This window comes from Typopeltis vanoorti, chromosome 14 (genome assembly GCF_054136105.1).
Source record: "Typopeltis vanoorti isolate ZY-2024b chromosome 14, IOZ_Tvanoo_1.0, whole genome shotgun sequence".
Classification (NCBI taxonomy): Eukaryota; Metazoa; Arthropoda; class Arachnida; order Uropygi; family Thelyphonidae; genus Typopeltis; species Typopeltis vanoorti.
This window is the reverse complement of record NC_143562.1, coordinates 21,549,368-21,621,456: the sequence shown is the minus strand read 5'-3', so window position 1 is coordinate 21,621,456 and position 72,089 is coordinate 21,549,368.

Below are 72,089 nucleotides of genomic sequence, written 5' to 3'. Positions count from 1 at the left end.
AACTGTGGAAAAATGTAAAGTTATGCAATTGGGGATTAAAAGATTACAAGCTCTGTATCGCATTGATGAAAGTGTACTTCAGTAGATCGATGAGTTTAGGAAATTGTGGGTTTTGGTGGATAGAGATTTGAAGTTCAGAGGGCATTTTCCTTAGGTGTCCAAGATAGCTCTTACGATTACGTGGTTATTGTAGAACACACTGACATGTAGATATAAAATAGTTATTATTTATTTATTTTTTATTTTGTAAGTTCCATATTCTAATACAAAAGAGAATTTAATTTTACATTTTACACTTGCAACAGGATATTTTTAATACCGATATGCATTATCCTGAAGAAAGCTTCCTTAATTCTGTGCGAAAAAAAATATTCTTTTATTCCGGTTTTGTATTTGTTTGGGTTAGTTTTATTTCTTATTGTTAAAAGTAGTGTGTTAAATATTTTTTGTGCTAAATAAGTGAAATGTTTGTGTAATGCTTCTTTATTTGCTTTAGAAACTATATATTTTAGGCTCTTATATCTACTAAGGAAAGCATCTTGTTTGATATTTTCGTATTCTTTAGCTTTTTTTATGAATAATAGCATCCTATAATCGAATAAATATCTAAGGTATGGTATGGTTTATTTATTACATATTGCGGTATCCTTATATTTGTTTCTAGTTAAGATTTTAATTTCTTTATTCTGAATCGATACCAAAGGTTTCAGCGTAGTGCGAAAGATTCCTTTCGAACTTAATATATCATATTGTGGTTTGCTTTCAATCCAGGCAGAACATAATGTTTTTAACAAATTTAAATTTAAGAATCTATTTAAGTAGTAAAGTCTGTTTAACATAATCCTTATTTTATTTACGATATCGGTAATATGCGGTTTCCAGCTTAAATTACTATCACGTTTTAATCGCAGGTAAGTTATTACACTGACTTTTTCTATTTCCTAATAGTTGCAATTTAAATTTGTCCTGCAAGAAATGGACAAGGCAATGACTTGGGAGTTATTTTGGAAACAGAACTTAAGTTTAGAGAGCATATTGCAAATGTTGCAAAAACATCACATCAAATTACATGTTTATTAGAGAACACACTGAAAAGCAGGGATAAGGATGTGATTGTCCCACTTTATAATGCATTAATAAGACTGCATTTGGACTATGTCACACAGATCTGGTCACCAAGATTTCTAGGTGATGAAGAAATGGTGGAGAGGATACAGAGGCAAGTTACAAAGATTGTTATAAATCTATGGGATGTTTCCTACGAGGAGAGATTGAAGGTCTGTAGGCTCCAAAATCTAGCTGATAGACGTTGAAGAGGAGATATGATATCTGCATGGAAATTATTAAAGGGATTTTATAGGATTGACACTGATGAATTTTTTAAGACCAGTGCAGGAAGGGATATTGTTTACGAGTGTGGTTAATAAGGGTATTAGGACTAGAAGTTTTGCTTGGAGGGTTGTGACTGGATGGAATACATAGCCAGAGGGATTGTGAATGCTGCGTCTGTTAATGAATTTAAGGATAAGTATGACAGGTATTGCGTGAGTAATGGTTAGTGTATCTATATAGGGTCCCCAGCGATGAGTCTTTTAACTCCATGGAGACACTGCTATAATAATAATAATAATAATAATAATAATAATAATTATTATTATTATTATTATTATTATTATTAGTAGTAGTAGTAGTAGTAGTAGTAGTAGTAGTAGTAGTAGTAGTAGTAGTAGTAGTATACTAATGCAAAATTAGTTGTCCAGTGAAGTTCATTTTACCTGTTGTAATTCGTAAGTTAAAATTTACATATTTAGTTTTTGAGACATTCGCACTGAGTTTGTTTGAGTGGGACCAATTAGATACTTTTAAAGTATCAGCATTCACTATGGTTTGCATTTTTTTCGGCTGTCTGTAGAGAAACTTAGTTCTGTATCATCTGCAAAAGTATTTAGTTTACTGTTTAGTTTAAGATTGGAAGTCATTAATATAAATATTAAATAAAACTGGTCCTAAGAAGATCCTTATGGAACACCGCAGTCTACTGTTTTGGAACTGCTGTGAATGTTGTTCATTTTTACAATTTGTGATCTGGCATTTTAGTAATTTTTGAACCAGTATATGGCTGCACTGTGAAGTTCAGTAAAGCATTTTCTGTGCTAAATGTTTGTACGGATCCAAATTAATTCTTTGAAAGGAACTTAATTTTGTCCAAAAATTGAATGAGTCTAGTTTTTATTAATTTCTCTAATGTTTTCGAAGAGACCCTTAGAAGCGAGATAAGTTTATAATTTTTAAAGTTATTTTTGTTTCCCTTTTGGTAAATATGTACAACTATGGCTTTCTTAAAATCCGATGGAAACACGCCTGTCATCAATGATAAGTTAAAAATGTACATTAGGAGTTCCAGAATGTACTTTTGGCATTCTTTTACAATTCTGGTGTTAATACCATTTTATCCTGAAGTTGGGTTGTTTTTACGCTAGATATAAAACGAAATCAAAAGTGTTATATCTAGCAAAATCAAAAGTGTTATATCTAGCAAAATCAAAAGTGTTAAGCTAGATATAACACTTTTGATTTCGTTTTCACAAGTGAAGAAAAGGTGTATGGAGTTATCAATTCTCTTGGGAGTACAATTCTAGGCAGTGGTTTTAGCATTTTTCAAAATGCTTTTACTGACCAAAGCAAAGTGATTATTGAATTCTTCAGTTACTCCTCTGTCTTAATTTTCTCTATTGCTGTCGATATCTTTAAGTATGGGGAGTATTTGTGTATATCTTTTCCGATTAATTTATTCACAAAACTCCACTGTTTCGAAGAGGTTTCCTTCGAATTTTCCGAATTCATTTCTGTAGCATTCGTTTTTACTTTCTGTTAATTTATGGTATATTAAATTTCTATAGTACTTGAAACTGTATTCAATTGATTGTACATGTATATTTAAAATTTTTATACACTTTATATCTAATTTTTATGTAGTGTCTGATTTCCTGTGTAATGCAGAGCTTTGTTTCTTTAATTTTGTCTATTATTTTAACTTTAATTGAGCTTTGTATTTTATTGTTTAATATTGGAATATATTTATGATGCGAGGTATCAATAAGTTACTGTTCAATATTCTGGAGTCAATTGTTGTTTAGGGAATGTTTTCGGTTGTACTATCTCTGTGCTATACTTGCAAATGCACTTTAATGCCGATTAGAAAGTGATTCGTGATAGGTTGACTCAGAACTGCTGCTTGGATTTTGTTTCCACTTAACGTTCTCTCGAATACATGATCTTGACACGTATTCCCACCATTCAATTGAATCCTGGGGACATTAATATATCGTTCGAGTCCATGCATGGCAAGTGGATCTAGATAATCTTGAGAGGAGCCGCTGTTCCTCAACAAATCAATATTCATATCCCCAATTATGAAAACATTGTCACTTTTGATCTCATCTAGACTAAACTCCAGTTCGTTTATAAAGTTAGACTTTGTGTAATAATGCGACCTATACACAGCCCTTCTATATATATTATGATGATCTGAATATAAATTGACATTTTCAGCACTTTTCATTTTTATAGTAATAATGTTATTAACAGATATGGAGTTTCAAATAAAGATAATTACACCTCCAGATTTGTTACAAGTTTTACATCGATAATAATTTTTAAATCCGCTTAAATGGGTCAAATTAATTTCTTCATCTTTAACCCAGATTTTTGTTAATATCGGAATATGTTGTTGATAGTTTAAATTGTCTAGTAGTAATTCCGTGTGTTCTAATTTATCTCGAACACTTCTTATATTTATATGCAAAATATTCAAGGTACTTCCAGTGTCTGATGATAAAACGTTTCTTAATTCTACTGAAACATGACAACTTACATATTTATGAAAAGTAACATCACAGTTATTATTCTAATCTGCCACATTGATGCTCGTAATTAGTTAGTATTTCGCTATTCCTCTCTATAAGTCGTTGATACGTCTATATCTGAATTACTGTGTTAAGGACTGGTCGTCAGGAATCCTTGGAGATAAGGAAGTGAAAAGATTCAGAGGCGAATGACGAAATTGGTTAGTTGCGTAAGGATGCTCCCTACATTAATACTACGAGAATCTGTGGGTCACAGGAGTTAGTTTATAGGCGAAGAACAGGAGAATATTATAGAAACATTTAAGTGATTAAATGTTTCTATCGGTTTAATTTTAAAAATGCAAGATGGGAAGGATTTGTGAATGAACTCGATCAGGCAGTAAACATACTTGAATCGGATCCAAGTAACTATGAAGAATTCGTGAATATCATCAAAAAAGTATCTCTGCAGCACATACCACGAGGATGTAGAACTCAATACATCGCTGGGCTCGATGAAGATCTGACGGAACGACTAAAGAATATAAAATCATATATGACTTCGATCCTTTCACTATAGACACAATTGAGGCAGGCGAATACCTGATGGACAAACTCACGAATGGCAGAAAGAAGAGATGGTTGAAGCTACTACAGGATTTGGATATGAACCAGAACAGCAGACGAGCATGGAAACTGGTGAAGAATCTAAGCAACACCCCACTAAAACTCCAGTTTATGTAACAAAGGTCACGCTAAACCAGATTGCTCACCAGCTAATATTGAATGGCAGGAGAGATAAAAGATACCGAAAACTAAACTTAGGCGCATTAAAGAACCTGAGACTAATTTATTAGCCTCAACGTTCTCCGAAGAAGAACTAAGAAAAACTATATGTCACCTGAAAGAGAATAGAGCTGCTGGTTCGGATGACATTCGGACAGAACAGATAAAACGTTTCGCTCCGGCAACCATCCAATGGCTGGTGAAATTGATGAATAAGTGCATAGAATCTCTACAGTTGCCCTAATTATGGAGGAAAGCTCAAGTGGTAGTTTTACTTAAACCATGAAAGGAACCTACAGAGTTGAAGAATTTTCGTCCAGTTTCTCTCCTCTGCCACTTGTATAAAGTTTTGAATGAAAGATCCTGGAAAGAATAGTAGCAAACATTGACGAGAAACTTATACACGAGCAAGCCCAGTTTTCGTCCTGGAAAGTCCTGCTGTGGCCAAATTCTGAATCTCACGCAGCATATTGAAAATGGTTATGAGAAGATTGTGACTGGAGCAGCTTTCATCCATCTTTCAGCGGCATATGACACTGTTAATCACAAGAAACTGTTGGTCAAGCTGTACCAAATAACGAAAGCTTTTCATTTCACGAATGTAGTTAAAATCATGCTCTAGAATCGACGATTCTACGTAACTTTGCAAGGAAAGAGAAGCAGATGGAGAAATCAAAAAAATGGATTACCTCAAGGCAGCGTATTGGCCCCGATGCTCTACAATATTTATACTAATGATCAGCCAACCCACCTACAAGTGAGGAGGTTTATCTATGCTGAAGATACGCAGTCAGGCAAGGAGTTTTGAAGAAGTTCAGAAGAGGCTGATAGAAGTTAGAAATACTCTCCACTTACAATGAGACCAATTGCCTGAAGCCTAACCCAAACAAGACTCAGGTTTGCGCTTTCCATCTGCGCAATAAGGAAGCAAAACGTCAGTTAAGCATTGTTTGGAGAGGTATCCCTCGAACACTGCAGCAACCTCAACTATCTTGAAGTTAAACTGGATCGTACCCTGTCGTTTAAGATGCACTGACAGGAATTAAAAGGAAAAATCTATGCAAGAAATAACATCATAAGAAAAATGAGCGGCACGACGTGGGGAGGTCAATCAGAGGTGCTTCGTTCGACGGCTTTGGCATTATATTTTGCTGCAGATGCTTCCCACACTGGGGGGCAGCGTACTCTCCCCAGAAAAACACAATGCCAAAGCCGTCGAACGAAGCACCTCTGATTGACCTCCCCACGTTGTGCCGCTCATTTTCTACACCTCGATTGGAGTCGAGAAGCAGTGATGATATGGCCATACATTGGATGTCTTTCGTCCGTCTTCTGCTTTTTTCTCTCCATCTCGCTGGCCACTTGTCGTCTTATGCGAAACACGCGGATGTGACTTTAAACAATACAATTAGGATCATAACCGGATGCCTAAGACAAACCCCAGTAAACGAGCTGTATCCCTTAGACGGTATAGCGCCACCAAGCATAAGACGACAAGTGGCCGGTGAGATGGAGAGAAAAAAAGCAGAAGACGACGAAAGACATTCAATGTATGGCCATATCATCACGGTTTATTGACTCAAATCGAGGCGTAGTTTTATGCAAAGAACAAAACCACTGACCCATAAACCTGAGGAGCGACGCCTTGTTCTACGGAGGGAATCGGTTAAACTTCAAGAAGTTCCCTAATTAAGAAAGAGTTAACGAAGGGATATCACCTCCTCTAGAGCATCTGGAGGACTCTGAACCGTCTCAGAGTGGGAGTGTCCAAATGCAGAAGTAATCTGATGAAATGGGGTGATGCAGATGATGACAGCTGTGACTGCGGAGATGTCCAAACTGATGAACAGCTTGTATGTTGCCCAAATTTAACCGATGTGTGCTTCACGGATGATATTCTGACGATCAATGACAAAGCAATACAAGCCGCTGTTTTTTGGAGGGAGAGGATGTGATTGGTGTTCCGGAATCGGAAAGTAAGTTATTAAAATATTTTTATCCAATACCTTCAAATACTTGGGATGTGATGACAACAGCTGGCTACAGAAAATATAACAGATAAAAGATAAGCAGATAAAGAAGAATCGGATGACCGAGAAAGAGATGACATCAGACCACAACAAGCTACCTCGCCTAAAATTCATATTAGGAAAAAGAGAAAATGTTTTTATAGGATTATTCAGCAGAAATATTTGAGCAGTGGGCTATTGGAAAAACAAGATGTAATTCCTGGAATTTAAGTAAGAGTGGGGTTAACAAGGGTATGAGGACTGGAATTTTCGCTTAGCGACTGGTGAAGTGATGGAATGGTTTGCCTAACTTACTTGTGAGTGTTTCGTTGGTGAATGAAATCACAAACGCAAAATATTGCGTTTTTAATCTGCTGTGAGCAGGTTTGCACAAAATGGGTGCCACGCTTGCTCATAGCAGATCAAAAACGCGCTCGCATGAAAAATTCTCTGAACAATGTTTGCAGTGTTTTAACAACACTGTTTTGGAGTGTATGTGCGTCGATTTATTATGATGGATGAGAATTGAATTAAACGTTACACAACAGAATCGAATTAGCACTCAAAACAGTGGACAGAAGTCTGATGTTCAACGCCAAAGAAGACAAAGTCATTTCCATTGGCAGGAAAAGTCATTGCACTGGTGTTTTGGGTTACAAAAGGTATTTTGTTCATTAATTATCTTGAAAACCGGGGAATATTGTTCCGATCTTTTAACCAGACTAGTCGAAAAAATTCTTTAGCACAGAACACTGGCTTCTGTCCATTGTTTTGACTGCTGTTTGGATTTTGGTGTGCAATAGTAAATCTAAGTCTCATCCATAGTAATAAATTGATGCACAAAATCAGTGTTATTCTTGTTAAAACGCTCCAAACACGATTCAGAGATTTTCGTGCGAGTGCGTTTTTGATCTGCTTTAAGCAAGCGTGACACCCAACTTCTGCAAAGCTTGCTCATAGCAGATCAAAAAAGCAACATTTTGCATGAAGAACGCAATATATCGTACACGTTGTTTTGAAGTGCCTATAGTCATTTCAAAAGAATTTTATTATGCGTCTATGGTTGAGGCCGAGAACTTTTCAGACCACACTCGTGACCACCCTTTTAAAACGTTCATTTAGCATCTCAGGTATGCGTCTCAGTGGATAACATTCACTACAACCAGTCAGGGCCGCCCCTAGAAATTTTGCCGCCCCGTAGCAGTAGCATATTTTGCCGTCCTTTCTCCCTTATTTCTCGTATAGTTTATGCCAACTTTGCCGCCCCAAAAAAACTTGCCGCCCCCTGCAAATGCACGTCTTGCACCGTCGGTAGAGTCGGCCCTGCAAGCAGTATCGCTCGTTAACGATCCTTCATATCGCCCCGAAAAAAATCGCTTTCTGAACGAAGTCGGATCAACAGTAGATTACTATTGATCTACTGTTCAGATTATTTACTGCCTTTAAATAATCTGAAAGATATACCCCTCTCAAAAAAAAAAAAAAAAATTGCACATACATCTTCACTCCATATGCCTTATAATTCATTTTTCGGTGAATTGATGTTTTTCGATCAATCGCTTTTCGATTAATTGTGTTTTCGATTAAATGCTGATCGGTGAATTGCTTTTTCAGGTAATTGCATTCCAATGAATTGCTTTTGCGATTAACTATTGTTCGATGAAATGATTTTCGATTATTTATTTATTCGATGAATTGTTTTTTCGATAAATTGTCTTTTGGTCAATTGTCGTTCGGTAAATTGTCTTTGGATAAACAGTTTTCGGTAAACTCTCCTGACGTCGCAGATAGCGATTTATCTGTACGGAACAAATTTTGTTCTACCAAATTTCATCATAATAACACTAGACTGAAATTAAAACGTTAATATACATCTTAACTGAAAAATTTCATTAAATTTCATCCGAGCAGCACGAAATTACTAATATCATTTCGAAACTTCTTTACAGCTTCTTGTAATGACTACTTCTGCGAATTACGATATGCAGAGAGTTATTGTAATACTTAATTTTGACCCATTGTTTCTTTGTAGTCCGAATAGAGCCTGCATAGTAGTCGTGATAAATGTAACCCTTTAATTTGAAAGACCACGGTTGGAATCCCATGTACTATGACCATAATTATTGTCAGTCCTCTGCTAAAGGTAGTTAGCAGGCCTAATACGGAGATGGCTGGGCTTTTCATCTAAACACAAAATAATACGGACATGAAACAGTTATCAGACACAAAAGACAATAAGAAATCATATTGTTCTATAATTATTCCCTATTAAAGTAGCATTGCTATCTCATCAATCATTAGGCTGAGGAGAATGAGGGAATAGCATTGATCATTATTAGTATTCCTACTACCACCACCACCACTACTAGTACTACTAAATAATAATAATAAATCAGTAGTAGAGGGGGCACTAATAACCAAATAGGGGTAGGGTAAATTGTGGGGGAATGTGACACAGGAAACGTGACGGCATTGATCGATCGGATAAGCATGGTCGTGACGCCGTTGTAATCGGTGTGTGTTGTTATCAGATGTAGTGGCGTCATTTGTCATTTGTAAATAAGCGACGTCATTTGTTAGATTTAAATAAGTGATGTCAATGAGTTGAATTGGAAAGGGGAAGTTATTGTAGTGGGAAGATGTGACTTCCTGTGAGTCTAGGGTGGCAGATTTGTGTGAGTGTTTTGTTTTTGTTTGATTTCAGTGGTGGCTTATGGGTAATGGTTTTATTATTAAATTCACATTGTGTCTTTGATTCATATATTGGATTATGGGTAATGGTCAGAGCATGGAATTATGGGTGATTGTTAGAGTATGGAATGTTGGGAATTTCACTGGGAGGCCACCCCCTCATTGACGTCACGTTGGGTGTTTGGTTCGCGTGTGGTTTTTGTGGGTTTTTGGTTTTAGTATGGAATTCTGGGTTCTGGTGTTTTGACCCACTTGTCAATGACGTCAAGTTTTGTTCATGTGTGGTATTGTGGTTAATGCTTTTAGAATGAAATTCTGGGTGTTGTTTAGAGTATGGAATGTTTGAGATTTCCCTGGTGGAACCAATCGTCATTCTCGTAATACGTTGTGTCTTTTTATCGAGTGTGGAATTATTGGTAATGGTCAAAGCATGGAATTTTGGAATGTGGATGTATTTGTCGGTGACATCAGATGAGCTTTTTGTTTGGATGTGGCATTATGGGTAATCATTAGAGCTTGGAATTCTGGATATTTCGTCAAGTGTTGGGGTCTTTGGCTCAATTGCAGAACTATGGGAGAATATTTGTCAATATACCAGTAGACATTTCTAAAATAATTACTTACTGGATTTCAGTGGTGTCCACCTAACCCACATCAAACACACACACCTCTTTTCTGTTTCATGTTCACATATTTTAAAATAATTAATTACTGTGATCTCAGTTTTACTGCTTCTCTGTCATGTTTAATACCTTAAGAACTCATTTCTTTTCTAATTAAATATTAATATTATTAAATATTCTAAGCAGAATAAATATTCTTAAATATGGAGAACACGTCAACCGCACCTTAATTGTTCATTTAAGATTACAAATACACAATTATTTGACTGAAGTATTATTTACAAGTATATTCACAATGAAAAATTCACACATGTAAGTATCTAGAAATATTTCACAAGATTTGTCTCTTTTGCTATTTTCCTGAAGAAAAAAAATTCAAAGGGTTTTGTGTTCACTCATTTTTTTTCCTTTATGGGATACACTATACAGTACCGTACAGCACAACACACACACACACACACACACACACACACACACACACACACACACACACACACACACACACACACACACACACACACACACACACACACACACACACACACACAAAGGTGATCTGTGGCCTGAAAGAAAGAATTGAGTAAATAAACTGAAAATGCAGTTCATTCTTGTTTTTTATAGATTTCTGAACCGTTTCCTTAACCTTGCAACATTGCACTCTGGCTCATGGCTGTTTTCCCACATTTGTGGATGTTCTCTACTTAGTGACGTCATGGGAAGTAAAGTAAAGTCACCGCTATCCTCTTCTGTTAATTTCACACTGTAGTGTGACAGATTGCAGAACGACTTGATAATTTGTAGTCGTATTTTTTTTGCATTTACTACTCAACTGAAATTAATACTTTAAACTTAACAAGTGTCTGAAAGTAGGGTTATCATATTTCCTAAAAACAATATGAGACATCAATGTTGATTAAAAAATGTTTAAAAAAATAATTTGTTTACCTTCAAATAAATATTTATCCATTTTAATTGTACCATTCATATTTTCAAAGGAATGAACTTTCTTTAAAAAATAATTTGATCCATTTTTATCAGTTCATAGAAATATGAGCAATTCGCATTTAAATTCACTTTTATTTGAAGGAGATGTTTAGTGTTTTCAGTTAAAAGTCAGATTCCATCAGCAGACCAAAACGTGTTCATCAGAGAAAAACCTCTTTCAACTGATGCTGTTGATCACAGCAAGCAAGAAATTCGTCAGCTTTTCAAAGTTTTGACATTCACCACCGTATTGTTTTCATCATTTGGAATACCACAACACGAAAATTTGCATTACTCGATGCAGACTTTTGATATACTTCTATGTTTTTTTCCAACCTGATTGCTTATTTTACTCTATTTTACTTTTAAATCTTGCTGTAGTATTTTTATAATTGAATATTTTTAAAACAGCAAAGAGATTGTCTATTTCAACAGCTGATTTTTTTGGAAGTAGACAGATATGGAAGTAAGAAATTCTGAGCAAGTTGATGCATGCTGAGATTTTCTTACTTCCATATCCACTTCCATATCTTACTTACTTCCACTGAATCTCAAAAATCCCGACCTCATTGTATTCATGAAAACTACTCTGTAGCTTTGAACTTGCTTTCGCAGAGTTCTTAATAAGAGGAAGATTTCCCATAAAAATTCAAAATATGAATTTCAAATCTATTTTTATGTTATACAGAAACTGCTCTTGCTTGCCAAACTGTGGGGATGAACTTTTCCCTTTTCGCTATTAATTTTAACTTCGATATCTTGTGCTTCAAAGCTACTTCCCTAGCTGAAATTTTAACTTTTTTTCCCAAAATATATTTTTCTTTATCATTACTGGGTTTAAATAAAGGAAATGAGACAAACAAGGGTTTGGACTCTGCATTAGCATTTTCTTATTAGAAACTTTTTTGCCAGCACAAATAATTAATTATTTATTATTATTATACATAAGATATTTTTCTAAAATAATTACAGGATATCAGTTTTTCCCATTCTTTTCCAATCCCAGCATTAATTTCACAGTAGTGATATATATATATATATATATATATATATTTACTTATTTTGTATTGTGATGTATTAAGACCTGTGTTAAAGATTCTGCTTAAAGATTTCTTTGTCACTGATTTTAACACATATGGTCTCCGCATAGATGTAATTTTCTAGATCTTAAAAGTTCATTAATTTTTTCCTAAAGAAATGTTCATTTTTTTACAATAATTAAACAGAATTGCATTAAGCTATAAAGTGATGGAATTAAATATAAAATTCTAAACTAAATACCTGAGTAAAAATTTCACCGTGGAAAACGCTAACACCACAAATCTTTGTTCATTTACATTCACAAATGCATATTTTATTTTGCTGAAATACTATTTACAAGTATATTCACAGAGAAAAATTTGAAACTTGTAATACCCAAAAATATTTGCCAATATTTAGTTTACACTCAACATTTTCCAATGAGTTCAATAAAGAAAATATTCATTACTCACAGTTTCTTGGTTACATTTCATCAAAATAACTGGTCACGTAAAAGAATCTAAAGAGCTGACACCATAGGAAGCACAGCTCCATACATTTGATATCGTGTTAGTCTGGAAATGACACCATGCCTGTTTATCGATTCCTCATATTCTTTTGTCACCAGATATACACATGCAGTCCTCGCATAGTGTTCGGAAATGTCCCAAAATAAAAAATATTTATCGAATTGAATGAAGATTTCAAGGCCAAATTTAATAATTGATAAATTTAAAGGGGTTGCGATAATTCTTCCCATGATATGAATAGCTGGTAATTCAGTTTCCAAAAATAATAAATGATTAACAATTTCGTATATTTTTGGTGAAAATCGTTCAGCTTCATCATATGTAATAGAGAAAATTTTTCTTATACCATTTCCTGTTTCCTCAATCATCAGTTCACCATTTTGGCATTTGATAATATAATAGTCTTCAATGTCCAATTTGTACTCTACTCTTTTTTAAAAGTATCCTAGGATATCACTCTACCGGTGGCTCAACCTCTCCCATGTGCTTTTCAATAACCATAACAAAACGTATGTAGCTATGTACATTGTTTTCGCTCATGCTATTTTCCTGAAGGAAGAAATTTTCAAAGGCTTTTGGGGTTCACCCATTATTTTACTTTATCAGACACAATACAACAGCTGCAATGTATATACGAATTGCAGTAAGCTGAAAACATGCAAGAATGTTATTCCTTATAGTACTGTTGAACCTGACCATTTCTTCCAAAATGTAACTTTCACGCAGATTACACATGGACAGGTTTTCTCATGCTTGTGGATATGATGTTGATGTTGATGTGATTTTATCTTGCTTTTTGACACCATACTGTAGGACAAAGCTTATCTCTGTGGCACATGTCAATTCCAAGCTCTATTGCTAGAGAAGAGTATTGTTTTCGCCTTCATTTTATGATGATGCGCTAACATAATTCCTAGGGAAGAATAGGAGATGGAACTCGTGTATAAAGTAAAACGTGTGAAAGTCTTTCTTTGATTCGTTCCTAAAATATGATAATTTCTCAAGTGATTTTTTTCGATTTCTGAGCGTATTATACGGGAGTATCTAAAAATCGTATCAAAATTCAAATTATAAGGGGCTCAGTCTAGTATTTGCCTGTGATAAATCAATCTCACCATGAAGTGGAAATCCTTTGAATGTCTCACAAAAACAGAGTGGCGGATGTATAGCTATTGCTTATTTGAGCTTTATGCATTCCATATTTAAAATTGTATTAACCCGTCTCGTTCGCACCTGGGTGTTTGCTTTTCCCTTATTTCCTGGCAGATACTACCTTTTAGCATATGTATACGGCCTCCAAGTTGAGTGGTTGCGTTTTCAGAAAGCTTTATTTCCGTTCAGACAATAAACGTAATAAGCATTTAATTTTCTTGATGATAGCAAACTGATTTCAGGTTACATGTATACACTCTGGTCTCTTTTTATGCATATATTTTTATGCGGTTTTCTGAAGTATTGCGTTGCATATTTCATGCAAATTCAGAGTTTCCCCATTGTACATAATGAACAATGTGTTGCAGCACATTCTGCCATAACGCAACATGTAAGCAGTGAGTGTCCGTGAGTTTAATTTTGTATGTGAGTGAGTGTTTGTTTTTCATTATTATAAATTTGAATTTTTCTAATTTTTATTTTAAAGATTTAATTTGGCCCAAGGGATAAAAAATACCAAATAAAAGAAATTTCTTTAGAAATGAAAATTGCAATTTTAGATCACTTACCAAAAGGACAGGGATCTAGGACGATTGGTAAACAATTTAATTTAAGCGAATCTACTATAAGAGCAATTAAAGAGAATGAAATTGCAATCATAAAATCTGTCATTTCTGGTGAAAAACTAAGTGCCAAACTGTCATCGTACTCAAGAGATGCTTTATTAGAAAAACGGAATGAGCGCTCATAATTTGGATTGAAAAATTAACTCAAAGGAGAATTCCTATATGTGGTAATTTAATTAAACAAAAAGCTCTTCGCTTTTATGAACAGAATGAAGCAATAGGAGCCATCTATTTCTGCTTCTCAGGCTGATAAAGAATTTTCGGCTAGTAAAGGATGGCTAACTATTTTTTTTTAAAAAGTAATGCACTTCATAATATGAAGATTACAGGCAACAATGCAGCAGCAGATGAAGAAGCATCCAAACATTTTCAAGAGATGTTAGCCAAACTTATTGCAGATGATGGATATTGTCCCGATCAAGTGTTTAACGCTTAGAAACAGGATTGCTTTGGAAGAAAATGCCTAGTCAAACTTACTTTGCAAAGTCTGAGAAAAAAAATTCCATCCTGATGCATTGATACAAAGTAACAACGTTACTTTGTATCAATGCATCAGGGGACCGAATGTGAAACCCCTCCTAGTAAATTGATCTCTAGGACCACATGCTCTGAAAGGCAAAGATCTAAAACAGCTGTGGTTTCAGATCTTTGTTTTCAAGGTATTGATTATAATCAATACCTTCTCCCCCAATTTCATGTGCCAAAGTAATTTCAGCTGATAATATAGATGTTTGGATGGTTGCAATGTTTGCAACACATCCAGGCTAAGCTGCTTTCAGCAGGCATTTAAAGTTTGTGGTCTTATTTCAGCGATAGCAGATGCAACATGATTTAAACCGTCCAAAATATTTTTTTCCCAAACGTCAGTTACTGTTGATGATTCATTTTCCAGTTTATCCAATATAAATTGAAAAGCATGCTTAATGTAATATTTTTTGAAAGTAGAAATTATGCTTTGATCTAATCCCTGAATAATGCTTGTTATATTGGGTGGAAAAAACACTAACTGCACATATGGATGTTCTAAATGCAGATGACGTGGTGCATTGTCAACAATTAATAAAACTTTAAAATCGAGAGCTTTTTGTTTCACGTATGTTTCCACTTTTGGTAGAAAGCAATTATATAACCATTCAGTAAATACAGTGGTTGTTACCCAGGCCTTTGTATTAGCCATCCAATGTACTGCAGTTGTTTTTGATTTTTGCCTTTCAGAGCACGTGATCCTAGAGATCAATTTACTATTAAGGGTTTTCACATTCGATCCCCTGATGCATTGATACAAAGTAACAATGTTGCTTGATCTTTGCCTGCTTTAAACCCATCTTTTTTCTCAGACTTTGCCAAGTAAGTTTGACTAGGCATTTTCTTCCAAAAGAATGCTGTTTCTCAGCATTAAACACTTGATTGGGACAATATCCATCATCTTCGATAATTCTGGCTAACTTCTCTTGAAACTTTTTGGCTGCTTCTTCATCTGCTGCTGCATCCTCTAATCCTGTAATCTTCACATTATGAAGTTCATTTCTTTTTTAAAAAACAGTTAGCCATCCTTTGCTAGCCGAAAATTCTTTATCAGTCTGTGAAGCAGAAATAGATGGCTCCAGTTGCTTCATCTGTTCATAAAACCGAAAAGCTTTTTGTTTAATTAAATAACCACATATAGGAATTCTCCTTTGAGTTAATTCTTCAATCCAAATTATGACTGCTTGTTCCATTTTTTCTAATGAAACATCTCTTGAGTACGATATAGTTTGGCAATTAGTTTTGCACCAGAAATGACAGATTGCCTTATTATGACTTCATTCTTTTTTTTTTGTTCTTATAGTAGATTTGCCTAAATTAAAATATTTACCAATCGCCGTAAATCCCTCTTCTTTTGGTAAGCGATCTAATTTTCATTTCTAAAGAAATTGCTTTTATTTGTTTTTTTTCTCCCTTGGGCCAAATTAAATCTTTAAAATAAAAGTTAGAAAAATTCAGACTTACAATAATGAAAAAAGAAACAAGACGTGTTAATACAATTTGAAATATGGAAGACATAAAGGTGAAATGAACAATAGCTATACTTTAGGTGCCCCATTTTTGTGACACATTCAAAAGGTTTCTACTTCTTGGTGAGATTGGTTTATCTTTGGCAAATACTAGACCGAGACCCAGATAATTTGAATTTTGATGCGATCTTTAAATACTCCCATATAATATGCACAGAAATCGAAAATTAATAATTACTTGAGAAATTATCATATTTTAGGAATGAATCAAAGAAAGGCTGAAATAACACGTTTTACTTATTGAAACATGAGTTCTACTGTTCTTTGTTAGGAATTATGTTAGCGCATCATCATAAAATAAAGTTTTTTTCTTCAGTTCCATTAACAATTTCTTTTCAATAGCGATTAAGCTATGGCTCAACAAGCTTTCCTGTGTTTGTGTTCCTCTATAAGAGATATATATTCTCCATAGCCGAAAATAATGCTGGACTCTAGCAATAGAGCTCAGAATCGACATAAGCCACAGAGATAAGCTTTGCCCTATGGTGTCACAAAGTCAGATAAAATAACATCAACATCATATCCACCAGCATGAGAAAACATGTCCATGAATAATCTTTGAGAAAGTTACATTTTGGAAGAAATTGTCAGAGTAGACAGTATTATAAGGAATAATACTCTTATGCGTTTTCAGTTTACTGCAATTTGGACATACATTGAAGCTGTCATATTGTGTTGTGCTGTTTTGTGTCCAGTAAAGTAAAATAATGGGTGAATTCCAAAAGCATTTGAAATTTTCTTTCTTTGGGAAAATAGCACAAGACAAAACAACATACATAGCTCTAAAAGGATGGAAACCGATTATTATTTTAGAAGATACATACGTTGTGTTTTGTTTATTGAGAAGCACACGACAGAGGTTGTGCTGCCAGTGGAGAGATATCCTAGGATACTTGCAAAAAAGGGTAGAGTATAAATTGGACATTGGAGACTATTATATTATCAAATGCCAAAATGGTGAACTAATGATAGAGGAAACAGGAAATGGTATAAGTACATTTTCTCTATTACCTTTGAAGAAGCTGAACGATTTTCACCAAAAATGTACGAAATTGATAATCATTTACTATTTTTGGAAACTGAATTACCAGCTGTTCATATCATGGGAAGAGTTATCACAACCCATTTAAATTGATCAATGATTAAATTAGGCCTTGAAAACTTTATTTCATTGGATAGATATTTTTTATTTTGAGACATTTACGAACAATGTACAAGGAGACTGCTTGTGTATATCTGGCGACAAAAGAATATGAGGAATCAATAAACAGACATGATGTCATTTTCAGACTAACACGATATCAAATGTATGGTGCTGTGCTTCCTGTGGTGCCCTTTCTTAAGACTCTTTTATGTGACCAGTTATAGTTCGCCCACCAATTAGAGGTCCCTCGACACTTCTGCGCATGTCAGAAAAAGGAGAATCCATTCCGATAATAGGGTAATCGGTCTGTCTTCTGGGATGAGTTTGTTTATTATTACAGGTCGGAAAATTTAGCTTTTCTTTTATGAACATTGCTGTTTTAAAGTGTAACTATTTTGCTTGTGTAACAGTTGGAAAAATGTACATAGAGTGTCATCAAAATTAAAAAAGGTATAGCATAAAACAAAAATGTAACTAAGTTTATTTTTAAAAAAGGTTTCTATAAAAAAAAATTATACAGAAATTATTTCAAATGAACTTAGATATTCTAAACTTACAGTTGAGAAAACTGAGACACTTTAATGTCCTAAACTGATTAATTATTTATGACTTGTTGTGACTCTTTTAACAAACCCATGCAAAAAAAGTTGGAAAAAATACCATTGTCAAATTCTTTTAATCTTCAGAGTCATCTGAATCGGTGCCCGAATTGCCATCACTTTTACTTAAACTGATCACCAAAGATTTGCGTAATTCTTCGATAAATCCGTCTCTGTCCTAATATATATTTTCCAATGAGGTGACATGAGAGCAATATTTTCACCAGTTTTAAAGTGTAATACTTTCAATCGCCTGTTCTGAAAGCTTAAAAAGTTTCAACATCTCAATATTCCCAGTTACGTTGTGATGGCAAATGAAACTTTTCACTTCTGCCCAAACATACTCAATAGCATTAATATCGCAATGATATGGTGATAGCCTCAAAGCTAGAAATACATGCTCTTTGAGCATCGTGTCGAATTTAAATAGTTAGTTGTGGGCGAGTTTCTTTTGACCAAATTAAGCAATTCAATTTTTTCACATATCTCGGAAATGAGCAATGTTATTTGCAGAGAGCCAATCTATAAGAACTTGCTTCTTATTAGACCAAATAGAGTGACATGAAGCGTTATCAATTATAACAACAGCATTTTTAGGAAGGTTTGGAATCATTTATTCTTCTGCTCACTTTTCGAAGATCGTAGAATTCATTTGCCCATAGTAATCTCCAATAGTTGAATTGGCTTTGTATAGTAAGTTTGATTTCGGTAAAAAAAACCATTTCTCCACCCGCACACAAAATTATTATGCGCCGCGAGGCATTTCTGGTTTGTAGCACTTCACATTCTTCTTTAGACTGCCAACATTTTCCATAAGTTAAATTACTATTAATCCAAGTTTCATCTAGATACACAATCGGTCTTTTCTCCTCCCTGAAACGTCTTATTGCTCTCAAATACTGCGTTCTAGATAAAACAATGTCACTTCGCTCCATGATAAGTTTCCTTTTATTCTGGGACTTTTTGAAACAAAATCCCATTTCATGAAGTATTTTCCTTAAAGTTTCTCTTTTCCAAGGAAAATTAATTTTTTTGTAAGCACAGGATTCAATTTCGGAACAGTTGGCACTTTTTTCTCGACCACGTAAAATTCGTGAATAGTTCTTATAACGTCTACATCAAAATCATTCAAAGTTACGGTTTCGATGGTTTTCTTTCTCTGACGCTTTTTTTAGGAGATTTAAATTTTGGCTTACCTTCACCTTTTGATTCCCTACGAATTATTTTAACTGTCGACCTCGATATGCCCGCAATTGCACTTGAGCATTTTATGACTTGAGAAAGGGGAACAAGAAGACGGCCTTCTGATGATTCTTTTTGGCAGAATGTCAGCACAATATTCTTTTGCAAGAGCTACTAAAAAGTTTAACAACAGAACTTGTTGACTGTACTGGATCCATTATAGAAATTAATAATAAAAATATAATGCAAAAAAAAGCGACAACAAAAATCAAGCCTATAGTACTAGTACAGCAGCAGACAAGAAAGCACTTGATTTCACATGATGGCCACCAATTCGTACACCCTTCATTTCTTTCTCCCCTTCAGCATGAATCGACTATTCTTGGCAAAATGCCAAGGAGGGATCTACAAATGGTGGGGTGAACCATATTTTGATGTAATGTAACCAAGAAACTGTGAGTAACGAACATTTTATTTATTGAACTCATTGGAAAATGTTGAGTGTAAACTAAATATTTCACAATATTTCTAGGTAATTACATGTTCGAATTTTTCTCTGTGAATATACTTGTAAATAATATTTCAGCAAAATAAAATAAGCATTTGTAAACTTAAATGAACAAAGTTTTGTGTTGTTGGTGCTTTCCACAGTGAAATTTTTACTCAGTTCTTTTGTTTTGAATTTGATATTTAATTCCATAACTTTGTAGCTTAATGCAATTCTGTTTAATTATAAAAAAAAGTGAATATCTGTTTAGGAAATATTTAATGAACTTGTAAGATCTAGAAAATTACATCTATACGAAGACCATATGTGTTAAAATTGGTGACAAAGAAATCTCTAAGCAGAATATTTAACACAAGTCATAATACATCATAATACAAAAAAAGTGTGTGTGTGTGTATATATATATATATATAAATAAATATATATATATATATATATATATATATATATATATATATATATATCACTACTGTGAAATTAATGCTGAGATTGTAAAAAAAATGGGGAAAACTGATATCTTGTAATTATTTTAGAAAAATATCGAATCAAATCAAAAAATCAGCTAATGTCTTTTTATTCCCGTATACGGGAGTAGGCGAGACCATTTATCCCTATCTAACTTTTGGAGACTGAGTGGGCAGTTCATTCTCCACTGGTACAAATCAGAGATAGATGGCCCAAGGCTATCACTAATTAAGCGGTACTCAGTGAAGAGAGACGGCTCAAATGTGCCGCCATCTCATGGTCCCTAACCCTAACACAATATATTTAATGTCTGAAATAATGTGGGTTCTACGGTCGATTTTCTTGAGTTTACAGGACGAAAAACCCGAGTTTCCGGGAGGAAAAACCTGCTTGCCCGTGCCAGAGATCGACTAACTCGGGAACCGGTCGAAAAAAGGCTTAGAAAAATTTCCTCTAGTCGCCGAATAGACTCGAAACTAAGTCTTCCTTCGTGTGGCCAAGTGCCGTGGTTAGCAAACGCCACATCCACTGAGCTACACAGGCTCTAAAAAAATATCTTATGTATAATATTAATAAATAAGTATTTATTTGTGCTAGCAAAAGAAATTTCTAATAAGAAAATGCTAATGCAGAGTCCAAACCCTTGTTTGTCTCATTTTCTTTAGTTAAACCTAGTAATGTTAAAGAAAATACATTTTAGAAAAAAAAAAGTTAAAATTTCAGCTACGGAAGTAGCTATGAAGCACAAGGAATTGAAGGTAAAATTAATAGCCAGAAAGGACAACAAGTTCCTCCAGAGTTTGGCAAGAAAAAGCAGTTTCTGTATGACAAAAAAGTAGATTTTGAAATTTATGAGAAATCTATCTCTTATTAAGAAATCTGCAAAAGCAGGTTCAAAGCTACAGAGCAGTTTTCATGAATACAATGAGGTCAGGATTTTGAAATTCAGTGGCCAGATGTTGATGCATGCTCAGAATTTCTTAGTTCCATATCGCTTTGCTTCTTAAGCAAAGAATCAAAAAATCAGTTGTTGAAATAGACAATCTCTTTGCTGAAATTTCAGTTATAAACACAATACTGCAAGATTTAAAAGTAAAATAGAGAAAAACAAGCAATCAGATTGAAAAAAAAATATAGAAGCATATCAAAAGTCTGCATCGAGTGATACGAATTTTCTGGTTGTGGTATTCCAAACGATGAAAACAATATGGTGGTGAATGTCAAAACTTTGAAAAGCTGATGAATTTCTTGTTTGCTGTGACGCACCGGTTGAAATAGTTCTTTCTCTAATGAACACTTTTTGGTCTGCTGATGGAATCTGACTTTTCAATGAAAACGCTAAACGTTTACTTCAAATAAAAGTGAATTCAGATGTGAATTGCTCGTATTTCTCTGAACTGATAAAAATGGCTCAACTTTTTTTTAAAGAAAGTTCATTCCTCTGAAAATATGAATGGTACAATTAAAATGGATGAATATTTATTTCAAGGTAAACAAATTATTTTTCTTAAACATTTTTTTAATCAACATTGATGTCTCATATTGTTTTTAGGAAATATGGTGACCCTACTTTCAGACACTTGTTAAGTTTAAAGTATTAATTTCAGTTTAGTAATAAATGCAAAAAAAAATAAATACGACTACAAATTATCAAGTCCTACAGCAATCTGTTACACTACAGTGTGAAATTAACAGAAGAGGATAGCGGTGACTTTACTTTACTTCCCATGACGTCACTAGAGAACATTCACAAATGTGGGAAAACAGCCATGAACCACAGTGCAATGTGGCAAGGATAAGAAATGGTCAGAAATCTATACAAAACAAGAATCAACTGCATTTTCAGTTTATTTACTCAATTCGTTCTTTCAGGCTATAGATCATCTTGTGAAACAAATCTTGTGAAATATTTCTAGTTACTTAAATGTTTGAATTTTTCATTGTGACTATACTTGTAAATAATAATTCACTCAAATAAATGTATATTTGTAATCTTAAATGAACTACTAAGGTGTGGTTGATGTGTTCTCCATTTCTAAGAATATTTACTCTGCTCAGAATTTTTAATAAAGTTTACATTTAATTAAAAAAAGTAATGAAGTTTTCAAGATCTCAGACATGACATAGAAGCAGTAAAACTGAGATTCTAGTAATTAATTATTTTAAAAAATGAGAATATCAAAGAAAAAAAGTGTGTCGATGGGTGGGGGTTTGATGGGGTGAGGAGAACATTACTGATATCCAGTAACTAATTATTTTAGAAAATGTCTACTGGTATATTGACAAATATTCTCCCATCGTTCCACAATTGAGCCAAAGACCCTAACACTTGACCAAATATTCTACCGGAATTTTAACCTCTAATCATTACCCATAATGCCACATGCAAACAACAAGCTCATCTCATGTCACTGACAAATACACTAACATCCCAGAATTCCATGCTCTGACCATTACCAATAATTCCACAACCAAAGACACAACGTGTGACATCAATGAAGGATGATTCCATAGGGAAATTCCAAACATTCCATACTCAAAACATCACCCAGAGTTCCATTCTAAAACCATTATTAACCACAATTCCACATGCGAACCAAAGACACAACGTGATGTCAATGACGGATGGTCTCCCAGGAAATTCCTAACATTCCAGGACAATCACCCTTAATTCCATGCTCTGACCATTACCCTTAATTCCATGCTCTGACCATTACCCACAATCCCACACAACAAACCAAAGACACAATGTGAATTCAATAATAAAACCATTACCCATAAGCCACCACTGAAAACAAACAAAAACAATACCCACACAAATCTGCCTCCCAAGACCCACAGGAAGGCACACCTCCCCACTACAATAACTTCCCCTTTCCAATTCAACTCAATGACGTCACTTATTTACACCTAACAAATGACGTTGCTTATTTACAAATGACAAATGACGTCACTACATCTGATAACAACATACAGCGATTGCAATGGCATCACGACCACGCTGATCTGATCGATCAATGACGTCACATTTCATGTGGCACATCCCCCACCATTTATTCTACCCTTATTTGGCTAATAGTGCTCCCTCTACTACTGATATATTATTATTATTTAGTAGTAGCAGTAGTGGTGGTGGTAGTAGGAATACTAGTAATGATTAATACTATTCCCCCCTCATCCACCTAATGATTGGTGAGATAGCAATGCTACTTTAATAGGGAATAATTATAGAACAATATGGTTTCTTATTGTCTTTTGTGTCTGATAACTGTTTCATGTCCGTATTATTTTGTGTTTATGGAACTTAGATGAAAAGCCCAGCCATCTCCGTATTAGTCCTGCTAACTACCTTCAGTTGAAGAGGATTGATAATAATTATGCTCGTGGTAAATGAGATTCCAAACCTGGTCTTTCTAATTAAAGGGTTACATTTATAATGACTGTACTATACAGTCTTTACATTTATAGAGTGGACAGGCTCTATTCGTAGCTACAAAGAAACAATGTGTCGAAATTACGTATTACAATAACTCTCTGCATATCGTAATTCGCAGAAGTAGTCATTACAAGAAGCTGTAAAGAAGTTTCGAAATAATATTAGTAATTCCGTTCTGCCCGGTTGAAATTTAATGAAATTTTTCAGTTAAGATGTATATTCACGTTTTAATTTCAGTCTAGTGTTATTATGATGAAATTTGGTAGAACAAAATTTGTTCCGTACAGATAAATCGCTATCTGCGGCGTTAGATGAGTTCACCGAAAACTGTTTATTGAAAGACAAATTACAGAACGACAATTTACCAAAAGGCAATTTATCGAAAAAACAATTCATCGAATAAACAAATAATCGAAAATCATTTCATCGATCAGCAGTTAATCGAAAACACAATTCATCCAAACGTAACTGAAAACACAATTCGTCGAAAAATCGCGATTTCTCGAAAATACAGTTCACCGAAAAATGAATTATAAGGCATATTGGGTACAGATGTGTGTGCAATTTGTTTTGTTTTGAATTGTTTTGATATGCAGTAATCTACTGTTTATCCAACTTCGTTTGGAAAGCAATTTTTTGCGGGGAGATATGAAGGATCGTTAACTAGCTATACTGGTTGTCGTGAATGTTATCCACTAAGACGCATATAGCAGAGATGCTAAATGAACATTTCAAAAGGGTGGTCACGAGGGTTGTCTGAAAAGTTCTCGGCCTGACTATAGGCACTTCGAAAGAACGTGTCGATATATTGCATTCTTCATGCAAAATATTGCGTTTTTGATCTGCTGTGAGCAATTTGCACAAGATGGGTGCCGCGCTTGCTCACAGGAGATCAATAACGCAGTCGCATGAAAATCTCTGAATCGTTTTTGAGGTGTTTTCACAAGAATAACCCTGATTTTCTTCGTCGATTTATTACTACGAATGAGACTTAGATTCAGTATTACACACCAAAATCCAAACAAAACAGTGGACAGAAGCCAGTGTTCTGTGCCAAAGAATTTTTTTGACTAGTCTGGTTAAAAGATCGGAATAATATTTCCCGGTTATCATTTTACCGTTTTCAAGATAATTATTAAAGAAAAGGCCTTTTGTATCCTAAAACACCGATACAATGACCTTTCCTGCCAATGGAACTGACTTTGTCTTCTTTGGCGTTGAACAACCGGCTTCTGTGCACTGTTTTGACTGCTATTTTGGATTCTGGTGTGTAATGGTTAATTCAAATCTCATCCATAGTAATATATCGACTCACAAAATCAGTTTTATTCTTGTTGAAGCATTCCAAACATTGTTCAGAAATTTTTATGCGAGTGCATTTTTGATCTGCTGTGAGCAAGCGCGGCACCCATCTTGTGCAAATCTTGCTCACAGCAGATCAAAAACGCAATATTTTGCATGAAGAATGCAATATATCATACAAGTTCTTCATAAGGGCATCACTATGGATTCATTACGCTCATCGCGGAAGACCCAAACATCTACAAAATAGCATGCCTTTTCTTGATTTCATTCACAAACAAAAAACTGACAAATGAGTTAGGCAAACCATTCCATCACTTCACCTGTCGCTAAGGGAAAAATCGAGTCCTCATACCCTTGTTAACCACATTCTTACTTAAATTCCAGCGATGACATCTTGTTCTTCACCACTAGCCCCCTGCTCAAATATTTCCGCTGAATAATCCTATAAAAACATTTTCTCTTCTTCTCCTTTTTCTTCTTCCTAATATAAGTTTTAGGCAAAGTGGCCTGTTCTGGTTTCATTTCATCTCTTTCTTAGTCATCGAATTCTTCTTTTTCCGCCTATTTAATATCTGTATTATATTTTCTGTAATCAGCTGTTGTCCTCACATCCCAAGTATTTGAAGGTATTGGATAAATATATTTTAATAACTTAAATGTTTCTATCACATTCTCTTCTTCTTCGCCTATAAACTAATACCTGTGACCGATAGATTCTCGAAGTATTAATGAAGGGAGCATCCTTACGCCACTAACAAATTTGGTCACTGGCCTCTGAATCTTTTCTACCACTTCCTCATCTCCAAAGATTCATCACGACCAGACCTTAACACAGTAATACAGATATGGACGTATCAACGACTTATACAGAGGAATAGCTAAGGAATAATTAATTACGAACATCAATGGCAGAGGAGAATAATAATTGTGATGTCACTTTTCATAAATGTGTAAGTTGTCATGATTCAGTAGAATTAAGAAACGTTTTATCCTCAGATACTGGAAGTACCTTGAATATTTTGCATGTAAATATAAGAAGTATTTGAGATAAATTAGAACACATTGAATTACTGCTTGACAATGTAAACTATCGCCAAGATATTCCGAAATTAACAAAAATCTGGGTTAAAGATGAAGAAATTAGTTTGACCCATTTAAGCGGCTTTAAAAATTATTATCGATGTAAACATTATAACAAATCTGGAGGTGTAATTATCTTTATTTAAATTTTTATATCTGTTAATAACATTATTAACATAAAAATGAAAAAAGCTCAAAATATCAATTTATATTTAGAACATCATAATATATTGTTAATGACTGTGTAGGTCGCATTATTACACAGAGTCCAACTTTATAAATGAACTCGAGTGTAGTCTACATGAGATCAAAAGTGACAATGTTTTCATAATTAGAGATATGAATATTGATTTGTTGAGGAACAACTGCTCCTCTCAAGATTATCTAGATCCACTTGCCATGCATGGACTCGAACGATATATTAATGTCCCCAGGATTCAATTGAATGGTGGGAATACGTGCCAAGATCATGTATTCGGGAGAACGTTAAGTGGAAACAAAATCCAAGCAGCAGTTCTGAGTCAACCTATCGCGAATCACTTTCTAATCGGCATTAAAGTGCATTTGCAAGTATAGCACAGAGATGGTACAACCAAAAACGTTCCCGACACAAGAATTGACTCCAGAATATTGAAAAGTAACTTATTGATACCTCGCATCATAAATTTATTGCAATAATAAACAATAAAATACAAGGCTTAATTAAAGTTAAAATAATAGACAAAATGAAAGAAACAAAGCCTTGGATTACACAGAAAATCAGATACTACCCAATAATTAGAGATAAAGTGTATATGAAGTTTAAAAAATGCCTGTTCAATCAATTATACACAGTTTCAAGTACTATAGAAATCTAATACACCATAAATTAACAGAAAGTAAAAACGAATACTACAAAAATGAATTTGGAAAATTATAAGGAAACCTTCCCGAAACAGTGGAAGTTTGTGAATAAATTAATGCAAAGATATACACAAACAAATACTCCCCATACTTAAAGATATCGACAGGATTAGAGAAAATGAAGACAGAGGACTAACTGAAGAATTCAATAATCACTTTGCTACGGTTAGTGAAAGCATTCTGAAAAAAGCTGAAACCACCGCTCAGAATTGCACTCCCAATTGAATTGATAACTCCATATATATGTTTTCTTCACTTGTGAAAACGAAATCAAAAGTGTTATATCTGGCCTAAAAACAACCCAAACTTCTGGATGAGATGGTATTAACACTGCAGTATGAAAGAATGCCAAAAGTACATTCTGGAATCCCTAATGTTCATTTTTAACTTACCAGTGATGACCGGCACGTTTCCGTCGCATTTTAACAAGGCCATACTTATACCTATTTACAAACAAGGAAACAAAAATAACTTGAAAAATTACAAACCTATCTCCCTTCTAACCGTCTCTTCGAAAATGTTAGAGAAATTGGTAAAAATGAGACTTATCCAATTTTTGGACAAAATCAAGTTCCTTTCAAAGAATTAATTTGGATTCATGCAAATTTAGCACTGAACATGCTTCATTGAACTTCACAGTACTGCCCTAAACTGGTTCAAAAATTACTTAAATGCCAGATCACAAACTGTAAAAATAAACAACAGCCACAGCAGGTCCAAAACAGTAGACTGCGGTGTACCATAAGGATATATCTTACAACCAATTTCATTTAATATTAATACCAATTACTTCTGTGATCTTAAACTAAATAGTAAAATAAATACTTTTGCAGATGATACAGAACTAATTTTCTTTACAGACAGCCAAAAAAATGCAAACCATTTTGAATGCTGATATTTTAAAACTATCAAATTCGTTTCAGACAAACAAACTCAGTCAGAATGTCTCAAAAACTAAATAGGTAAATTTTAACTTACGAAATACAACAAGCAAAATGCACTTCACTGCACAACTAATTTTGCATAATTGGAATTATTATTATTATTATTATTATTATTATTATTATTATTATTATTATTATTATTATTATTATTATTATTATTATTATTAATCAGCTACCCCAGATGATACAGCTATAATATCCATCCATAATAACGCAAGCAAAGCCCAAACAAATATGCAACATGACAAATCTGATCAAAGATTGGCTCACGAAACCTCCATAAACCTAAACTCAGATAAGACAAAATTAATGATATTCAGAAATCCACTACTCGACCAGTTGATAACAAATATATAACCATCCAACATCCACTCTCCAACATAAAAAAACACACAGAAAACCACTACAATCACTCAGATTGAAACAATTCGATACCTTGGAATTTACTTCGATGCAGATATGAACTGGAATAGCCACATAAACCATCTATGCAACAAGCTCCGAACAATAACTGGCAAACTCTACAGGTTAAAAGACATAGTTCCCACACGCCTAAAAACACTAATATACAAAGCACTATGCCAAAATATAGTAAGATACGCTATAACAACGCATGCTTTCTGTGTACCCTACAAACTAAATAGATTAATGTCGTTACAGTACAAAATGATAAAACTGATCTTTTGGGAACAAAGAGACAATAACGACTTTATATACACTGCAATGTCAGAACACAAAATACTAACAGAAAAACATTTATGTCACTATGCAGCTTTGCTAAAACATTATTTCGATGCCAACTGCAGGACAGTCAGAAATACATACCGTATAACAAGACCACAGAAAACTATATCACATATAAATACAATAATCACTACGGAAATGCCACGCGAAACTTCTACATCCCAGACATGATAAACAAATTACCTTTTGAATACAGAAACCTTACAAACTACAATAGCCTGAAAAGAGCTCTAAGGACATACTATGAACAAGAAACATGCACCCAAAATACCATACAAACTTAATGAAACAATATATTCGTTCAGGCTTCCAGTTCAGCGACGCATCGATACATTCCAAGTTATTTGTGTGTGTGTGTGGGGGGGGGGGGGTGGATGGATGGATGGATGGGTGGGTGGGTGGGTGGGTGGGTGGGTGGGTGGGTGGGTGGGTGGGTGGGTGGGTGGGTGGGTTTTGGTGGGTGCGTGCGTGCGCGCGCGCCCGATTTTCTCAAGCATACGAAATCATGTAATAGATTTCGTAGCTTCCCAACACAGCAAACAAACCAATAAATAATAACGAACTGTTGTCATTCTCAGAGATAAGCTTACAAATAAGCTTCGAGAATGAAAGCTGAGAAATTACATGTCATCCAAGACAAGAAAAAAAAAGTATAAAGTATGTGTCATATGTAACCAAAATCATGTAAAGTACGTATCACATGAAAACCAATGTACGTAATGTAAGTATCATATGTAAACAAATGTAAGTAATGTTGTATCATATGTAATCAAATGTATGTAATAACTGTAACAAATGTATCTAATGTAATAAAAAAAATGTAAAAAAAAATATTATTATTATTTTCATTATTTGTTGTTAATTTTGAAATTTAAATGTAATAGAAAAAATGTAGAAAAAAACTAGTATATATATTTATACAAATTTAATCCATAACCATATTGTCAAAATGAAAGAAATTACTCTTAGCATATTATATTAATCATTGTAAATATGTATGTGAAAGAAAAGTAAGACAGTGTTATTATTAATAAAAAAAATTATTATTAATATTATTTTCAATTTAAAAATGGCATTGTGAAAAAGTGAAATGAATCCATTCAGCATTCCCTGCTGATACCAAAAAAGAAAGTATGAATATAATTTGAGAATTAATTGAACTGTAGATGAAAATATAAATGTAAATGACAAAATGCTGAAGAAATTATGTATATTTATCTAAAAAAATTATTCCACAACCAATATCGTTAATATGAAAAATATATCTCTCTTAACACATGAAATGAATAATTGTAAATATGTATGGAAAAATGGAAAATACATTGTTAGTTATTATTTATGTATTTAGATAAGATAGTGAACAAAAATGTAATACTAATACTTGAATTGTATATTTGTAAATATTTTATATATATGAAGAGGATAATAAACTTTGTCAGAATAAATAAATAAATAAATAAAAATTATTTTATTATTATTATTATTATTATTATTATTATTATTATTATTATTATTATTATTATTATTATCAACACCCGACCCCCACGGAGTGAGACTCATCGTGGGAGGTACTCACTATTGTAAACAATGCTCATCCAACCTCGTCTTAAACTGATTCAATGTGTCCACATCCACAACACATTCGGGCAATGCATTCCACTCACCAACCATCCACCATGCAAAAAACCTGCTTCTCACTCCTCTGCTCATACCCTCCCTATACAGTTTCCAGCAATGGCCTCTTGTTCTACTTCCCTCTCCAATTCTATGACAAATCTCTTCCATATCTACCTGATAACAGCCCCTGACCAGTTTACATGTCTGAATAATACAGTAGTAGTATACCCCCTTCCCCCCTCCCTTCCTCCTATTCACGAGGCTCTGCAACTTGCATTCCCTCAATCTGTCCTCGTACTCCACATTCCAAAGACCACTGACTACCTTTGTTAATCTTCTCTGTACCCTTTCAACATATCCTCATCACCATGAAAACCCGGCGACCAAATCTGTGCACAATAATCCATATGAGACCTGATCAAGGCCTTATACAATGGAGTCATAACCTCTCTATTTCTGCATGTCAGGGTTCTCCCCATCATTGCCATTATTCGATCTGATGTCTTCACGACTTGTGCAATGTGGCCCCTGAATTTCAGGTCCTTGTCTACCACCACACCTAGATCTCTCATCTTCTCTACTTCTGTTAAAGTTTCCCCACGAAATGTATACTTAGCATCCCATCGTTGCTTACCAAATCTCTAAACCTTACACGTGTCAACATTGAACTGACAATTCCACTTACCTGTTCAATCAAGCAATCTATTCAAGTTCTCTTGTAAGACATTAACATCAGCCTGACTGTGCATTGCTCTCTCCAGTTTTGCATCATCTGCAAACAGCTGGACATCACTAGTTAAACCCAACCCAATATCATTAACATAAAAATTGAACAACAATGACCCCAAAATTGACCTCTGTGGCACACCACTGGTGACCTTTCACTTTCGAGATACTGCACCCGCATATACAACTTTCTGATACCTATCTGACAGCCAATCACTGATCCAACACAGAAGTCTGTTATCAAATCCCATCTCTTTCAATTTAATTAAGAGCTTATCATGTGGCAATCTATCAAAAGCCTTTGCAAAATCCAAGTACACCACTGTATATGCATCTCTTCTGTCCAAGGTATTTGTCACCTTGTTATAGTATTTAAGTATGTTAGTGAACCGTGATTTCCCCTTAACAAACCCATGCTGATAACGACAGAGAATACTGCTGTTATCAACCCATTTCTGTATCCTACTTCTCACCAATCTCTCCAGGACCTTCAGCACAACTCCAGATATACAGATCGGTCTATAATTTGAAGCTACAACTTTATCACCACCTTTATGAAGTGGAACAATTTTACCCTCCTTCCACTCCCTTGGAAGTTGTGCTGTTGCAAAACTCTTGTTAAACAGGCATGGCAATGCTATTATTATTATATACTACGGTATTTTAATAATTCTCATTATTTTAACAATGAGTAATGTATAATTATAATACTGTAATGAATGTGTCATTTTATAAATTCAATTACCACCGATATCTGCCCTTTCTCATTTTGTTATTTTTAATAAATGTTTTCTTAAATTTTACCTTAGCAGGTGGCGCAGTGGAAGTTACTGTTATCTAGTAATGGTGCCATGTTGTTTCAAGCGTTGCGATGCGTCATTAGTTGTAAGGGATCCTTGAAAACACAATTTGGGTTTCCGCAGTTTGTGTTGGTGAATTAAAGTGGAATCTAAGACGTAAGTAGATTCGATATAGATTACAGAATATACGTATTTTTAAAGCGTGCATAACTCGATGAAGTTATGCGTCATGTAATCCCGATTTTTAATGGATGGTTTCTACTCGTATAACCTGTAAGATTATTATTAGTATTATATTGTTGATAAACACATTAAGCAAGATACTGAAGATGTCCATTTTACGTGATATACAATGAAAGCGAGTGTTATAGAAAAATTACAGGAAATTTGCTTTGCTATCATCATTAACATTAGCTTTCTCTGCTTATTGCAAGCGCAATGAAGGAAGCAATGTGAAATCAATGTCACATGAAACATGATATTTGCGTGCTTTAAACAGTTCGAGCTGTGTTTTAAAATTCTCAACTATATGGACAAGCATATTAATGTGATTTATTAGGACTATATGACGAAACAAATATAAGATTTCTAATTCGTCACTGCATTAGTTAAAATGCTAACTTTCTAAGTAATCAACTAAACGTTTCCATAAAGTTTCAGAGATTGGTAATTCCCGGGGATATGTAAGTTAATAAACTATATCAAGTTGATCTGCTTGGTTGTTTGAACACAGAAGATGATGCTGTATGAAACAGCATTCTTCTACACCTATCATATACTATGAAACGATTTGGCCACCACACGAAATTCCAATATTCAGCTTGGCAATGAACGTGTTAAGCCACTTATCGTAGCGAAGCGAAAGTTCGTAGCGGATTACATCTACAGTATGTCAGCTTTTCCGTTGTATCTTCTGGTAGTCACCTCGTGTATATGATAAATTTCTTGCATTTTCAGAAGACAGATTTTAGTCCGGCAATATTGCAAGATGCCTCGCAAGAATGATGTGGTCCTGTATCCATTAATTACCCCGTATGAATACATGACGGTGAAAATTGTTTTAACGTTTTTTTTTTATTTTTTTTATTACATTTTAGTGGATCTTTCAAAGCGGGTGCAGCGTGCATTGTAATTGAACGAGGTCTAGATATATTGGTATTATTAATTGAGATATCAATCCAAGAACTTAAAAATGGACGATATTCGCATGTTAATTACGATACCATTCATGATCGCCGATATTTTAACTGTCCAGTTGGAATAATTTTGCATTTTTCATCTACATAAATTATAATCAAATACAAATTGCTGAATCTGCGTTCATTTATTACATGGTAATAAACATACTGCACTGGTATTTTTGGCTGTATATCGTGCACACGATGACACAGTTGATTTATTTTTAGTGAGTTAAATAATGCTCTAAAGATATTCAAACATAAGAATATTAGAACCACTGATTAATATTAATTTGTATTTAAATAACGATAATAGCAAAATTGAAGAATATAAAAGTAGATTATCTTCGCATGGATTTTTTTTTTTTTTTTTTTTTTTTTTGCATAAACAGAAAGTAATACGAGAGATGCAATTCAGCAAGTTGTTGCTCGCATATTGATAAGAAATGAACTGTCCCATTAGGTATCACACTTCATTCTATCTCAGCTATATAAACAGGCCATCGTTTTTCACTGCTGCATCTATCTCTACCATGTCGTAGTAATGTGAGCAATGCTTTTGGTAATAATATCATCGAAACGAGCATAATTTGAATGCCTTTGAGTAATATATAAGATTCAAACCAACACGGTTAGATCGATTAAATGTAAATCAATTATATGACGAAGTCATCAAAATTGTTAGATATCCAGATGGAAAATCATAAAAAGGAAAAGAAAAAAAAAGGATATAAAAAAAAAAAAAAAAGAATTATCACATACGCTGGTTTACAGATGAATTAAATGATTAATACTAAAGTAAGCTCATATAATAAGCATAGGAAGAATGAGTACTGGTTTCATATCCCGATTCGATACAGAAAAAGCGCCACTGGTGTTCCAAAATCAGTTTAGAGCAGAGGTCGGCAACCTTTTTAATATGAAGAATGCAATATGGAATTCTAAAATTATGGAGGGCTCATGACACAGGCATTTTTTCTCTAATTTTAGGCTTAGAGATTCTATGATTAGTTGTTTTTAAGAAAAAATAAGATTTCAAATTTTAACATTATTTTATTTAACTCGCTTTTAATACATATTTTTGCCATATATGAATGAATATTAAATACCATAAAAATATTCGACAAACGCACATACTAAAAAACAAAGGGTTCTAACAAAGTTTAAAAGTGGTGTGAAGTGAGAGCGGTCGCATTGATAACTAGATGACGTCAACAACTCAAACTACTTATGATCAGTGGTCTCTCGTCTTGATAGACACAAATAAAGAAGTTTACAGTAATTTCTCTGAGGGCGCACTAAAAATTCACTGCTGATTTTTTACACGGGGAAGCGATATATGAGTACGGAAAAATAATAATTCCAAATTACAACCACCACGGGCGTTGAAAACATCAAATACATGGAATTTGCATATCACTCAACTCGCCAAGTGCAAGGAAGGTATGAGATGATGGACACTGGATTTTCCCTTCATTCTGGTTAATACTTTCCTCAGTGATGGCACAACACTTTCGCAACGTTAAGTAGTTCATGAAGCTGAACTACTTAACATCTGTAAAGCTGTTGCTGCACTCCACAAATTTCGTCAGCTTAACGATGTCGACGAAATCGACTATATATGCTCTGCGACGAACGATTATCGTTTTGATGAAAAGGTATCGTTGGCAGTTTGGCATGTCAGTGGTTGGCAGAGATCACAAAGCAATTAGTTTACAACAAGTGAATGAAGTTTGCTGCTCCCGTTGTGGAGTAAGCCAAGAAAAACGCTTTGTTCCCAGTGGCCGAGCTCTATCAATACCTATGGATGTGCCTTACACAAATGTGCGCGAAATTCTACGAAAGATTCTGCATTTCCACCTATTCAAGATATCAGTGACACAAGAGTTGCGCCCGTAGGACTTTGAAAGTCGACTGGCAGTGGCTTTCGAGTGGAGTTGGTCAATGCATGGTTGTGGATGATTTTGTAGGGAGATAAGACTTACTTTTCCCTAAACGGAACTATGAATACCCACAACTGCTGGGTGTAGGCAACGCAAAACTCTCATGCAATCCTACAAATTCCTTTGCATTCACCCCAGGTGACTGTCTGGTGCGATTTACAGTGTTGTTAATCATTGGACTATTTTTCTTTGAGGACATTCGCCAGTCATGCCCTGTGACTTGCTCAATGTCTGCCGAGAGGTATCGCGGTATGATAAACAATTTTTTTCTTTCACATATATACAGCAGCTCCTGTGCATGAATTTAGTTATCATGCAGCATGCGGACCTACCACACATCTGTCGATTGGTGCAGGAGGTTCTTCCAGAACATTTCACGGAAGCCAGAGTGATCAGCCGTGTGTTTCTCAATTGTCGCCTCGTTCACTTGATCTGCTCCTTTGTGATTTCTGGCTCTGGAGATTTCTGAAAGATACGATTTATCGGAATCATCCTATTAACTTGCTAACATTGAAAGAAAGCATAACGCATCATGTGCCAATCATCAGTCCCTACCACTCGCGTTGTGTCTTTGCGCACACTGCGCAAAGGATGCAGTTTGTGACATACCAGAAAGGACATCACAATAAACAGTACAGCTCTCGTGAATGCATAATGGCAGTGAATAAAAATGTTATTTATGTTTGCGTCGCTTTGTCTTCTTACACACACACACACACACACACACACACACACACACACACACACACACACACACACACACACACACACACACACACACACACACACACCAAAATATCACAAACTATTCCTGGAACGTTTCGTAGCATTTAGATCACTGGGTGACGCTTCACAAGGCCTAAACAGGGATTTTTAATTTCGATCACCATATATGTTAATGACGTTTGTGATCACAAATGTTTTGCCAGAGTGATTGCTGATTTAACTGCGTAAATATTTACAGACACGACCACTGAAGATTAAAAAAATCGGATTTACAATGATATGTTCAAATTATATCAATGGTTTAGCAATAATGGCATTTAAATGAATACCGATAAAACTAAATATGTATATTTCATCATAACTGTTAAGCCAAATGACAATACCGCTATATCATTGGATAAAACAAATTATACTGGTATTTAGAATTGTAGCCTGTATTTAATTTAAAAAAATCAATAAAGTAATTGTGTCTACATATCGAGAGCCAACCCGAAATGGAATTCCCATATCTAATTTTTGGCAACTAAGTTGAAATTCGATATTACCGGAGTATATTAAAATGCTGATACTATTCATGGGTAAATTCTTTACTTCAATATGGTCCGTCTGTTTTTGAAGATTACTGCAGCAGTTCTCTTTATGTCACACGAACACAAAATAGAATAATCAGAGTTATAGCCACTACTAATTTCTTCGCATATTCAACTAGTAATCTGTTTGCCATTCTTAATATTTTGCCATTATAGAAACTATTTATATAATAATACAGTATACTATACTATACTATACCAGGGTTTAGGTATAGTATAGGTAATAGTATTGTATAGTATAGGAAAGAATTACATGGTAAATTGCTTCGTACATAACGTAGTTCTCAAGGTTAATAAAGGTTTTCACAGAGCTTTTGAGTAGTTAGGACCAAGTACCTATAACAAACACAATATAGTGTGTAACTAGCACATAATTCTGAACCTACTTCTACGAAAAGATTGTGAGACTACCCAAAGGGACTAAATAAACTTGACTTTTATTTTGCTCGTATATTACGATATACCACTCCAAATGATATATAGTTTTGAACTTAAATTTTACATATTTGGTCTAATCTATTAAAATTAAGAACTTTTATTGCTAAAAGATCATAAGATATAATGATAAAATATACAAAGAGCCAACAAGTTTCACTAGCCACTGTCTAGCATTTTCAAAGCTGTACTGGTGTAAAAATAAATGCATCAGTTTACATGTAAAACATATACTTTAGTAACTGCTAGGCCGTGACATTTGATAATTCGTGTTTGATGGCGTGCATACGTTCGATTGCTTCAGTCAGAATCCGGTACATGACCACGCGTTGTGTAGTTTTTTGCATATTGTAGTTCTGTTAAACTGAGAGAAATGATGAGATTTTTCCATACGTCTTTTAGAATAGTACCTTGATTTCTATTTAAATTATTGCCTGTGCGTAGCACCGCAGCTGCTTCTTTGAAAGTTCTGTGTCTGTAGTCATTCTCGATGTAAGGCATAGAACTGTTTTTCCAATCTATAACGTGATTTGATGTTGAGAAATGATGAGCTAAACCAGATGAGATGATTCTATTGTGATTGACATCCCCACATGTTCCTTCTGTCTTATTTCAAAACTTCTAGAAGTCTGACCAATGTAATAAAGGCTACACGTGCAATTTCGTATACTCCAGGAAATTTGAAGAAAGGTACTTCATCTTTGGGTGATCTTAAGATTTGTCTGATCATGGTAGCTGGTTTAAAAACCACTCTGATGTTATGAGCTTTTAACATTCTCGCCAATTTTGTGGAAACTGAATTAATATATGGAATGACAGCTGTGGACACATGGAACACCGTAACACGTTGTTGGAGGTTGTCTTTAAATAGCAATTTGTTTAAAATGTTAGAAGGGTATCCATTCAGAGATAGAGAAAAAAGAAACAATCGGTAGGGCTAGCCATGGGTAGCCCCCTGTCACCACCATGTGCAGACCTTTTTATGGAAAAACTTGAAAAGGATATTCTTTCCACCATTTCACCAAAACCGTCGATTTGGTGGAGATATGTCGATGACGTATTCATCATCTGGAAGGATACCATGGAAAACCTCGTGTTTCTTAATAAAATCAACTCATTACACAATAAGATCAAATTCACTATGGAACTGGAGAAGAACAAACAACTACCTTTTCTTGACATCCTCGTGAAGAGAGAAGATAACAGTATCCAACTGTCCATTTACAAGAAATCCACAGATACAGGTAGATATCTACATTATTCGTCTAACCATCATAGATCACAAAAACACAGCATCATTCATATGCTCCGTAATAGAGCCTTAAGGTCTATTTCGAAAGAAGCAGATGTACAGAGAGAACTGTCACTAATAACTAACACTCTATCTCTGAATGGATACCCTTCTAACATTTTAAACAAATTGCTATTTAAAGACGACCTCTAACAATGTGTTACGGTGTCCTAATATGTGTCCACAGCTGTCATTCCATATATTAATTCAGTTTCCACAAAATTGGCGAGAATGTTAAAAGCTCATAACATCAGAGTGGTTTTTAAACCAACTGCCATGATCAGACAAATCTTAAGATCAGGCAGATTTAGACGATTGAAAACAAAAGTAGCTGGAATTGCTCATCAGTATCAGTGTGATTTGGTGGATTTAAGTGCTATTGCTAGATTTAACAATGGTTGTAAATATTTATTAACTATGATTGATGTATTTTCTCATAAAGCTTGGGTTCAGACTCTAAACCAAAGGAGGTTTAGAAGTATCCAGAGCTATGCAGGAGCTGTTACTGGATGCAGAAGATCCTATACAGATACAGGCTGACAGAGGAAAAGAATTTTGGAATGCACATGGGCGTGCTTTACTCGAAAAACGAAGGATGCATTTTTTCTTTTCTCAAGGTGAAACTAAAGCATCGATAGTAGAAAATTTTCACTAATTTACGAGGTCGCATGTGGCGTTATTTCACTTATAAAAATACATACACTTATGGTGATGTGTTACCTGAACTTTTAAGAGGGTGTAATTTATCTAAACATAGATCCATCGGTATGGCTCCTGAAGAAGTGAATCACGGGAACGATAGTAAAGTATGGTCAGAATGACCCTGTACTGTTTATGAAAGGTGACGTTGTGCATATCTCCAGAAAAAAAATCTTTTTGACAAACAATCCACACCTTCGTGAACCGAGGAAATCTTTATCATCAAGACCGTTCTTTCTACCAATCCTGTCACCTATCGACTCGAAGACACAAGCGGAAAATAAATTTCTGGTCGTTTTTATGCCGATGAAATGCAAAAGGTAGCCAGACCTGAATTTGACGTTGTTGACAAAGTCTTGAAACGAAGAGTTAGAAGTGGTATTCCGGAGTTGCTAGTGAAATGGCGATCTTATCCAGACCCGAGTTGGGTTCGTGCAAGCGAAGTATTCCATTTATAACAGCTCTCTGGGGTATTATTGTGATTGTTTATGTTTTGTCTCCTGTAAACAAAGTCGTTCTCCCTGAGGGTGATAACTGTATAATTCCAAAACGAGACGGTACAGGTAAGAGCGTGCGTCGTTCAGTAATTGGCATATGTGTGTTTGGAAGATATAGTAACGCTTCGTTCAGCGATATAGTTGTAACCTGGATGAGTATAAATCGATCCTCACCTAAACAGAAGCAAGTATACAAGAGGGTTAAATTCGTGCTACCACCCGAAATTTTCACTATGCCTTCCGAGGACAGATATAGCTGCTGGTTATCCGGTGCTGCAAACTTTCTAAGACGAGCATTTGCTCTCGAGAAACAGTTGGAAATGTCGTCTCATGGCATATCTGAGTTCACATCTGAAGTACTTTGAAAAGCAGGGATGCACGACTCCGTGGACTCCGTCAATACCGACAGAGATATCTAACCTGGATTTGCCTGGAGGGTTAACACAAGTGATAATTTTAGAAACACGTCCTCGAAATACAGGATTTGTGAATGAAGCCTTATTGGATATTGTACGTCATGCTGTTTATCCTCATTTTAAGCGACACACAGAGAGATTCATTCATTGTGGTGATGGGGATGTGATTGTTCATTTAGCACTTTCCCTATCACCTGTAAATCTTGTAGAAGTGCTGGAAGCTTGGACAGCCGTGTCGAACCGTTTTTAATAGAGAGCGAAAAGCTTCGTTCTTCACTCTACAGTTCGTCGAAATGTGGTTAACAGATTGGAAGAATATTCATCTGTTGGAAAAGGTTTTGATATCAGAGTATTCTACTGTATGTAATGGAGTATCTAATCTTGCCTAGCACAGCTTCCATGGATATATTCCCAGAGAACAAAATAGGAAATTATTCTGTAAGACTAACACATACTGTTGATCTTGGCCCAGGTGAATGGATGATGAGTTTAGCTGAAATTCAAATCTCTGCTGTTTTCGATAATGTAGATGAGTCTGTCAATAAACTTGAAATTGCACACGAAGCTAAGGGTGAATACGAGATTATCGGCTGTTCAATTGATACGTATCCTACATTAGGGAATGCAGACCAGCTGGCAAGACAGCTGAACAATGCTGTTCCTGATGATGATAAACCCTATGTGATGTTTACAGTGGATGTAAAAAATAAAGGGGAGATGGAATGTTGTTATACATACCTTACATGTTTCTCAGATCAATCTTTCCTCGGATCTAGCCCAGTTGTTGGGAGGTCCTGCAATCCCTTCTGGAGAGGCTTACACCGGTTGTAAAGAACCAGGAACACTCACGATGCCTAGTGCAATAACTGAACTTAAAAGTGCCTACAATATGCTTTTTAACGGTAATTGGAAAAATTGAGATAAAAAAGTTTCTATAACGCCCTGGTATTATCCTACCTCCCCACCCCCACGATTTGTTGAACACTTTAGACAAGCTCACAGCAATTATCAACAAGAAGCAGAAGGTAAAGTTAAAATAATTATTCCTGATAATACTAGTCTTCGATTTCCTAAAGCTGATCTGGGACTTGCTAGATTACTGGGGATGGACGAATCTCAAATCGGTCATCCACTTTCTGGAGAAGTCAAAGGAAAGTACATAATTGACATGAGGAAGGGAGTTTACGGAATTTATTGTTATTGGAATCTGGTGTCTCCGCATGTCGTAGGTCATGTGTATACTCCTCTGCTCAGAATAATTCCTGCTACTTATGATGGAAGTGATATTATTTCTAAAATACATAACAAGATAGTTTACTTTCCGCTGTCTACAAAAAAATGTTCAAATTGTAGAAATTAATTTAAGATCAGACAGTGGGGGAAACCTCTCTTATTTCGTTCCGGGAAATCAGTGATTAAACTCTACTTCGAAAAACGAGGATGAGCTACTTAGAATACTATAGGAATCAAGCAGGATTATGAATAAACTCGAATGTGTTCAAGGGTCCTACTTTCCAACGTGGAAGAGGGTTAGGGGGTTTATTTAAAAGTGTGTTCAGGTTTGTGACCCCCTTTCCTTAAACCAGCAGCACGTGCTCTTTCAAAACAAGCAATGAAAACAGGACATCGAATAATAGGAGATGTAGTTCGTGTGTCAGCCAAACTCCGAGCGCAGGAGGCTGGTGTAGATTTACTTAATCAGTCGAAGGAATTTTTGGATAAACAACTAGGATCTGGTATAAAGCGACCTTGAAGAAAGAAGAAACGTCTTCGTCGAGAGAACACGACCCATGATATATTCGATTAAAAAATGTCTTCATAGTGTGTGGGTTTAGAGTTCGATATCTTTTGTGTACCGCTGACTATTCACACGAGAAGTTTGTATGCAGCATATCATCCCCCCCTTTCGAGTCTTGAAACCGGTCAGCTAGAATTCTTTGTAAGTGGCGGACAACATTACCTGGATTTGTCGAATTCAGTTTTGTGTTTACGCGTTAAGATTGTGAATGCTGACGGTTCGTCTCTATCGGAGAATGCCAAAGTCGCTCCTGCGAACTTATTTCTACACTCTTTATTTGTACAAGTGGATTTATTTTTAGGAAACACACTAATAAGTTCTAGTAATAACTGTTATGGATATCGTGCCTTTTTGGAAAGTTTATTGAACTATGGAATCAAAGAGAACTCATATGGCTTGTGAAATGTTTTATAAATAAAGCGATCCTTCTGATGTAACCTTTCTACAGAATGGAGCAACGACTCTGAGGCCTGGATTACAACAAAGATAAAAACTTACGAAAAAAAAGCTCAACAATAGAAATGATTGGACGTCTGCATCTCGATTTGTTTAGACAAGCACAATATTTAATTAAACATGATTGTCTAAGGTTACGACTTATTAGGGCAAAAACTGAATTTGCCTTGATTTGTACTGAAGCTAAACCAAACTACAAAATTGTCTTTGAAGAGGCTATGTTATTTGTACGAAAAGCTAAGATATCACCTTCGTCAAAACATTTTCAATAAACAAAGGACTTGAGTGTTACTCCCGATCATTTATTTCTGTGGAAATTTGAGAATTCTGTTAGGATTAGTTAGTTCTAATGCATTTAACAGGAGTTATAGCGAGAATCCATACTGTTTTCAGAATTTTGATTTGAACTTTTTATGCTTTCAACTCGACAACACATCAATTCTTAGTCGCCCATTCTCACCGTGTTTCGACACGAACGTTTATACGAGGGAATATCATTCGTTAATCAACGCGATGAAGGTGACTTTTGAGGATCGCGGTCTGGATATTAAACTGAATGAGTATGCAAAGGGTTATTCACTTTACGCAGTTGATCTGACCCCAATCGAACGGTAATCTTTCATTGAGTATAAAATTTGCCAAACCCTTAACACAGAACGTCACCGTTATTCTATTGTCCGAGTTCGAAAGTTTATTGGAGATCTCACACCAGCGTGTGAGATCTCCAATGAATTGAAATGGATACCCATGTTACCGAAAGATCATCTTCCTAAAAACACAGAGGGGAATTTCACAGCCATTTGTAATATGGATGAGTCTTATTTACCTGGTCGTCACTGGGTAATTGTAAGAATCAAAGAGAAAAAGCATGGAATATTTTTCTGTTTTTTTTTGGAAGTAAGCCAGACAAGACGTTTCTTGAATTCTTCAACAGATTGTGTGAAAATGTGTTTTACAATATTTCTCAGATTCAACCAAATAGTAGTGACACTTGTGGTTTACACTGAATTTTTTAGTAAGTTACTGAGTAGAGGTTTTACTGTGGATGAAATACTATGTCAGATCTATTCTACTTCTCAGTATTATAATGATTTATTAGTATTATCCATGTTAAAGTCCACGCGGTTAGCCTAGTGGCTTTGCGCTTCGCAACCATATGCCTGGGGTAGGAGTGTCCCAGATTCGATTCCCGTCGAAGACGTGAGAAATTTGAGGATCTTCCTCGGGTATAGCCAAGTTAGCTGGTCCTGGGCGCGGGCAGTAGAGTTTTTTCCGCCAGTTTAACTGGCGTTTATCATCCCGCAAGCAGGCAAACAAAACCCGTGAACATACGCCTCTACAGCCAAAATATATATCCCCCCCCCCCCCAGCGGCGGACTAGATGACAGGTGGGTTGTTAGTGGTACTAACAAGAAGTCGCATCTAAGTAACACGTGGACCCTGCTTAGGAAGCGGGAATAACGTGTAGTGAAAGAAGTGTTATCCATGTTAAAGTAATCTATGCATTATTGTCAAAATAGAAGACTATTAACTGATTATGTGTGTTCCTAGTGATTTGTTTTGTAATAAACAAAGAAAACATAATAAGACAAGAAATATTTATTACAAGCATACTAGACATACAATGTAGATAATACTAATATATATATTATTATTATCTACATTTTAGGCAAAATTTTCACGTTCTTACGTTCCCGCAATTTACGTTTTCCTGCCATTTACGTCACTTTCCATTGGTCCCGTCTTAAGGTCTATTCTTACAATATATTGTTTTCCCGCCATTAACAACTTGATGTGGATGTTATTTCCCATGATTTGCGTTTTTTTCTCGGTGGCAATACTGATTTTCGAATCGATTTCTACGGAAATCTGCGCATTTCTGTTCCCAGATGGCGTTGCTTTCGGCTGTAGTTTCGTTTCCGCCATCACGGTGACTTGCACGCTTGCAGCAGTAATGTAGTGATGAGCGATACCATGATTTTTCAATCACAGTACGAATTGATATTGCAGAATTTCTACTACGTAATTTAGCGTGTGATAGTTGCTTTCAAATTGCAGTGATGGAGAAAAAAGACAGAAAATGTATTTCTGTAGAAGAAAAGATGGCAATTCTGCGACGTTTAGATTGGCATGCCGGAACACGTGTACATTTAGCAAAAGAGCTTGGACTCTCCGTGTCCACTTTGAACACGATAGTAAAAAACAGGTCAACAATTGAAACTCACTGCATAGCAATCTTGCGCTATGTCAAAAACGAAAATATATCCGGACATCGACACACGATGATCTGGATAAACTTGTGGCGGAGTGGTTTGTTTCGAGGAGAGCGTCAGGTATTCCAGTCGATGGTACTATACTCCCAGCGAAAGCCCTTGAATTTGCTGTGAGGTTGGAGATTAATGGTTTTACTGCGTCAAATGGATGGATGGATTGAATGTTTCAAGACTCGTCACAATATTGTGTATAATCAAGTGTGTGGAGAAAGTAATAGTGTTGCAAGGGAAACTGAAAACCAGTGGAAACATGAACTAAAGACTATTATTCAGGACTACGAACCGAAAAATATTTTCAATGTCGATGAAACCGGGCTCTTTTAATAACATTCTGCCAAGTAAAAACATTGTGTTTTAAAGGAGAGAAGTGTCACGATGGCAAAACTCAGCAAGCAGAGGGTAAGTGTTTTGCTCATGGTCAATGTTGATGGATCAGAAAAATTACCGCTCCACTAGTAATTGTTAAATTTAAAAATCACGTTCTTAAAAAAGCCCAGGTGTTTTAAGAACGTGATAAATCTGCCTACTAAGTATGATACCAAACAGCACATCATGGATGACCACCAGCATCTTCACATCCACCATGCATGCTCTGGATGCTAAAATGGGAGCAACTCACTGCAAAATACTACTACTGCTATACAAATATCCTGCATATCCTAAAGATCTGCAGCTCAGAAACATTGGATTAGTGTTCTTTCCAACTAATTGTACAAGTGAGCTTCAGCCATTAGATCTGGGCATCAATCCATGCATTAAAATGGAAATATAGAAAAATGCTTGTTAAAAAAGCTGTGTTTATGCATGAAAATGGTATGAACCCGAAAACAAATGATTATATCAATCCTTGATGCCATGCATTATGTGGCCAAAGCATGGTTTCATGTTACTCCTGAAACCATATCCAACTGTTTCCCGGACCGCAGGACTTACGTTTGTGGAAGAGGAGGAAGAATTTATTGATGTTGATTTTGGGTGTGATCACGCCAATTGGTACCAAGTGTAGAAGACAGCCTTTCCAACCACCTTGGTGAAGAAGAAGTGGTTGAAGAAGACTGTAATCAAGAATCTACCGTCCCTATTATTAAAGAAGCAGTGGAAGCTATCTCTGTTTTGAGGCGGTATATTGCAAGTGCATCAGGAGATGATGGGGCATTTAATGCCTCATACGCTGTGGAGAGGCAGGTGGAACTTATAAGAGTGCAGAAAAAGAAAAACAATCAACAATGAAATATTTTTTTTAATAGATAAATGTAAGTAATTGTAAATTCATTTATTTTTAATAATTAAATTTTGTAATCTAGTATGTAGATTCACATACTAGCAGTAAGTCATCTTTTAATCTTTTTTTAATGTTTTTTTTGCATTTATATATATATATATATATATATATATATATATATATATATATATATATCATTATCAAATATATATATATCAAACAGCCATTAACTTCGATAATTATTTTTTGAGCATGAGAAATGGCATCGATGCGAAAATGACCTACTTTGTATTCTCCTTGCGGTGAATCATACATCTGTAAAGACACATCCTATTTTTTTTTTTTTTTGGTAATACTGGAAATACATTCTAGCAAGTCTACTTTGGTTTTCCTTGACTCTACATTCTCGATGGGGTACCACACCCAGCGTTCCTGGTTTTAAGAAATAAGTCTTGAAGACTGTAAAAGCAAATTGAGGTAACGTGAAAGTGTGTTCTTAGGGGTCCAGCTGAACTGTTTGTAGCAATAGTGATGATCTCTCTAAATAACATTAAATCATTTACACATACATTCCAACTTCCCCAATCTGGTTGTTTAAATCTAAAATACGGTTCAGATTGATTTTCTGTTCTCTTCTCACTAACTGTTATTCTCCAATCTATGGGAAACCTTTGCATGTTTCCTATAGGTTCTGTATTAACTCTCTCAGCTTCATCTAAAATTGCATTGTACATAGGGTAATATAACTGAATCTGAGTTTGCTTTAGGGATTAAAAAATCCATTAATGAATAAACTAAATGCTTGTAGTGTAATGTCACTTCTGTGTAATGTCACTTCTTTAATCATGCATACGCGTGAATTGTACGTTGATTGGGATGGGAATGGATCGTTACCCCCTTTGCAATTACAATAAAAGATGACTTCCGGATCTCTGATTTGTGGAACACAAATATTATATATAGAGAGCTGTGTTAAATCATCGTCGAATAAAGATGCATCACAACAGCAGATAGCTAAAAAATAAATAAAAAGGTATCAGAAATACACCCCTGTAGTTTAAATTAAAACTAGTAATTAGCAGTCTATTTGAACAGAAAAAAGCAAAAGGAGATTATTAATTCATAATTTTTTCTTGCATTAGAAATCGCATGGGAAGGAGAGATTGCTAAAAAAAAGGGAAAGAAATCAAATATTTTAATAGAATTCTTACCATTTTTCTTGATGGAATCATCAATTCTTGTAGAAGAGTATATATATATATATATATATATATATATATATATATATATATATATATATATATATATATATATATTACCAGAGGGTTCCATAACCGATTGCAAAAATTATCACTTAAGTACCCTAAATGCTTTCATAAGAACTGGGTCACTGTTTAATGGTACATGACTGATATCAGTTCTCTTGACTTATATATACAAAATGTGTTACCTATGGATGTCAATAATTCATTCGCTGTAGATATCTTACCCTAAAAGCTTTTCAAAAGATCTTTTCAAAGGTCGTTGTAGAGTGGTAAATTGATATACAGGACCTCGGAACCTGTACAAACAAAAAGGTTCCAGTAATGAATCTGACTTTAAGTTCAAAAACAACGTTATCTCCATACTCTTACCCTGAAAGCTTTCAAAAGAACTATGCTGCGCTGATATCGTTACATTGTCTGGTCAAACGACGCTGGTCAAAAACAAGCCAAGCCCCAAAACAAAAAGCTTTCAAAAAATTGAGGAAAAAAAACTGATAATGATAATTACTTTTTGATTAATGGAATATATGCATGGTCTAGGTAGAATATTATTCACTTTAAAAGAGAAACATAATGGTGTAAGTAGTGGATTTGATTTAAATTCAAAACAACATTATCTCCATACAAAATAATTCATTCAGTGTAGATATCTTACCCCAAAAAAGGTTTCAAAAGAACTAGGACGCATTAAAACTACGCTAGTGAACGATTCTGTCACGTGATATAAACGTAACGAAGAAAACATAACGTGACTCTCTCTCTACCCCCATTGGTTGAGGTACAAACCATGCTAGCCACTTACATACGATCTCGAAAGAAACTCTGGTCGAAAATCATGTGAACTAACTACAACCAACCACTGAGACTGATAAGGGGGTTATGAATTTAATTACTTTTTGATAAGGGAGGAACCTTCTCGATTAAAACTACGCTAGAAACGTTAATACTATCACGTGATATAACAACAGTCTGGATGACCTCAAAAACGTACATGATGTCACCCAGCTGTCCTCAAAAAACAGGACCCCTGTATGACCCAATTAAAATATTGCCATCTGCAATTAAAAGTACACTGCATACGCATTATACTACTTTGTATTCATTTGTACTCAGAAATTATAGTCGTTAGTGCGACTTTTTTTGGCAAAGGAAGTTGTACTAATAGTGATGTGGTGAGAACAATATTGCATTTTCAGATAACACGCAGAAAATATGCAAATAGAAGAGGTGACATTTAAAAAAATTATAGTCCAGGGTTTTCCAAGTGGTGTTCCACGCAACACCAGTGTTCCGCTGAAGGTGAATTTGTGTTTTCTGCAACAAGTTCTCCTGGAATTTGTCATTTTAGTTTTCTAAGCATTTTTCATGAATAAATATTTTATAATATAAATATTCTCAGAAGAATAATTTTCGTGAATATGTCGAAAAGCTCAGACCCAGAACGCCTAATAACATCTGTGTAGCAGATGTTAGTGACCAAGCAGTGTATTTTTAAACATGGATCGTTAATTTTCACACATCGAAACCTTTCAACATTTGGGAAAGGGAACACAGCTGTTTATGAGCGGTCATAAAAATTGTCTGCAAGCCGATTATAATAATATGCCGCGTATCCTCTGTTCTCAAAACCGAACGAAATAACATCTGTGTTGCAAATGTTAGTGACCAATCAGCAAGGAAGTATAAAGAAAATTTTTGCATTGAAATTGAAGATCAAGGTAGTCTGTATCCGATTCTCAAATCTAGTAATACTGAATCTTTTATTCTCAAGTTTGTATTGTAGGGTGAAAGAGCTTGTTTCGTAACGGTATTGTCGTGATTTTTTAAAAGTAATAGGCCTACAGATTTAAATTTTAATATGAATAAGAGACAAGGGACCTTTGTTTAATTTTGGTGTTCAGAAATCTCTTATTGAAGGTGTTTGTGACACGAAAGATAGTGATTCACCCACCTCCAGCCTACAGAGCGATCTCCGGATGTACAAAAGGAGGGGAAAACTACCAGCACATAGGAGAAAAAAGTCTGCATTCGCTCGTAAGTACCTATAATAATGTTATACATTTTTGGTGATAACAGAATGGGATATGTCAATGAAAATCAGCACAAATTAATTTAATGATGTTGGCCTGAGGAAACTACAATATGCTACAAGATTTCATTAGTCCAGTGATTGATAACTGATTTAAATGTAATTTTATATTTTTCAACATGTCACACCGCATACATAAGCGTTACATTACAAAATAACCAAGGTGTCCGTGAACATTTTAGGATTTGTGAAGTATTCCGTCGTAGTAAAAACCTGGGAAACGCTGTTATAGACTTTACGTGACAGCAGTATATGGTGGGTGTAGTGGTATTGAGGCTTTCTTATGTGAGACAAACGTGAATATGGCAAAAGATATACTCGGGTGTCAACGCAGAGTGAGATCGAAGTAGGGATAGTAGAATGCTTTGATATTTTATCACAAATTAACACAGGACGTTTAATTGTCAATTATCTCTTTACGTATGTTGATATAGATGGCAAAGACGAAAGTGCATATGAGGGGAAGAAAATAAAACACAATTTATGCAACTGAAATCGATTGTGTAGCGTAATTGTAAGAACAACGTTGGAAGTCTGATTGAAAAGACTTCCAACAGGCCTTTATTTTCACTGTAACGAAAGGAATCTTTAGTGGTTTTCTGAAATGAAGGTAATTTTGCGGATCTTATACCGAAGTAGCCCTTATTTATGTATTATTTCCATATTTTAAATTCTGCATGCAGTGGGGTTCGGATGGTGGAAGGGGGAAAAGGCAAAGGAACTGGGAGATGGATATAAATTGTTCTACTCTGGAGCGAATAAAGAGGGAAGAAATGGTGTTGGAATTATGGTGTGTGGCAGAATGAAAGGCGAAGTACTGGAAGTGGGTGGAAGAAACGACAGGATCATGCGAATGAAATTGGGTCTTGGAGAAGAGTGGGTGGTCGTATTATGTGTATATGCCCCGCAAGTTGCCTGTACAGCAGAGGAGAATGATGAGTTCTGGAACGTGTTAGATGAAGAAATGAGGGAACTGGAAGAAAACGAGATGATGATTGTCGGAGGAGACTTGAACGGACACATAGGGAGACAGAATAGAGACTGTGAAAGAGTGCATGGTGGCCACGGAGTGGGAATGATGAACCAGGAAGGAGAGAGGGTTATGGATTTTGCAGTAACGTTTGATCTGGCAATTGTGAACTAGTTTTTCTACAAGAGGGAAGAACATTTGATAACATTTAGGAGTGGTAACAACAGTTCACAAATTGACTACATTTTCAGTAGAAGAAAACATCTTAAGGTTGGACAAATTGTAAAGTAATTCCAACAGATCAAGTAGCACAGCAACACCGACTGCTGTGCGCTGACATTAAAATAAGATCGAAGATAAGAACCTCTGGAAGCCATGAGATAAAGACAATTAAGTGGTTTCGCTTAAAAGAAGAGAGTGCGAAGAATCGTTTTAGGGAGAGGGTGTTAAAAAGGATTTCGGATGGAGTGGAAAGTGTACAAGATTGGTGGAAACATAATTCAAAAGTAATCCTGAGCTGTGGAATCAGGTGCTTGGTGAGACATCTGGAAAGATTAGAGAGCAGAAGAAGGGTTGGTGGTGGAATAATAATGTACAAGTGGCAGTGACAGCTAAGAGGAAGGCAAAGCAGAAGTTGGATGAGTCAAGAGTGGAAGAGGACAGAGTAGTGTACAGAGAGTGAAAGCAAGAAGCCAAGAGAGTTGTGGCACAGGCGAAGTCCATGATATATCAAGATCTGTATGATCAATTAGAAATAAAGGAAGGACAGAGAAAAATTTACCAACTCGCGAAATGTAGAAATAAAGCAGCAAAGGACATCTTATATGTGAGGCAGATCAAAGACGCTGAAGGACGAGTATTACGAGGGATGTGGACATAAGAAACAGATGGAGAATATGCTTTGAGGGACGTGAGAATGAAGAAAATGCAAGAACTCACAGAGAAGATGGGCAGCCTTCTGAGGGGATAGTGGAGAACATCAGTAGAGTGGAAGTGATGGAGGCCATGAAGAAGATGAGGAATGGAAAATCGGTGGGCCCGACAGGATTCCAGTAGAGGCATCGAAAGCACTAGGGGGAGAGGGAATTCACCTGCTGTGGGACCTGTTCATGAAAGTTTGGCAACAGGAATATATACCCGAGGAATGGAGGGAGAGTACTCTTGTCCCCATCTACAAGGGTAAAGGGGATGCACAAGACTAACAATTACGGAAGAATAAAGTTGATGTCCCACACAATGAAAATCCTAGAAAGGGTTGTTGATGGAAGATTGAGGAAGGTGGTGAAGATTGCAAAGGCACAATTTGGCTTCATGCCTGGTAGATCAACAACAGATGCTATCTTTCGGTTACGGCAGATGATGGAAAAGTTTCGAGAGAAACAATGGGAGCTACATCTGGCATTTATTTATCTGGAGAAAGCATACGATAGAGTACCAAGGCAAGAAGTCCGGAGGTGTCTGAGGGAGAAGAAGGTTCCGGAGAAATATCTCAGGTTGGTGCGGGAGATGTACAGAAATGTGAAGACAAGAGTTAGGACCTCTCTGGGACAGACAGAAAGTTTTCAAGTAACAGTTGGCTTGCATCAAGGATCAGCATTAAGTCCGTGTTTCTGTTTAATATCGTAATGGAGGTGGTGAGAGAAGATGCCCTTGGACAATGTTGTATGCAAATGACATCTTGCTGTGTGCGGATTCAAGAGAAAAAGCGGGAACTAAACTGGAAAGATGGAGAAAAGTACTGGAAGAGAGAGGTATGCGACTGAGCAGAAGTAAGACTGTGTTGCGCAGTGGGCGGCCGCCAGGAGACAGATCTGAAGCTGGAAGGAAATGTCATCAGGAAGGTGAAGGACTTTAGATACTTAGGTTCAACAGCGGAAGAAGATGGAGGAGCTGAGAAGGAAGTGGGATGCAGGATACAAGCGGGTTGGAGGAACTGGAGGGAGATGGCTGGAGTGTTATGCGATAAGAGGGTGCCGATCAACTGATAGGCAAAATCTATAGGACACTAATGAGACCAGCTATGACGTATACTATGGAAACCGTGGCCGTGAGGAAAAATAACATCAGCAGGATGGAAGTAGCAGAGATGAGAATGCTTAGGTGGATGTGCGGTGTGATCAGAAAGGATCGTTTGAGAAATGACAATGAGGGGAACAGTGAAAGTAACGAACTTAGGAGCGAAGATACAGGAGGCAAGGTTGAGATGGTTTGGTCATGTGATGAGGAAGGAGGACGAATATGTGGGAAGAAGGGTCATGTAGATGGATGTGCAAGGAAGGAGGAAGCGTGGGCGGCCAAAGAAGAGATGAAGGGATCTGGTAGAAAAGGACTTGAGGATGAAGAACTTAGGTATGGTGACAGCCCAAGATAGGAGGATGTGGAGGAGACTCGTCATCAACAGTGACCCCACTTAAGTGGGAGTAGCTGCAGAAGAAGAAGTGAGGTTCAGACCTACTGCCAAATGATGTTAATGGCAGCAGATGGTACAGTTGTTGGAATGTGGCATGGTTAGATGGAGGTTTAAGTAGGGTGGAGAGAGAGAGTGTTTAGAGTGAAATTCATTGCTGCGTTGATGTCTTATTCTCTAGAGGTGTCACCTTGTAATGATAAAAATTACCTAATAGAGCACGTTTTGGAGGGAACTGGTTTGAGAGTGCTGATTGCGTGTATCAGAGAGAGCTGTTTTAACTCAGACTAGATAGAGATCGTACTGTGTCGACCCATCGCATATCCAAAACTATGCAGAATTCATAATATTTTGCCAAGTCCTGTGTTTTATATTTTTATAAAAAAAACATGTTATATATAAATATAAGATTTAATATTTATACCTCATCATACTAAATTATAAATTTATATTCATTTTTAAGTTATTCAGATTTTAATCACAGAACCTCATTACTCTAAATGGGTTTGAAAATAGTTTGAACTTTCATATAAATAATTATTTATATGAAATTTATAAAAATCTATTATAATAGATTGAACATTGTTTAGCCATAATATTCCGAACATTATTGGAATATGTAGTCTCTATTACCACTGTTTATTTTATTTTTTTTGTAGGAAAATAATTGAAAAATCGCTGATAACATCAAAGAAGAAAAGCTATAGGTACTTCCCTTGTGTAAATCCCAGTGTACACATTATTAAGTTAACATATCGCTAATTGTGAAAACCGTTACATCAAATAGACTCCAAATTATTCTCAGAATTGATTAAAGTACTACTTAAACTAAGTTCTTTAAAACAAATTTTGTAAATGTATCCAGTGCAGATCATATGGTAATAATAGTTCATATAAAAAGAAAGAGAAACGAATTTATTCATGCATACTCAAGAAAACATTTTCTAATGTGAAAACCTTCGAAACACAGAAGAATCACTTATCGATCACAAAAGAACTACCTTTCTTTTTAATTTTACACTAAGTTATTTTGAAATTGCGAATGCACAGAACCTACTACAGTTAATGTTCTGCAGGAAAAATAATGTCTTGTAATATTGTGGGTAGACGTTTCTCAAATCAGGAAGCTTGAAAAGACATTTATTCATTCACACTCACTCACAATCATTCTCTTGTGGAATTTGTGGTGAGTCATTTACAAAATGCGGTAATTTTAAAAACCACATATTGGTTCACAGTTAGAGGTCTTTCTTTTGTATTTGAAAATACATTTGTATTATAATACGCGATAAAAATCATTTTCTTGTAAGTGCTTTGGAAAGGTATTTTTACGCCCAACTCATTTGAAAAGTCATTTGTAAATTCATATGCAAGAAAAAACATTCTCTTACAAGAGTTGTGGAAAGGCATTTTCAGACTCAAGTAACCTGAAGAGCCATTCATTACTTCACACAAAAGAAAAACGATTCTCTTGCAGGAGTTGTGGAATGGAATTTTCAGTCAAGTAGCCTGAAGAGACATTTATTAGTTCACACTAAAGAAAAACCATTCTCTTGCGATCATTGTGGAAAAGCATTTTCACGCTCTTGTCATTTGAAAACTCATTTGTTAGTTCATACGCCACCAAAAGGCATTCTGTTGCAAGATTTGTGGAAAGGCATTTTCAGACTCAAGTTACCTGAAGTGTCATTTATTAATTCACACTAAAGAAAAACGATTCTCTTGTGAGATTTGTGGAAAGGCATTTTCACATTCAAGTAACTTGAAAGCCCATTTGCTAGTTCATACTCAAGAAAAACCATATACTTGTGATAGTTGTGGAAAGGCATTTTCAGAGTTACGTAACCTGAAGAGACATTTCTTAGTTTATACTCAAGAAAACTATTCACTTGTGAAAGTTGTAGAAAGGCATTCTCACAATTAAGTAGCTTGGAAATCCATTTGGTATGTCATGCACAAGAAAACCCATTCTCTTCCAAGAGTTGTGGAATAGCATTTTTATATTCAACTAACCTGAAGAGACATTTATTAGTTCACACTAATAAATAGAAAACCATTCCCTTGTTATAGATATGGAATGGCATTTTCAAAGTATTTCAAAGGTAAACTTAAAACCCACTTGTTAATTCATATGCGCCTGGAAAGCCATTCTTCTGTGCGAGATGTCGAAAGACATTTTCACAGTCAGGTAACAAAACACACATTTATTATTTCAATGTTAAGAAAAACCATTCATATGTTTAAACACGCAATGAAAAAAGATCATGTTTTATTTTTTCTGAAATGATTGCTAACGATAAAGCATTTCATTATGGAAGCGTCACATTTCGAGACATTTATTAGTTTATTATCATCAAAACTTTTTATTATCTGAAAAATGTGCCAAGCTTATATAGAAACACGGCAAGTGTAGAGCCAGTTATTTGTTCACACTCTGCAGAAATTAGTTTGTTTGATATTTGTGGCAAATTATATTCCACCCTAAGCACTTGAATAGTGAGTTTTTGGTTAACTCTAAGTAAAACTCATTTTTCATTAAAATATCAGGTGCACTGTTTTCATTAGCAGACAGCTTATATAACTATTGATTACTTCAATCACGCAGTAATTAAATAATTTTTTCATTTGTTCTCAAATGTTTTCATATGTTCTCAAAAGGATTATACGGAGAAAGTTTAACATTATTATTTCGAGATCAAGTGACTTGGAATTGCACGGAAGAGTTCAATATCAGTAGGAACGTGGCTTGAAAATTATTATGTGATACTTCGTAGAAGCCATTTGCTTGCATAGTATGGTAAAAAATCTTAGAAATCGGGAGATCCACATAAGTCAGTTAGAAGGGAAAACTTCTGTGTTTATCCTGAACGTGTAAATCATTTCTCAACATGCCTGCTTTTTCTAATCGAGAAATCACTTTACTTTTAGACACGAACTTATTACTGTGCCGTCAACCAATTTAATTTAAATGAAATTTCTTATTTTACATTTAGAAATCTTCACTCCAAGAGAAATTTCACAGTTTATTTCGAATTCAAAATAATCGAATCACTTCTTTACAAAATACAATGCAGTCCCAAATTATATGTCATTAGAGTTTTCTACCATCAATATATTAAAGCATTTCTATTCCAATGAATGTTCTCGTTTAATATATTTTAACTGTGGCTATTTCTTTCAGACCATATGTGTAGCATTCAAAAATGCATTTCATTCTGTTGTAATTAATAAATCATCTTCTTTTGAAAGATTATTCGTCTTTTGGTTATTCGTTGAAATAATTTACAAAATATGCTGGAATAATTACCAATAGATTCCAAAAATATATCAGCATAACGCATACCATTTCTTTACCGATATCTGATATTTGAGTTTTTTTCTAAATATGGACTACCTCTGCATTTAAGTAGACTGTAAAGGGTGACGCTGCGGAAAATTTAAAATTTGGTATAGACGTAAAATATTGGAGACTGTTCCACGAGAAAGATGACTAATATTTATATCAACATCATAAGAAGCATGGGAAAAACTTTGAAGCGACGAAAAGAAATCCAAGCAAAGAATGTCGTATAATTTTATACTACACAACAGGAACTGTTCAAATCTACAAATTATATGAAATTACAACAAAGTTTACCCATAAAATAGCTAACTATTCTTAGGTCATAAATATATCTTAATAAAAATCAATTATCCAATCTGGTTTTCGTATTTCTGTTTAATTTTTACTGAGAAAAGTGATTATCGAAAATCTCAATATTAAAAATATCTTCGATGTCAAAATATGTTGATGATTATAATATTCAGTCATGATCTGATTTTCGAAGCTTATATTTTGTATTATATTTCTTATATTTCTTTCTCAATTGTTTTCCTTCCAATTACTTCTGAAAGTATCAGATACTGTCATTTTCTACGCTGTTGCTTACCTAGTAACTTCCAAAATATAGATAATGTTTAAATGAAGTCCTCTTTACCGGGGACTGCATGTTTCATATAAAAGGATACATTCTGGTGAAAGGGCGCCTTATTGAAGTAGATATCCAAATTCATGTAATTTCCATAGCTGATAATCAGGTCATGTACTACGTAGGCGAGTGTATCCCTTCACCTTGGAGTTAGTAACAAACATCCGTCTTTCAATTACATCACTTCATCCTTTAATCCCTCGATTATATGGTCTTCCCAAGATACACAAGGCAGACTGCTCGCTCAGACCAATAGTTGAAGGGATACACTCACTTACCTACAACCTTTCCAAATACCTCGCAACTGTTTTAAGAAATCTCTGGAATTTCCTCTTCTCATATTAAAAACTCTGCTGATTTTGTTTCAAAAATCAGGGACATCAAACTTAAAAAACAGATTTAATGGCTAGTTTTGATATTGTCTCTCTCTCTTCACAAATGTTCCTGGTCAAGAAGTACTCAATCTTCTTAAGAATAAATTATCCAAAAAACTTTTTTCTTTACTCTCTCATTGCATAAAGTCACGATACTTCAAATATGACAATAAGATCTGCTTACAAAACTCAGGTCTGGCCATGGGCACACCACTCTCTCCGATCCTCGCAGATATATTTCTTAACGATTTTGAAGAAAAAGCTATTAACTCCTTCCCCCTTAAACCAAAATTTTGGTATCGTTACATAGACGATATATTCCTCATCTGGGAAGACGGTGTCAACAACCTCAATTTATTTTTAGACTACCTAAACAAGTTTCATGAAAAAATCTCTTTTACTTTCGAAATGGAATCCGATGGCGGCCTCCCCTTTCTGAAGCTTACTAGATGTTCTGAAAGTATTAAAATCTCAATTTTTAGAAAACCTACTCATACTGACAGATACCTTTATGCTTCCTCCCATCACTACCCTCCGCAAAAATTTGGTATTATTTCCACCTTAGCACACCGGGCCAAATCTTTACTAAGAGAAGAAAAAGAAATTGAAAATGAACTCCTTTTTCTTTAAATAGACTTTTATTAATAATCGTTTCTCTCCTAATAAGATTAAAAATTTTCTTTCTCTCCGTCTCTCAACTCTTTCTGAAGATCCCTCTTCCCCAAGAGCCTTTATTTCTTTGCCTTACATCAGCTCTCTTTCACCAAAACTAGCTAAAATTCTCAAGAAATTTAACTTCAGAACTTGCGTCACTATGCTCCCAAAACTTCGCTCCATACTTAGTAAACCTAAAGAGGAACATCTTCCAACTCAGTTCCCAGGAGTCTAGAAGCTTTTATGTGATTGTGGAAAACCATACTACAGCCAAACTGATAAATCCATCCTTTTACGTTTGGAAGAACACTGTAGTGATATTTCCTACAACAGGACTAGAGCCAGCACTCTCTCTAGCCATGGGCTTAAAAAAAATCAGCTAACACATATGTTGTTCCCGTATAGGGAGTAGGCAGGGCCGTTTACCCTATCTAACTTTTGGAGACTGAGTGGGCAGTTCACTCTCCACTGGTAGCCAATCAGAGGATAGCTGGCCAAAGGCTATCACTGATTCATCGGTATGCAGTGAAGAAGGCGGCAAGCTAGTGCCGCCATCTCGTGGTCTCTAACCTTAACACAATATTTTTGATGTCTGAAAGTGTGGGTTCTACGGTCGATTTTCTTGAGTTACGGGACGAAAAACCCGAGTTTCAGGGAGAAAAACCCGCTAGCCCGTGCCAGAGATCGACTAACTCGGGAACCGGCCGAAAAAAGGCTTAGAAAAAGTTCCTCTAGTCGGCGACTAGATTTGAACCACCAAATCCTTTCTTCGTGCGGTCAAGCGCTGTAGAGTGCAAACGCCACTTCTACTGAGCTACACAGGCTCTGTCTTTTCTCTGTTAACTCAGATGACGGCCGCCAACACATTGTGAACTGGACACAAACTTCTAATATCCAAGTGTGCTATGATGAACTTGAAAGAAAGATTGTCGAATCTAGAGAAATTACCTTAGATTCTTCCCATATCAACAACAGCCTAAGTTTCAATATCTCTGACACACACACACATTGCCTCTGTTCAATACTGGCGCACTCGTGACAGCACGTAGTCAACTTTTATTTGGAACTCAAGCTCGCAAATGAGAACTTTCAAATGTACTACTGTCTTTTTGTACTAGTACTGTTAATGCAATTTTTAAGTCTCTGTTATTTTTTTTTTATATTTCTGTGATTTTGATACCTGAAGAAGTTGATCCATTTAACGAAACTAGTAAACTAGTAGTATCTTTTTAAATAAACCATGTAATCTCTTTATCTCTCGGTATCAGTCATTTAAACTAATTTATATATATATATATATATATATATATCTTTCGTTCACACAGAAGGCCACAAGTGTTATAGCCCACTAGCGCCGAGTGTTGAATGGAGTAATAAAAGAATGACGGAGGAGGAGGAGTCTCTTCACATTTCGTTTGAACAGCTGAGAGTTGTAATCTTGTTTATAATCCCAATAATGATAGCACACTTTGTATTAGACATAAAACTCATCCGATCTATGTTTCGATCATCGCATTTTATGCATGCGACACAGATTAGGCCTGATGAAGAGAGTGAAGAATTCTATGAATACGTGCAGACTGTGTTGGACTGCCTCCCAAGAAGGACTGCGAAAGCGAGAAATAATATGACTGTAAGTTTAGAATAGAATGTTTTATCTAGCTAATCGTAACACCCGTGGTGAAAGACTGTTGGAATTTGGCTATACTAACAGATTATTTATTACGAATACTTGCTTCCAGAAATATTCTCGAGACAAGTATAATTGGACATCTAACAACTTTGATAAACCAAGGCACAAGATTGATTATACACAAGACATTCAATAGCGTAAGACAAACATCTCATGAGTGTATCTTTTATTTTACTGTTTCTTTTCTCGTATAGAGTAGGTGTCTGCCTTCTCTCCGAGATATTTTCTTCTCCTAGTACGGTAGTACAGCCTTTTATGTGGCGTATTGTGTGTAGAGTGCATTTAGCGCTCTTGAAGAATCAGTGACTTAGGTTAACTTATTGAACTTTTTAATTTAAACAAAGGAATGATTGACTTCATTATTGAGTTTATAAGCAATACTGCTATTTCTTTGATTGAATACGATAATTTCCATGTGTGGCAAATCGTAGTAGAACAACAGCGGCAAAGATCATAGTGACGGGTAATTTAAATTTGCGGGATTTTTTGTAGTGGAGTGGGTGGAAATGTAATCTTCGTCGAGAAATTCAAGGACATATAGAAGCAAATTGAAACTGGAGACAGAGAATATGTATTAAATGTTTCAAAAGTGAATCCCTATTAGGTGAGGAGAATGCAGCAAGTGTTAGTATAATGAACTGTCAATGGTAAGATGGAAAATGTCGGAATTGATGTTGAACGTGTGACTGTGGAAACAGAGGAGGACGAATTGGACATTCATAAAGAAATAGCCCGCTTGAATGTTATCATTCTCAGGATAAAGCGCGAAATTGAAAAATTGCGGAAGCGGCAAGAGATTAGGGATGATAAGGAAAAGAATCAGGTGGTGTGAAGTAAAAATGGAGTCCGAGCGAACAAACAAGAAAAACAAGTTCAGGAGAAAATTATGTACGGGAACTGAACGATCAGTGGAGTACTTAATGAAAGTGTGACAAAAATCCTGTTTCTTTGGGACAAAAATTCACAATGTTACTCACGTCTTCCGAATGCAAAAAATGTAACTCGAAGGAACTGATTGTTTTGGTTGGCACGAGTGATTTGAGGGGAAAGCAGTATTCTATGAGAGAGAATGTAATGGGGTTGTTAGAAGATTCAAAACTGAAGAACAAGAATGTGTACATTGTAAGTCTCCTGACACGCTATGATAGAAGCGAACTGAAGAGGTGGGCTGTTGTAGCTAAGAAATCCATACGTAGGTTGTGCAGACTGAAAATGTGGGATTTTGGGATCTGTGGTCTTTGTTTGACGGAATGAAGGGTTTATGGCATGTATAATGCTTAGGAATTGCTTCTAAATGGTTCGGGGGTTAGGTGTCGAGAGAAAGCTGTGTTTACCGAGCATGCTGGAATCCAAATTCAGTTAAACATAAGACAATTAGGGCTGAAGCAAGTGAGTTTGTGGTGCACTTTTTATATACTAATACCTGAAGTATCATGAACAACAGGGAGAAGTTTTTTGACATTATTAGAGCAGCCTTGCTGTTATTGAGACTTGGCTGACAGCAGATTTTATACTTCCAGCAAGAGAAATTAAAGGGTTTAGTATGTTTAGGGGAAAATAGGAAAAATCGATAAGAGAGAACAACAATTTACCGAATGGCAATAGTAGTACTAGGGTAGGCACTTCTGACCAGATCAAGATCAAGTTAAGATAAAGAATCGTGACATGATTGGTTGTTAAGATGATGACGCCATTGTGTGTGACGTCATGAGTTTTGAATGTTTGGAATTTCCCTGGGGCAATGGCGTGAGTCCTTGTGTTATGTTCGCGTATGGAATTATGGGTGAAAATTAAAGATAGGGATTCGAGTCGTGATTGGTGGGTCACTTTGAACAAGATCAAGATTAGATATGGAATCATGACGTGAATGTTTGTTATTATCAGATGTAGATAAGTCACGTCATTTGTTAGTTGTAAATAAGTGAGTTATTGTTTTGAATGGAAAAGGGAGATACAGGGTGTTCGGGATAAATTTGACAGTTTCGTAAGGAAAAAGAAAATCTTCTTTGTATCTATTAAATTTAATGAATTGACAAAAAAACATTACAGGCAGAGTTAATTACAATACTATCAACAAGATTTACTCAAAATAACCACCATTAGCATCGATCACAGCTTCAATTCTGCTTCGGAACCTCGAACAAGCTGATGCTACAGTCTCCCTGGGAAGGGCCGCAAAAACTGTTTTAATTTTATCCATTAACTGGGCTTTTGTATTACTGGAAGTGCGATTGGTGTCTTTTTCAACTGCGCCCCATACAAAATAATCCATGGGGTTAAGGTCTGGGGAGTTTGGAGGCCAAACATTTGGACTGGTGAAGTCGTAGAAATTTTCAGACAACCATTTTTGACTTTTCCCAGAGGTGTGGCAAGGGGCCGAATCCTGCTGCCATACATACGGCCTACCATTGGCTACCCTTGTTATCCAGGGCTTGACTACAGTTAGCAACTCCACGAACAAAGCCCGAATTCCAATGCCAGGGTTCTTCAACACCTGTTCCTGCAGATTTGCGAGGAATTCTGCTGTACGAACGCAATCAGATCGTCTGCTAGGGATCTTTCTTCTTGCTACATCCTCGTAGTCACCATTGCAAGTCTCTAGTTCATGCCTGATTGTTTTTACTGTATTCAGGGAGCATTGGGCAGCAGTCGTAATATCCTTATTTTGATGGCGGGCACGAATCATCATGATACAAGTTATTCTCTTCCATGATTCAGGTGGGTTCCAGCTATCCATCCTTTCTGACATCTTGTATATGAATGAAGAAGGGTCCAAACTTTTAAATGAAGAGAAGTGTGTGTTAATACATGTAACTTACGGAAAAATATAATTAATTATAAATATGTCAAATTTATCCCGAACACCCTGTATATTAGTGGATAAGGATTCTTGTCGTGATTGGTGGGATACTTCTGACAAGATCATGATCAAGATAAGATAAGGAATCGTGACGTGGATGTGTTGTTGTTATCAGATGAAGATTAATACGTTATTGTTTTGAATGGAAAAGGAAGATATATTAGTGGATAAGGATTTGTGGTGTGATTGCTGGGACACTATGAACAAAATAGGGGTAGGGTGAATGGGGGAAAGCGACGTCAGTGTCTTAGATGTGTATTATTATGAGTTGTAGATAAGTAAATGGTTTGCATATGGCATTCTGGGTGATGGATAGTGATAAGATAAAGTTTGGAATGTTTGGAATTTTTATTGGGCCCTCATCTGTCAGGGACATCACGTCGTGTGTTTGGTTCGCATATAACATTGTGGGTCATGTTTAGAGATAAGGAATCGCGACGTTTTGTGTTTTTGGAAATTTCTGGGGAACATATGTCTCTGTGATATCACATGGTGTTTTGGTTTGCCTATGGAATTGTGGGCGATGTTCTTGAGACAAGATATCCTGGAATTTTCCCAGGGTGACACACATCCTTCATTGTCATCATGTTTTGTCTCTGGTTGTCTATAGATGGCTGTACTAATTTTCCAATACATTTTGGGATATCTCTTTTCTGTTAAAGGGTGGGAATTCTTACAGTAGAGTTCTTAGAATTCTTAGATATGGAGGCAGCGTTATGAAAAAAAAACTATCCAGTATTAGAATTGTGCTTACCCAAACATACGACCAGAGTAGCATACCGGCCACTTCTGACAATATCAAAATCAAGATAAGATAAGGAATCTTGATGTCATTGGTTGATAAGAAGATGAAGTCATTGTGTGTGTGTGATGTGATGAGTTTGGAATGTTTGGAATTTCCCTGGGGGCATGTGTCAATGGCTTCAGTTCTTGTTTTGTTTCGCATTTTGTGTTTTGGTTCGCGTATGGAATTATGGGTGATGGTAGAGATAAGGATTTGTGTCATGATTGGTGGTGCACTTCTGACCAGATCAAGATCGAGATAAGATAAGGAAACGTGACGTGGATGTGTTGTTATCAGATGAATATAAGTGACGTAATTTGTTAGTTGTAAATAAGTGATGTCATTTGTTAGTTATAAATTAGTGCCATTATTGTTTTGAATGGAAAAGGGAGATATATTAGTAGATTAGCATTCGTGTCGTGATTCGTAGGGCACTTCTGACTAGATCAAGATAAGATAAGGAATCGTGTCGTGGATGTGTGTTGTTTTCAGATGAAGATAACTACGTTATAGGGGTAGGGTGAATGGGGGGAAGCGACGTCAGTGTCTTGGATGTGTATTGTTATGAATTGTAGATAAGTAAATAGTTTGCGTATGGCATTATGGGTGATGGATAGTGATAAGATAAAGTTTGGAATGTTTGGAATTTCGCCGGGGACATCACGTGGTGTGTTTGGTTCGTGTAAAGCATTGTTGGTCTTATTTAGAGATAAGAAATCGTGACGTTTTGTGTTTGGAAATTTCTGGGGAACATATGTCTCTCTGTGATATCACATGGTGTTTTCGTTTGCCTATGGAATTGTGGGCGATGTTTTTGAGATTAGATATCTTGGAATTTTCCCAGGGTGACACAAATCCATCATTGTCGTCATGTTTTGTCTTTGTTTGTCTATAGATGGGTGTACTAATTTTCCAATACAGTTTGGAGTATTTCTTTCCTGTTAAAGGTTGGGAATTCTTAGAGTAGAGTCTAGTGGCGGCAGCGTTTCGTCCTTTTCAAAATAATTAACTCAACCACACACATTAGACATGAAAAGTCGCTAATGTATCCCATGGTAATACTCTAATGTATGTACACTATGATAATTCTTATGAAAAAAAAAACTATTCAGTGTTAGAATTAGAATTGCGCTTACCAAACATATCATCACTGGCCATCGAAATTACAAATATCACATGATATTTTTATGTTAAACAAAAAAGATTAACCTACTTTTCAGAATGGGGCAACTTGGAACTAGCTAGCTAGGTTCTGAAAACAATATTTATTCCAAATTGTTGATTTTCACGTATATTCACAGCACAAAAACACACAAAACATATGAGTTGAAAGATATTTCTGTAAATAACCAGAAAATATTGTTGATTACTTCCTTTAGGTTTCCGTTTGGTTCTTTGCATTAATTCCTATCCACAGTTGCTTATGTTCTGTTTTCCCGAGCTTGGTGGGAAAGTCTATGAGCCATTTTGTTGAGGATAAGTGTTATTTCCTGTTTGAAATTCAGAGTGCTCTTAGAGAGTGGAATTCTGACAAGTGAAATGATTTTTTTTTTTTCAAATTGATTGGTTTTTCTATTTTACTTTTAAAATTCAGTTAACTACATATTATAACCAGAATAACTGAGTAAAATAAATAAACTGTGTGTGAATTATTTTCCCACACTGTTAATTTTCCTTAGACTTGTTTGTAGATAACTAGCCCGAATGCAATGTCTATCTAAGCGCCCCATAACGATCCAGGCGTGTGTGTGGTTCTTTTACGATAATAAAAATTTAAATTATTTGAAATTTCTTAAATAAATTTTGACAGAACAGCCACACGTTGGTTCGCTAAATGTAACGAACCGCGGATGTTTACTAAGCAGGGTAATCGTTAAAAACCCGAATATTCAAAAAATTCTCAAAAGTTTAAGCAAATTTTGATAAAGCCACTTCACTTCACTTTAATCTTTGAATATAATGATACAGGGATTATAGCCTTCTCACCGACCCGATTCGCTAAGAAAATTAAAATGAATTTTAATTAAAGTTAAAATTTATTTGAACTAAAGTTTAAAAAATTCTTGCATTTTACTAAATTCTTAGTAAGTTGTAAAAATTTTTTAATAATTTTTATGTGGAACTATCTTTTAGAAAAATAAAAGACACTTTTTATTTTCCTGAAAGATAGTTCCTGAATTTCTGAATTCTTTTCTTATTGAAAAGAATTCAGAAATAATAATTAGAACATTTTATTAATATTAATATAAGTATTCAAAAAATAAAATCTTTACAGAATAACAGAAAATAAATTAAATCACATAAATATACTTGAAATTTTTTTATTAAAACTTTAGGGTTCTTGATTTCATATTCACAAAATTAGAAATAATGGTCTTGACGTCTAATTCCGCACATACATCATTTTCAATAGCTATTAACGCCAAACTGCCAAGCCTTTTTTGTGACATGCTTGTTCTTAAGTAGGTTTTAATCAATGTCAACTTGGAAAAGGAACGATCACCGCTCGCTGCACTAACAGGTAAGGTTAATAGTATTCTTAAAATAATTGAAAAGTTAGGGAAAGATAAATTATTGGACACAATAAAATTACGAACATCGAAAGGGTTTTGAATATTTAAATTATCCTTTCGAAAAATATCCCGCAAAGCACATAACTCGTCATATAGTTCTATTGCATTTACGTCTTTATTGTCGCCGTCCATCAAGAGAATCTCTAAATCGTCACAATGTTTTCGTAAATCTTCGTTATTAATTTGTAGTAATCTATACAATAAATTGAAATTATCATAATATGTTTTTAGGTGTTCAAAACGTTCTATTAACGAACACATTGCAACGTCTAGATGTGTATAAAACACATTCACTCTAAATTTTTCTTCTGGCGATTGTGGCGCTTCGTCATGATGCTCGTAGTCAAATTGTCGTGTCTTCTTTCGTCGTCGAACTTCCGTACCAGTTTTAAATTCTTGTTCTCCATCTACCTCTTCACTCAGTTCTTTTGCCGTTTTTAGAACTTCTTTAAATTTTGTATCCGATCGATACTCTTGTAAGAATATTTTTAAGTTTTCGATAGATTCTAAAGCAAGTGTAATGTTCGTATTTTTGTCTTGAAGCATTTTACTCACAGGCCTTATTCTGTTAAGTAAATCATGCCAAATTATAAGAGAACAAATAAATTTGTAGTCCTTCATTTTATCACATAACGTTTCTGCTTCATGCGGAGTTTCTTTTTTAAAATTTTCATTATTTAAAATGTCAAAAAGTGCATCATAAATTTCTCCTAACTGATATCGTAGAGGGCGGATTGCATTAATTTTACTTTCCCATCGCGTTTCTAATGGCTGTTTCAATGTTACATTTTTTATGAACTTTAAAAGGATTGCCCAACATTTGTAAGAGAATGAAAAGAAATTATATATTTCTTGAATAATTGCAAAGAAACTAATTGTATCTGCATTCACTTTGGCTACATCGTTAATGATTAAATTTCGAGTATGAGCAGCACATGACACGTAAAAAGCTCGAGGAGTTTTGTTCAAAAAAAAAAAAAAAAATTTGGAACCCATATTTTTTCCCTTTCATATTTATCCCATTTTCATTCCCTTGACCTCGCATGTCTTCAATGGGAATATTCCATTTTCCCAGTTGTTCCACTATTGTTGCACATAAACCACGTCCTGTGGAGTCTGACATATCTGCAAAACATGAAAAGTTTTCTCTGATCTTGACAATTCCATTGTCACAGGAAACAAAGCGAATAATAATGGTCATTTGTTCTGTTTTACTTGCATCAGGTGTGCAGTCTAAAATTATGGAATAATATTTAGATTTTCGAATTGATAATAAAATTGTATCGCTGATTGCATTACTTAAAGTTTCCAATATTTCATTTTGACTGTCTTTACTCAAATAGTGTACTCTATTGTTTCCTTGTAGGGTCCTTTCAACATGATTTTCCATAACGGGATCAAACTTCGCAAACAGTTCGACTAATTTTAAAAAAATGACGTTATTCCTTTCATATACAGTAATTTATCAGATGATCCGCGAAAAGCTAAATTTTGGCTACCAAGGAATTTTATAATTTCAATCAAGCGTTCTAAAATACTCGTCCAATGTTTCTTTCCATTTCATACATGCTTTGAGTCTGGCAATCAATAGTAGTTTTGTTTTTTAAATTTTTATCAAGTTGCTTCCATTTTAAGAAATTTCATGTGAGCTAAACTAGTCTCATGTCTATGCAAAGTTGTATTTACATTTCTCCAATCGTTATAACCTTCTACAAGACTACTTGATTCAGTAGGTGCGAAAAGTTTGCAACAAAAGCAAAAAACAGAATTTAAAGTTTCGGAATAAATGAGCCATGTTCTTGGCAAGAGCTCCCCGTTTTCCATTTTTCTATTATAATACGTGTCGCCAAATTTACGACCATATGTATCTCTGGGATGTATTATATTTTTCTTTTCAACAGGCCCCATTTCAATTAAAACAACTCGTAATTTTTCATCAATATTTCCCCATTCACCTGAATCTTCTAAATTTACAGACTAACAATGTGTTAGTTTCGTGGTCAACTACAACTAAATCTTCTCCTAACTGTTTTTCACTTAAATCCTGCGTCTTGTTATCTTGTTCAACAGTTGTAATAGTACTTTCATTCAAACTGGATGATGTGCACGGTTCGTCAACTCTGATTTCTGATGTATCGAGTTGGTTACAATCTGTATCAGGATATTTTAATATTTTAACAAATTTATTAAGAGCTCCAGTTTGTTTCTTAATATCTGCTTCTTTCGCAGCATGACGCTTACGATTTTGTGCACCAGATAACTTTTTTTAATTTTGATTCCATTTTTATTTTATACCCACAAGAAATTATTACACAACACGACACAAAGACAAAACAATAGTCCGCACTGCACTACTGTCAATAGCCTATTGAGATGCATACTATTATAAATCTACTGTTGCTATCCTGTCATTACTGTGACATTGTAAAATTTTATTATTATTTTAACTTTGTATACTTGTAATTTCTATTAATTACTTGCGTGCTTTCTCTCTCTCGGAATCTCTCTTGTTTATATTATTACGTGCTATGTTTACAAGAAAGTCAAATAACATTTATTTACATTACTATGAAATGTACACGAATTTAAACATTAGGGAGATTGCTTTCTCTATCCTTCTATAAAAACTCTTTACCAAAATTTAGAACCTTTTTTCTTCAACTTTAAAATACTTTTTTTAACACAAAACGTTATCTACTCTCAGTTTACAAATTTTACTTATTAAACTCCAAGTTTACTCGCAAAGAGGTTACCTAAATCTCTCTGTTATTGATATCAACTTCTAACATGCCAATTGATTCTCTTAAGGACACTTCTTAACCTTATTAAACATATATCTTAAAAGTCTTTCTAATACAACTATAAGAGGAATTATATAAAAGTTTTGAACTTACAAAGGCTCTGTATCTCACAATTAGTCAAAAGTCTGTCACTAAAAGTTCTATGGCAATTCTTTCATCTCAGATCTTCATCTGGAATTTTGGCTTCGGCTATATTAATTGGGAATGTAGTGGGACTCGTACAGTTCCGGAAAAATGTTATTCTCCCACGGCGAAAAGAAAAACTTACGAGCGAAGGTACTTCGGGAAATTTGCCTCGCCTTTTCTCCTCTACTTTGGCTCGCCGAGAATGCCTGGACGACTGCCGTCTCAAGTAGCTTGAATTGCTGCCTCTAAGAAACTGAAAATGACGCCTCCAAGAAAAATGAAACTGTTGTCAACTGTCAATCAGGATCCCTTTGGACTGGAAACTTTTCTCTTTTACGGCGTTTGGGACTTCTCCTTTTGGCAATTTGAAAGCCCTGTCTGTGGCCTAGAAGTCGTTTCTCTCTAGCGACGTCTCGAACTGAGAAGCTCCTTTCTGAAAGCGGAAAACTCCTCTCTCAATCAACGTCTGGATCTGGGATGCTCTCTGACGATGTCTGGAACCGAGCAGCTCTGTCTCTCTTCGGCAAGGTCTGGGACCGGGCAGCTTTGGCAATGTCTGGAACCAAGCTGCCTCCTCTTTGACAGCATCTGGAACCGGGCAGCCTCTCCTGTCTCTCTGTGGACGTCTCTGGAACTGGGTCCCCTCTACTTCTGCAGCAATCTCTGGATCCATGCAGCCCCTTCTGTTTGCTTCAGTCCCTTTTTATTATACCTCCTCTGAGACATTGCATGAAGTTTGGCAACCCACAAAGAATCAATATGATTCTTTCATCTTAAGTTTCAAGTTTGGCACTCCTTTTATTCTCCTCCGCTTTCTTTTAATTGTAAATTGCCGGCCATCGGAAAGTTGTTTGAACCTTTCTGACCGACTTAGCAGATGTTTACACTTAGAGCCTGCAAGCCTTTCTCATACAAACAAATTTTAATAACAATCTTTCTAATGCCGCCATGTAGATTTATTACATGCAGCTTCGGCGATATAAACATTGCCTTTGTTTTTAACACTCTAATATATTCTTATTAAAGCAGTATATTCAGTTAACTTCCAGAGTGTTATTTACAGTAACATCTAAAACAAACTATACAGAGACAAACAAAGTTTATTTTACAATATTCACATGGGATTTAACCTAAGTAAACAATCGAATGTAATGTGTTTTGGAATATTTAAGCTACAATCGAGTTTTTACAGTACCATATGACTGGTTACGTAGCAACAAATGTTTTGTACGAAAAGTCGTTTCTGCGCATAAAAACCGTTCACCGTTTCACTTTAGATTCTGGAGGTAAGCATTTAGCCTGCTCTCGCTGCAAAATTATAAACAGCCAGCAATATATAATTTTTTTTTAATTTTTATTCGGTGTATCCGGCCTTATTTATTTTAATATTGATCATTTTAAGAATTTTTTGTTTTTATGATAAAAATTTTGTTTCTTAAAAATGAACTTATGACCCATGCCCCGGCGCCTCCTTCATAGTGGTGCACACATGCACCGCATGCTCTGCATGCCTGCTTCCGCCGGCCCTGCTATATACCATACAAACTTAATGAAACACAATATATTCGTTCAGGCTTCTAGTTCAGTGATGCATCAAGACATTCCAAATTATCGTGTATGTGTGTGTGTGTGTATGTGTGTGTGTGTGCACATGCGCGAATTTCTGAATGAAGGCCTGGTGTCATCCTCAGATAAGTTTAACAAATAAGCTTCATGGATGAAAGCTGAGAAATTACATCTCATCCAAGATCAATAAAAAATATAAAAAAATTAAAAAAGGGGAGGAAAAATCCATATATCACGTTTACGTGCTGTAGTTACAGTATTACACATTAATCCGGTAATTACCCCCTAATAACTTATATGTATCGATGATGCCCCCCCCCTCGTTCTTCGATCATCCACTACACTCTACAATTGCATTCCCTCAATCTGTCTTCATGTTAGCCATTCGAGAAACTAGGAAACACGTTAGTCAATTGTTTCTGAATATTTTACAACATACATTCATCCATTTGAAAACCAAGTAATGAAATCTTGTCACAGTAATCCATATACAGTCTGAATAAAGTTTTATACAATGTTTTCATTACATTTTTACATTTCAGTGTTCTCTGCATCACTGACAATGCGCTGTGCTATCCTCACAATTTTAGAAAAATCTTCAACATTTCAGATTCTTATCCACCAATATCACAGATCCCTCATCTCCTCTACGTTCTCTAAGATATCTTCCCACCATCCTTCCTATATTCTGCTTCCCATCTGTGCCTCCCAAACTTTTAAATCTTATGAGGATGTACTGAATATTTGTGATAAACACCGTGAAGAACTGAGGTAGAACTACATAACTTATCATTGTACATATTCCCCACGAAGTTTTATACGTTTACTACAACGATGCTGCCATTTGTAATCTTCTAAGAAAAGACGTCGTTCCCTTTTTGCACAAACTAGTCCTCAGCTGCAGATATGACTACATTATATGTGGTAAATTTTGTTCGTTTAAAGTGTTTCTTTAAATTTTGGAATTGAAAATATTCAGATGGAGCCAGGTCTGGCGAATAAGGTTGGTGAGCCAGACATTCAAAGCCCAAGTTGTGTATTGTCTGTTGGGTTTCATAAGCAGGTGCATCGTCCTTCAAAAACATGCCTGTGCTCAATTTCCTGCTAAGTTTCCCTCTGCTAATCATATCCGTCAGTATCTCCTTCAATTCCTTCAGAGCTGATGTAACAGTTTTATCTTTTTTGAGGTACTTGGTAAGAAGTATACCATCAATATTCCAAAACACAATGGCAAGAACCTTCCCTGCTCACTTTTTGGTTCGAAACTTTGGCAGCGGAGAATCGTGTCTCTACTCCATTGAATGGTGTACGTTCTCTGGGTCATAGTGAAGAATCCATGTTTCATCAAGTCAGAATACGAGCCAAATATTTGCACCTGAATTTTCAAAATGACCAAAAATCACTTGAGATGACAACACACGTTTTCCCTTTTAGTCGGCATTCAAACATTTGGGAGACCCAATTCGCTGAGAGTTTCTGCATGTCCATATTTTGTTGCAGAATAACTAACTGGTTCCCTGGATATCTACAGAGTCTTTGCGATGTTTTGGGCTGGTATTTGGATCATGGCATGCACTGCATCGATATTTTCAGGTGTGATCACTGTGGAAGATCTCCCTGACCTGGGAGCATCTGTGCCTCAGGATTTCCAGCTTTCAACTTGACCATCCATCTAGCAATTTTAAGTTATATTAGGAGTGCAGTCCACTAAATTCTCACACTAAAGTAGCTAAATCTCAATTGCGGACTTTTTTTACACCACAAAAACTTGATGGCCCGCACCTCTGTGTCTTCGAATTTCTTCAAAACCACTAGCATGTTTTTTCACATATCCAAAATGAAAAAGAATAAATTATTACGATTTTAGGAAACATGGATGTTAAAGATTTTTAAGATATGTTCTGCCTTGTAGTTTACGTCTATCAATTGCTTTAATCTCATTTTTGTAATCAGGAGTTTATCAGAACTTTTCAGTCTCCCCATTGTTATATTCAACTGGTCCTTGGGCCACATCACTAGTCACTTCCTCTTCTGGGATATCGCGGCCCGATACTCAACCTGCCAATATGTATCGGACAGCCAGTCTTCAGTCGAGTTCAATAATGCATTAACCAATGCCATCTGTTCCACTTTAAATAACAGGTTGTTATTTAGCAATCAATCAAAGGATTTAGCAAAATCTAAATATACCACAGTGTACGCTTCCCATTTTCCCAATTCGCCTGTCTGGCTTTTATAATAAATAAATTGCTAACACACGATTTTCCTTTAGTAAACCCATGCTGTTCATCAAAGACAATATTTTTATCATCAGCCTAATTTTCTGAATCCTGGTCCTCAATAGCCTCTCTAATAAATCAACCACAACCCAAGAAAAACAGACTGGCATGTAATTCGAAGCTATAGCCTTATCGCCCACTTTATTAAGAGAAACACTTTTCTTTTCTTTCCACTTCTTTGAAACTTGGGGAAATCTAAGGCTCATATTAAAGAGGTTAATTAAAGCTGTTAACACCAATAGCTGAAACATTCCCTCAAGACGCATGGTGATATATTAACAATTCCTATATGCTACTTGATACCAAGTTTACTCAATTCCTCATGTTTTCCTGCAACTCACTCGCCATCAGTCTTCCTCCTCCCTCCCAACTGACCTCAAGTT